The 70,804-nt window shown below is 47.5% G+C and overlaps 2 protein-coding genes across 2 annotated transcripts in view; both read left to right on the top strand.

Annotated features, from left to right (window-relative positions):
- The window catches only part of ABCD1 (ATP binding cassette subfamily D member 1), a 24,068-nt gene extending 22,450 nt beyond the window's left edge, over positions 1-1,618 (top strand). Inside the window, exon 10 of the mRNA XM_053370597.1 lies at positions 1-1,618. This exon is cut by the window's left edge and continues 368 nt beyond it. The gene's annotated coding sequence lies outside the window, so the exon portion shown is untranslated.
- Positions 1,619-14,685: 13,067 nt separating this feature from the next.
- On the top strand, positions 14,686-70,164 carry PLXNB3 (plexin B3). Its single transcript, XM_053371969.1, has 35 exons — positions 14,686-14,753; positions 20,454-20,523; positions 23,617-24,714; positions 24,832-25,011; positions 35,631-35,756; positions 36,539-36,639; positions 36,737-36,869; positions 37,585-37,741; positions 39,732-39,840; positions 40,378-40,489; positions 40,858-40,986; positions 41,803-42,013; positions 42,646-42,818; positions 43,799-43,950; positions 45,300-45,405; positions 46,875-47,005; positions 47,106-47,282; positions 48,419-48,617; positions 48,713-48,952; positions 51,636-51,797; positions 53,761-53,909; positions 54,024-54,124; positions 54,900-55,117; positions 55,768-55,946; positions 56,647-56,713; positions 57,690-58,011; positions 58,172-58,275; positions 58,600-58,687; positions 59,787-59,956; positions 61,736-61,896; positions 62,069-62,216; positions 66,090-66,154; positions 67,078-67,153; positions 68,962-69,036; positions 69,376-70,164. The coding sequence occupies exons 2-35, from the start codon at positions 20,488-20,490 to the stop codon at positions 69,478-69,480; spliced, it is 5,760 nt and encodes a 1,919-aa protein (XP_053227944.1). The 5' UTR covers positions 14,686-14,753; positions 20,454-20,487; the 3' UTR covers positions 69,481-70,164.
- The last annotated feature ends 640 nt before the right edge of the window (positions 70,165-70,804 follow it).

Genomic DNA, 70,804 nt, shown 5'->3' with positions numbered 1-70,804 from the left:
GGGGCATCGCTTATTTCTGGCACCTGTTGACTGTGCCCTTCGCCACCTTCTCTCACTTAGCCTGCCTCGTTCTAGGACTGGAGGGAGGGAATGGGTCACCCCGTCCTGACAAGTGACTCTGAAGTTTTTTCTCTCTCTCTCTCTCTCACACACACACCTCACACACACACAGTGCCTGAATATCCCAAGATAGTAACGCCAAAGCGTGGGTTTTGTTGCCCCACTGCCATTCTCTGCCCTCTGCATCTGTGGATGTTTTGAAGCGAGCTTCCAGCATCAGCCACACCTCAGAGGCCTGGAAGGTTCAGCGGGACCGGTCTCCGCCTTTCTCCACACAAAACAGCCGCACAACATTTGATACGAATCCAAGCCATGAATGTAGCTCTTGCACCTTTCTCCCTGGTGGCCTCCTTTTCGCCACAACTGGGCTGTAGAAGCTGGTTGCATAGGGCAGCACCAAAACCCCCTCCCCTTCAGCCTTTACCCCCTGAGCTCCTCTTGAGGAAGCCTCCTTACCTGGACACCATGTGGGTGACATGGCAGCCAAGGGAGCAAGTTAGGAAATCCACGTTGCTCTAGATCAGTAATTTTCAGCAGTTTTCTCTGAAACCTTGCTGTTCCTCAGAACTTACAGAGAGCTTCCCAGTGAGAAGATGGGTAAGTTATGCAAGGCAAGCGGTCAAAAAACCTCACCACGACATCTTTGACTGACCTTCTACAACTGTTTCAGAATGTGGGGTTTGTTCATTTTTCTGGGGCAACAGTTTAGGTCTGCCTCATGCCCTTACAAACGGAGTGTGTGGCCTAAGATGCCTCTCACACTGCAGGGGTCCCAGACACAAATTGGGTCCTCGGCAGATAAGCCAATATGGAGTCCCCTGAGGTGGGAAGCCTTGAAAGCCACGGTCCTGGGCTGTCTTGGGCCCCTCTTGCGCAACTCTGTAGAACATAAAGCCCTTCCTGAGGCTTTGTCCTCGTGGCTTCTAATACTTTAGTCCCTTAATTTTGAGGGACTGGTCTTCCCCGTGAAGGCCAGCTGAAGGCCCTGTGCCATTTGCTTAGGGCACTTTCTATGGGAACTTGCTGAGACTTGATTTCCATACAGCTATCCTTTAGGACCTGTTCTCCTTGAAATAGCAGGAATTCTCCTGGGGTCATTTCCCCTCGTTTTCTAAAGCAGTGTGGAGGTGGAGGTAGAGAAAGAGATGTTTTTGTATACAGACAACAAGGCCTCAGCCAGTGTAGCTGCATTAGTTCAACTGCACAGCATATATCCACATTAGGAGGAGTGCAGCAATTTGGGTCTTGCCTCTTGCCATGTGTGTGATGCGATGGAGAGAGGGAGTGTGTGGCAAAGGAACTAGGATTGCTGGTTGTCCCCTATTTCACTTATGCCAGTGTTAGTCTGCACAGATGTGTCTATTCTTAAAAACTGAGCCGCCTTTTAATTAGTCATGAAGGTGATTGCTGCTGTTGTTGTTACTGTTGTTGTTGTTGTTGTTGTTGTTATTGTTAGAAGACTCACTGCCAGTTGTGTTTTCCATGTGAAATAACAGACCAGCAAGCTATTAATGATGTGTGCTCCCATGTCCTTTAAATGCACATTTAGCTACAGCCATCACGCAGTTATTTGTTTTAAATATTTCATCCATTGGCTTTGATGGTGGGGCATCAGGGTTTGCCTCATGTACTAGGTTCTCTCCCCTCTGCCCTTTTGCACGGGTATTTCCTCCTCTCCCCGCTTGCCTCCCTTTCCCAATCCTGCTGCTTCCAAGCACACCTCATCTTCCTAAGAAAGCAAAGAAGATGCATGGTTGCTTAGGGGAAATGAACCCTCGGCTCTCCCTTCGTGAAACATCTTGCACTGGCCTGCAGTCGTGTGGCCTACCATGCTTGGCCCTTGAACTTAACTGGCAGCATCAGAGTCTGGCAAACCACCCACTGTGTTAACTTTCCCACAGTGCTCCAGAGTGCCTGACGTAGCAACACTTTGCATGGTGTGCAGCAACTCAGGCCCAGCGGCTGCTGACACATAAGGCCTTAGCCAGAGGGGAGGGGGCTCTTCCGGGGGAGGGGGCTCAGAGCTATACCAGCCCTGCAACCTGCATTGACTAAATCTCTGTTTTTGCAAAAAACAGAGCAGAAGGCATTCTTTGACAATGAGGCTGGTAGGCTGCATTAAGCTGGGTGGCAGGCCTGATTCCACAGCTCTGTGCCCAGGGACACCTGGCAACTGGCCCTCTGGCACCCCCCCCCCCAGGACTGGCACCTGGAACCCTGCTTGTCCTATGGGGGAGCCATCCCGGATTGGGATAGACATATTGCTCTCAAATGGCATGTTGCTTTTGGAGGAGTAAAACCACAGCTTGGCAGCCCACAGCCTGCAGGTTTCATACAACCTTCCTGAGGCTCCCTGTGCCCCATGAAATTGCCACTTCCAAATTTTGACATGTCATTGTGGTGGGGGAGGACATTGTGCAGGGCAGATCATCTTGAGATGCTAACAAGGGAAGCAAGTTCGTACAGTGTTTTGCAGGCTCTGCTGCCTAGTCCAGCCATGTTCACAGAGAGGCCACCTCAGTCAGAGTGTGCTCACATCTTCAGAGAACCAGATAAATTCTTAACGTAATTTCAGTCAAATAGTCCAATGAGTTTTCCTTTCCCCAAGGGCAATTGCTGACATTTTACAAAGCACAAGGCCCATGTCGCCAGCCAATTTGGGCGCTGGGGAGGTCATTTCATGCCCCACACATCACCACCATACCCAGCGTCTTTTAAGTGCCACACTGGAGTTATTAAATATTTTTTAAAATCTGTATTCTGCTTTTTTACAAAAGTAAATTCAAAGTTGCTTACAACAATCAAATATACAGACATGAAAACCAAATCCACAAAAATGCATCAAACCCCATAAAATACCAGCATCACAAAAACAAATGGATCTGCACCTGTCAAGGAAAGAGATGGTAACAACCTGACAGAGTAAAAGTGCACTCTTTTAGTTTGCTGGCAGTCATCTCCTTAAATATATAAACACATATATGCTTTCCTGTGAATTTTTTTAAGCAAACAGCAGAGCAAAGAGAAAGCTGAAAGAAACTTTCTCGATGTTGTGTTAGTTTTATACTTGCCAGGAGCTTGTGTACATGTGACCATCAAAAGAGAGTGCCCCCACCAGAAGTTAGAAGTAGTACAGCGCACTCTGCCACATTCTTCTGCATATGTGTGTGTTGCCATTGGTTTCTCCTGTATCTGCTTCTGATTTGCTCTCTATGTTTGCAAGTCTCGTCATTGCTGCAGCTTCCTGCAAGCCTTGAAAAGAGAGCCTGGAAGTTCAGGGCTGTTGTGTTTTCTGTCTGTCTCTCTCGCTCTCATGAGCAGCTCCTTGTATTGGCCGCCATTGCCTAGGGGAGCAGCGGCAACACAGGTTCTTCTTTTGTTCCTGATCACAGACCTGCCTGGCTTAGCTACTCCAGCCAAATTTTAAGGCAAGCCATTTGCAAGTGTGTGCATAGCAACACCACAATCCTATTGGAGAGAAAATAAAATCTCTGCATTGTTCATTCTGGAACAGCTCTGAAACCCTATAAATACATGCAAAGAGATGGGACTTCCCAAGTGGGTCCCAGGTGTTTGGAGTGAGGAGTTTCAACTTTTTCTTCCTCTCCTCTACTTGATTGTATAAACTGCTGATTTATTTAATTGTAGTATGTCTGTGTGTTTTGTAAGATGTTTTTAAAACTTATTTCTGAATTGTCTTCGGACCATCTTTTTATTTTTATTTTTAGCCTGCCATCCACTTCGTGCCCTTCCCAGTATGAAAGCCCCACAAGTAAACAATGTGATACTATTGCCTGGCAAGGGGGGGGGGGAGAGCCAGAGTGTGTGCCATGGAGGGCTGAGCATGTGTCAAAATTCTCAGTGGAATGAGGCTGTTCCCATCTGCTGGCTCTGATGTCAGAATTTTACAAAACTATGCAACAAAGACTTTCTTTCTCTGCTGTTATGTACGTGCAAAACTGCCACCCCACTCCCCCTTTCTCCTACCCTCACAGTGCCTTTTATGCTGGCAGAAGCCAGGTTTATTCAGATGCTGATAATAAAAATATTATAGATCACAAACATCTGTCCGTGTGATTCTGGATTCTGGGATGGGATTCTGCATGGCCACTGCCAAGAATGGTAGCAATTGGGATTGGTATTGGGAGAGCCAGCCCTAGCACTGAGTTGGTGGTCCTCAGTGGGTCCAAGGGGTGGTAGAAGGCATTGTGCCAGAGGATACTTTTGGCACAGCCTCCTTTCCCCCAGTATTCATCAACTGCTCTGTCCCAGGCCCCTCTATCACCTTTAAATATGAACTAAAATAAATTTCTCCCTCAACCCTATCCACAGGTCTCTGCACCTTGTCATTTAATTTTTTAAATTTATTTAATTTGAGGGAGACCCTTTTGATTCAACTAGAAATTCAAACAGAAACGTTGAAGGGGGAAAACCAATGATAGGGGCTTATTGTGAGTCAAAGTGAGATAAAAGTAATGTTTTAGTTACTGAGTTTAAACAACCTTAACTAACAGTGTGATGTTTTAATTACCTTTTTATTTTAATTTTTTAAAAGGACATTGTTTACATGAAATTAATTCAGTACATCACACTGGAAAAGTGCCCGAATACTGGTAAGCTCAGCCTTGTGATTTTTTTGTGTTCATTAGCTAGGCAGACAGGAGCAGGTTGACTTCTTGATGAGCAAGTTGGTGAAATAATGCAATTTGCATTTAAAACAAAAACACAGAGAAGATGTAAGTAGTGACTGTCCTTTTTGTTTAACTTGGAACACTGAAGGTGACCCGACTGGCAATCAGATCTTCCTTCAACCGTGTCAGTGGGGCAATGTCTTCTGCCACACCTGAGGGCAATGTGCTAGCTCAGGGACTGCATCTCTCCACTCTTCTCCCTGGGCCCACTCCCAAGAACCTGCCTCCTGAGGCACCCACCTCACTCTGCCTGATACTATCGCTGGCCAGCCTTGCTCTGGTGAGGGGGGAGTTCTAGGCATAATGGGGAGCAGGAGGTAATGGGTGAAGCTGTTTTCAGAGAACTCATTTTCTACTTGGATGTCCCAAATTTGAGTGAGCATAGAAAAGTGCTTGCTTCACAACTGAAGCTCTGTACAAACATAGCCATAAAGAACTGCCTGTCTGGGATTCAATGTATGCTGTCTGACTTCAGCTTCCATCATCCCTAATCATGGGATGATGCTGGCTGGGTCTGATGGGATTTGGAGTCCCACAACATCCAGAGGGCGCCATATTGACTGAATTCCAGTCTGAAACCTGCTAGTAGCTGGCTCTGGCACCGGCCACAAACCATCTCAACTCAACCACAGTGTTTAGCTATCAAGACTCCCATGACAGTGTCCCTAAACAGATTCACAATCTGGCAACATGGTGCCTTGTACAGTATGTTTACTCAAAAGAATATGCAGTTAAGTTCAATGGGACTTGAAGTTCAAGATTCACATTGCAAGTGCAAAGCAATGTGCAGTCTGATACTGTAAACCACCTAAGAGAAGTATTGCAGTTTGCTGTTGGAAGACAATATTTGGATGAAATCTCCAAGTAGAGACATCTGTCTGAACGCCTGTAGAGCCACTGCCAGTTGGCATTCAATCTAGACAGTACAGAGGTAGATGAGCTGGTAGTCTGACTCAGTATAAGGAAACTCCCCTTGTTCCTAAGTAAACTCTGTTGCATTCAAGAGTGCCTCCATTGCCACCTGCAAACCTATGCACCCTTACTTAGAGGAAAGCTCCACTGAACTCTGTGGGAATTCCTTCTGAGTCAGCATGCAAAGGACCTGACTGCATTGTTTTTTAAAAATCTTGGAGATATATAGCTTCAGGGAGTTGGATTCTTCAGAGTTGCAATGCCACATCTCTCTGAAAGCTGACTGCAGCTAAATATTGTATGATTACACATTTTGCAATAAATCATGAGGTTGTGCTGGAATCAGCAAGCAAGCATCTGTTAACTACGCTGAACTTGTTAGTTCCTTCTTCACGTGCCAAATGCTTAATGGAATGGAAGTGACTGCTGTTCTCATTACACCTTCTTGTCTAAAGAGAGTATTAATAAAATACAGTTGGTAGACATTTAATTGTATGCTAATCTGATAGTTCAGGCATTGCTGATTGAAGTTTGGAAGGGATTTTGTTCAGGTTTCTCCCTTTTTTATGCTTCCTTCTGAAGTTTCAGAGAAAGACTCCCAACAGCAGAAAGTTCACAAGAGGCTGAACATAGACAAGTGCTGATGTTCTAATCTATACATTTATCTTAAATCTACATGAGACCCAAATCAATGTAATAAATTATTTATTTATTTTTATGTTATTAGTACGCAGTTTATTTATCACTGTGCTTACATCACTGTAAATCAGAAATCTGTTGGGCACTATACTAAATATGTGCTGAATGAGGAATTGTATAGGATATAGCAGAAGCTGGCATAAGCCAACGAGAGATTCACAAGCACATCTGCTCAGATACACCAGCTGAACACACCTCTAGAGGAACAGCCAAGGTGAGGCAGAGACATGGGCAATACAAGGAAGCAGCACTTTCTTCAGATCCTATGCTCCCCCAGACTATCTCTATCAATAGCACAATTTTATAATGACAACAGAACCAGTGCAAAGCATTTCCCTCCCACTGAACTCATCCCTCCTGGCCTCCCTGCCTATGTCATAAAAGTACAGTAGGGATGGCAAATCTTATCAGCCCCAGCTGATAAGGAGGGTGGAAGATGTATTCCAGCAACAGCTGGAGGGCCACTGCTTCCCTATCCCTGAAGGCTTAGCCAATCATAGCACACCAACATCTATATGTAAGTGCCATAACTTAGATGATATGGTGTGAAACATGGTTCTCTCTCTCTGGCTGGATGTTGTGCACACTTAGAGCACACAAGGGAGAACTCTGGCAATGGAAACTATGGAACAAAGGCATTTTGCAGGAAAGGGGGAGCCTAATACACAAGGTAGCCAATCTCCTTCCAGAACACTTTAGGTACATGCTAACATGTACCTAAAATGTCCCTTCCTAGAACCCAAACAGGTAGCTCACCTGGGGATTCTAGACTAGGGGTAGGTGAATATATCAATCTTGGGTTCTCTCAGCTTCTCATTTCCCCAGGCTTAAATTAAGTTCTCCACATTTCCACATCAGTTTACATGAAAATTCATCAGTGTTTTAACAAAAAATTCTCTTAATATACTCATTTTTGTCACAATTTTGCCTAATATACACTTTTCAACAAAGCAGTTTCCCCTCATATATTGCTTTTTTAAAAAATTCACTAATATAATGTATTTTCATGCACACTTAATATCAATATATGCATGTTTATGACATATTACTTGGCTGGAGAACTGCATTGCAAAATTCAGAGAAAGATGAATTTTGACAGGTGGCTGTGTTTAGGTTTGCATCTTGTTTCAGAATATGTGAATTACATAGGTTTGTCTTTAAAGGCGAACTGAAGTGCATTCCTTACCTGTCCCTGCTCTAGACACAAACGCACAAGGGCAGAGCACTCCACCCAAGGAAGTAAGGGAAGTGGGAGTTATCCTGCGACGCACAACTGCCTCCCCCTCCTTGCAATATGTGATGTAACCTTCTCTGCCACTCACAGCAGTGAAGAGAGTTGTCTCCCATACAGAGAAAACACTTGCCCCCACATACTGCAAGCTCTATTTTATCAGCAAAGGCTAAGCACTGCACTCAAACCACTGCTGGCCAAACACTCAGGAAAACTTTTGCCTTGCAGGATCACAGCCCAGACACATGCAACAGAACAGCTGCCCTTGCACTCTTAGTAGTGCCCCGCCTGCCTGGGTGGGAAGTAGAGTCTCAGTCACAACAGTCGCTCCTTGAACCCTTCTCTCAAGGAGGGCTGGGTGCTCTTTCTGCAGACCTCCTGCCACAGAAGCTGTGCGAGTGTGGTGCTGTGTGCTTGCTCGTTCCTCCCTTTGCATGAAGTGCAAAGTGCTTCGCTATGGTTTCCTAATGCCCCCTGCCCCCGCCCAAATGCTTGGCTTCAAAATTTGTTCTAAGCCAGCCTTTCTCAACCTGTGGGTCCCCAGATGTTGTTGAACTACAACTCCCATCACCCCTAGCTAGCAAGGCCAGAGCTCAGGGATGATGGGAGTTGCGTGGTGAGTTCCCGCCGCCCCCAGTGGAAATAATGACACATGACACAATTATTAAGGTTAATGGGCTAAATAAGGCCACAGCTTTATTGGTTACAGGTGATGAGCGGTATTGGCTTAGGCATTGGTCCTAACCGACTATATCCGACTTCAGCCCGTCCGCTTGAAGTCCGGGATGAGTTAGCCACCATTGGGTGAGTCCTGCTGATGCACATCAACTAGGAACTCTCCCGGGGTCACTGATAGGGGGCGTGCCTTAGGCCCTCACCTCCCTAGGCTTCGGACAGGGCCACGCCCTCCGGAATCCTTTATCGGACTACCCTTCAATATGCGGGGCAGGTGATGGAGCTACCTCCCCTCTTTCATCTACAGAACAATACCAATGCTTAACTGCCACTCAAGTTGTAGTCCAACAACATCTGGGGACCCACAGTTTGAGAACCGCTGTGACTAAGCCAAAGGCAGGGAATCTATATCAGCCCACAAGCTGTATTCCGTTTGGAGCACACTTCCATGCCAGTGGTGGGCAGGGGCAAAAATGGGTGGGGCAGCACATGTAAAGATTATTGTTGCACAGTCGGCCAGTTTCTATGTACACCCCTCCATCCAGACCAGCGAGAGCATTACCAGAATTAAATGACACTTCCCAGCTGGGCAAAAAGAGCTGGTGCTAAGTAGAGCTGGTGGGACCTGTGGCTCAGGAATGTTCTGAGAGCCAGAGAGGCTTGGAGGGCCACATTTGGGCCCCAGACTGAGGTTCCTCTCCATGCCCTAGACCAGCCCCACCACCAGTTTTCTTTCTTTTGAGTTCTGCTTAGGGTGGTTGTGTGTCTTACATTAGAGGGGGCAGTCCTTTGTTGGAAAGCGATCTCCCCTCAAAGGTCTGTCTGGGTCAAGTCCAGATTAATGGTAAGGAACCCTGGGAAGGGAGAGCAAAAGGGGACCCTGAAGCTGCCTGTCAACAGTACCTGGATAGCAGACTAAGCAGGTATACAGGTCACCTCGTTAGAGTCATCCCCTTTGTGGGATTTAGATTTAGATTTCAGAAATTATTTTGAAATGCACATCTATATGTTAGTGTGGTGTGTTATGCACTGAAAGAAAAGGCGGCACCAATTTGCACAAAATGGGCATATTGTAATTTATAGTTAGGTCCAAATTTAGACATAACTACTATAGCTTAAATAGAAACACAGGACATCCTGCCATAGTGAGGAAGACAGCAGGGGCTTGTGCACCTGCTCACTCTGCTGACCAGGTGTCGCAGTTGCTGATGGGCAGCTCCAAGGCCCCTTCATCTGGCTCCTTATATTTACAGCTGACTTGGCTTGGGCAGCCCTCAAAAGAGAGGACACCTTCAAAGAGAGGACTGTCCTCTGGTGCCACCCTCCAGAATAGAGTACATCCTCCGCAAAATAGGATACATGGCCACTCTTAGGGTTGCCATATTTTGAAGAGAAAAAAAGAGGACACTATGAAGGCCATTCAAAGCAAATGAATGCAATTTGTCTCACAGTTTACCCCTGAAAAAGAAGGTGTGTCCTGGAAAAAGAGGACACATGGCAACCCTGGCACCCTGCATATATATTAGCAGATGTGAATATTATACAGATCAAGGACTTAGTTTGTCGTCTTCTTGTTGGTGATGCATTTTTAGCAGAGCATAAGCAGCCACCCTAGTCCTGCTCATAGAATCACTCATGACCCTTTCTGTGGGGCTTCATGAGCCCCCTCTATTGCTCGGGATGGTCAAGACTGACTCCCCACCCTCCCATTTCATTCTGAGATAGCAACCCACACCATTCCCTATGCCAATGCTGATGGGACTGGCAACTAACAGAATCCTCCCTCCAGTGCAGCTGAGGGCAGCAGGCTGGGCAGATCTGTCCTCCAACCCTTTGTGGCTGCATCACTCTGCCTAATGGTAGGGCTGGTCCTGGGAATGGATAGGACAAGCCCAGAGTTCAGCAGCATGTGCCAGAAGACTTGCCCAGCACTAGCAGGAAGCAACACGCAAAGATCTTGCTTAAGAATTCCCTGGTCAGCAACATAGCAGGTAAACAAGGCTGCTACCCCAGTGCCAACTTGTCTGCTGGATTCCCCCCCCCCATCCCATCATCTATAATTAGTATGCACATAAACTGCTTTGTTTTACATTTATATATTTATGCATTATGTTTCGATAGCTATAATGCATGTACATATCTGCATGCAATAAGCATTAATTCCCATTGAACTTGCTGATTTTTCCTGTTGCTTTATTTCTGATTACATTGCAGATGCACCGTTACCTGAAAATCCAGAAGGCTTCTTCCTAACCTCCTTCCCCAGGGTGAGTGAGAACATGCTGGTATTTGCTTGTTTTAAGTGCATTTCTTCAGGACCCTCTCTTTGATCTGGTCTAGGACGTTCATAGATTCCATGGCTTGCAGTTGCATTGACACACAGTTGATCTGTTTGTTTGTTTGTTTGTTTGTTTATGAAAAACAAGTGAGCATGGGGTAAATGGTGTCTCCACCTAATCCATAAACTAGTTCAGTTGGAGTGCTTGGATGTAGCCCAAACTGTTTCATAACCAAGTGCTCTAGCCTCATTGATTTGAAAATCTCGGTCATTGTCTCATATGAATAGTCACATTCAGGGCGTAATCATTTATACTCAACAGGGCATGTTTTAAATTGTTAAAAGATTGCAGCCTTAAAACTGACATCAGTCATAAACATGGACAACTGTTTGTCAAATAACACTACAGTCCACCAGGCGGTTCTCCTGTGTAAGAATCAAGGGCCTAAATCCATCATAGAGCTGGGTCTATCAATGGGCTTGTTTGAGCTTGTTTGGTAGTCTGAGTCGGGTTTAGGCTGAGAAAGGGAAACCTGTGGTACTCCAGATGATGTAATGGAACTCCACTTGCCATTAGTCCCAGCCTATAGTCAGGGATGATGGGAGCTCTGGTCCAATAACACCTGGAGAGCAACTATGGATTTAGGTCAATAGTTTAGGCCTGCTCATGCAGCAAGTTTCCCACTTGTGTAACAGAACTCCCTCCTCCTCCGTAGCACCTCTCACGCCCTCCAAATCTGCTCCAGAGAGTCAGTGGATGCTCTGGTGCAGATTTTGGGGAGCACACAGGAGAAGAGTAGAAAGGGAAGTCCCCACAGCACAAGTAGTCAAGAGCGGCCAAGCCTGTTTCGCTCCCTAAGGTGAGACGGAATGATGCTGCCACTCCATCGCTGAAACCTCACTTACTGGGTCGCACAGCTACGACTTGTGGGTCCTGGTGAGATATTACATAAGGTCCCATCAGATATTGCCAGAACCTGGAAGCCACAGATGCATCTCTAGCAGCAGTGATGGTGGGCAGCAGGGAGGGCACCCACCCACCCACCCACCCACCCACCCACCACGGGAGAAGCAGTGGCAGCAGCAAGATCTAACTGGAAGCCTCCATCGCTTCTCCAGTGGGGTGCCGTCCCTTGGGATTCTGCCACCTGAGGCAGCTGCCTCAGTCTGCCTCATGGGTGGGCCGGTCCTGCGAGTAGTACAATAACACCCATGAGAGGGTATTCCCAAGATGCATCTGCGCCATTATAAAAGCTGATCAAAGGCCTTTATGTTATAACAGGGCGTAAAATACCGCTGTGCACACTAATCAAGCACTATGCTTGGCTTGTTCTCAGTGTTGTCCTCCTCACCAGACTAGACTAGACTTGTTAGAAGTGCATTAAGCACTAGATGGTATGTTGAGAGTGGCTTCTAGTCAGTCACATGGTTGTTTTCAAATCCAACCAAAGTAGAAGTGGCCAATGACAGAAATGCAGAGGGGTTCTAACCTGTGTGAGGGATCTGATGTTTGCCCCAGCAGTGTCAACTATTATTTTTGTTTTATTTACCAAAGAAATAAAATGGTTTGTGCTTTCCTCAGGCTGAGCCAGCAGGAAAATGTCCACAAGGCTGTTGTCCAAGTATTTGCCAATCCCAATAGATCAGTTTTTCTCTAGGCTTGATAAGGATGTGGTGATGTGTGCATTCCTCTTCTCTAGTGGTCCTTTCTCTGGTATCTGGAGATTAGTTTAATGCTTGAAAACAACATTTCAGGCATTTTTTTACTAAGCACAGTCCAGTGAACTGAACAGTAAATTTTAATGCAGGGATCCAAACTACAAGAAAGAAGATTCCACCTAAACATTAGGAAGAACTTCCTGACAGTAAGAGCTGTTCGACAGTGGAATTTGCGGCCAAGGAGTGTGGTGGAGTCTCCTTCTTTGGAGGTCTTTAAGCAGAGGCTTGACAACCATATGTCAGGAGTTCTCTGATGGTGTTTCCTGCTTGGCAGGGGGTTGGACTCGATGGCCCTTGTGGTCTCTTCCAACTCTATGATTCTATGATTGACTTCACCTTCTCAGTCAATCCAATTTCCAACCTTTTCTTGCATACTTGACTGTCTCTGTGCTTTGTAGCCAGGTTGCTTAATCGCTATGGAGGGTGTCTGCATGTGGCAAGGGATGAAAAAGTAGCTGCTGCAGATCAAGCACAATCAGCTGGATGATTCTGATGACATGGGCCCTTTTGCTTTCACATGGCTGTCCAACTGTGTGTGTGTGTGTGTGTCCAGGGCTGATTATCAAGCAACACACAATTCCTTATGGGTCATGTTGCATTTTTCTGGTTAGAGACAAACTGCAGTAGACTGTCATTGGGGGAAATTCCACATTCAGAATTCTTTCTGCAACTGTTTTAAAGTTATAACAAGTCAGGTGATCCAGTCACTGATCTTCTGCATCACATGTGGCTCACCCCCCCCAGCCTATCACTGAAAGCAGGGAACTTTCTTTAACAGATACAGGGGAGTTTCCATAATTTAGGTGCTGAGTACAGGATATTGGATAGATGACAGTAAAGCTGACACATAGGCAAAATAGTTAGTAAACGTTTTCTGTTGTGGGTGAAATGCTGATATTGTCTCAATTCCTCTTTTTTGTGTGAGAAACACCATTTTTGTTTTGAACCTTGCTGTCCCTGCTCCCTGACCAGAGTAGGTAGGACTTGTTATCAAACCCTATGCTTAGTGCTGACCATGTGTCTACGTTTTTCAAAAATCAGCCATGGGGCTGGGGCACTCGATCTGCCCTGTGACCCCACAACACAGGGGATTAACCTTCCTTTACCCTGCACTGAAAATTCATCCCTACACCCGGCGCATCTCTTGATTGCCCCAAGTTTTAAAAATGAAGTGATTGCTGGGAACCAAAGGTATGCCTGGTGTAGATATATCTTAATTTACCGTATCACTGAAATAAGGTGTCAGGACAGAATTCTGAACTGCAGTACTGCCTCAAATGCATTTCTTTGGTTCAGACATGAAGATGGGTGTTCTTGGCAATATGATGGGAGCATGTGGCTGCCTTTGCACATTGCCAATCCCATCCCGTGTCAAGATGCCACTATTTAAGCACTCACCTCCCCGCCCACCGCAATCTTCATCCAGTCCAAATCACTATCTGGGGGCGACCCTCTCTTAGGATCCTGCCTTTGGCACTGGGGCACACTGTTCCATTTCACCGCCTGAGGCAAAGCAGGAAGGTGCCATGTGACACCCCACACTTGTGGCCGCCATCACCAAAGCCTTGCTTCTCAGAGTTGTGCAGTCGCAGAGTCTGAAGAAAACCCCACAAGATCTCCTAGAGGCCTCCATGCAATTTTGTGGGGCTCTCACAGCAGGGGTGCCAACATGAATAAAATATTGGAGGGGCCCTGTAGAAAGATATGTAGCACAACCAAGAGTGAAAAGGAACCCATGGCGGGAGGTGTGGGGAAGCCAAATCATGGAGAAGGATAATGAAGAATATTGTGAAATGGATGTACCAATTTACTGCAAAAGCATAAATTAAATGAACAAATTAAAAACTAGAGGGGCCCAGATAAGTCCTGTCTCACATAACTGATCACATGACGTGGTGTGCACACACTCTTTGAATGGCAATGCCCATCAACTGTGGAGGGCCCGGTCCCCTAAATCTTTTATTGGGGGCCCGAAGCCCCGAAGCCCCTAGGAGTTGGCTCCTATGTCTTGTAGGACTCTTAAGAGAGATCCCGCAGGAACCCAGAAACCTCTTCTCTGGGGGCAGCAAAGTGGGAGCCGCCCCTGGGCTTCTGCCGCCTGAGGCAGCCGCCCCCGTCCGCCTCGTGGGCGCCGGGCCCGCTTGGCCCCTCTCTCTCCGCTTTCTGGCAGGGCGCCTTGCTCGCCAGAGCCACTCCTGCGCGCGGGGAAGGAAGGAAGGAAGGAAGGAGGCGCGCCCGGCTTCTCCAGCGGCGGCTGCCTTCGGGCGGCAGGGGGCGCCTTCGGGCCTCGGCGCTGGCCCGCCGCGGGGCTTTGGGAAGGGGCGGGCAGGCTGGGCGCCGCGAGCGGCTCGGAGAAAGGGAGCCGCTCCGGAGTTGGCAGCGGTGCATTGTGGGGAGTGGCCGCCGCCGGGACAAGCACTGCCGCCGGGAGCGGCTCTGGGTGGCAGCGGCGACCGCCTGCAAGTTCTTCTCGGCGCGGACTCGCCAGGTAAGGCGCACGGGCGGCGCGCTCGGCAGGGTCTCTCCGCCGGGCTCCGAGGCTGCGCGACACCCCCTTTCCCTGCTCCCCCGGGGTCGCCGGCCAGTTGCGGCTCCTTGCCAGCCGCCGAGCACCACCGGCTGCCCCGGCGCCCCTCTCCGGGCGCCCTTCTCCTGCTTCCCGTCCCCCCTCCGGGATGCCGCCCCGGGCGGGGACCCTCCTCCTCCCCGCAGCGCCGGGGCCAAACTTGCCTCTCCTTCGCTTGCTGGACCCGCAGCCGCTCCCCCCGCGGGCGACCTCTCCCTTTCTCCCCGCACTTTCCCATTCCTCCCCCATCGGGGTCCCGATCCCCGCCCCTTCTGCGAGCGGAGGCGTTGCTGGGAAGAGGCAAGCGGCGGCTGGGTGGGCTGCAAAGCCCTTTCTCCCGCGGCGCCCCTTGCGCAAGCCGGCTGCTTTGTGTGCCTGCCTGCCTTGCCCGCCTCCCTGCCCGCCCGCCCGCCAGCCAATGGTTCTTCTGCCCGAACTGTCGCGCTGGAAGATTCCCAGGCCGGGCGGCGAAACAGGTGCTTTTGGCCGGGACTCTGGGAGTTGGCGGAGGGTCTGGGCGCGCCGCAGGAAGCCGCGCAAGGAGTGGGAGCCGGGGGTGAGGCCATGTGGGGCTTGCATGGGGCAGCAGCCCGGAGGTGGGGAGCCGCTCGCCTGTCGGAGAACCAGCTTTGGTTCAGCGTGGCGCGTTTTTGGCGGAGATGTGCAATCGGAAAGGCGGCTTGTTTTCCGTGCCTGGGTGGATTTCCATAGTTTGTTTCTGCTTGCATCACACCTTCTCCGGTAGCTTCAAAGAGGTGACAGGTGGGAAGGGCATCGTTTGCCTCTCCCTAAATGCCAGAGTTAGTAGGGGCTGTTTCTCCGTCCCTGCGAGCACGCCCCATTCATTTGCAGAGAGGCTGCTCGATTTGTGCCAGAGCTCAGCTCTGACCTCTTTTCAGTGCCAGAATCTTTAAAGTAAGAGAAGATGGCCAGGCCCTGAGAAGGTGCAGAGTGCGTTTTCCGTACCGCTGGGCAACCGCAGAGACGCCGCACACATTGGGAATTAGGAGGAAGGGCTGGCAGATCAGAGATTGGTGTTTCCAGGCAGACTTGCGTTTTGTCACCATGTTGCATGTTGTATTTTTAATAGGCAACAAGCGCTGCTCCTTTTTCACATGTCCACATCACAGATAGATATGATGGGTTTTCTTTCAGTTTTCCCCATTTAAAAGTTCTGCAGCTGAGCTGGCCAAGAGTCGGGTCACTTAACACCATGATTTCAGGATAGATTAAGAAAGAATGCATGCAGCTAGGAAAGTGAGGTCCAGTCTGAGATGAGTTGGTCTGCCCTGGGGATGGGCAGTAGCTCAGTGGCAGACCCTGTCGAAGGTCCCAGATTCAGTTCTCATCATCTCCAGGTAGGGCTGCAAAAGACTCCTCTCAGGAACTGAGCAAAGCTGCTCCCCATCAGGGGACCAGAGATGGGAAACCAGACCATTGGCTGTGCTGACTGGGGCTGATGGGAAATGGAGTCCCACAAGACCTGGAGGGCCACAGCTGCCCCACCCCTGCTGTAGACAGTACTGAGCTTGATGGACCAATGGTCTGACTTGGGATAAGGCAGCTGAGCTTCAGTGGGGGGGGGGCTAAGTGTTCTCATTTTGCACAAAGAGGCAATACTGTTGCATGGTTTGCAAGTACAGTAAAGTACAATTAAACTAGCTGGAATGATGCTTTCACCCCAAAATAAATGGGTCCCCCAGCCTCCTTGCACCTTAACATGATCCCACCTATGCTGAAAGCTGATTTCTCATTGAGCCCACTAAATTCCTTTTTATTAAATTAAGCAGATATTTGCAAACAGAAATTATAACTTAAAATACTAATAATTATACATAGCAAGGAAAGGCACACAAACGATATGTATCTATGTATAATTATCAGCATTTTAAGTTATAATTTCTGAGTGTGTTTGTCCCCAACTCCACCACACCCCTCAAAAACCTAAAACGTAGAATACTCCTAAGGATATATAACAAGGAAAGGCAAGTGGTAGGCTAGCTATCAGCAAACTGGAAAAAAGGACCACACCCCCCACCATTTGCTGAATTTATGGAGCAGACTTGCTAGCAGTCCCATGCTGACTTGTTTTCTCTCCTCACACAGAGGTGGGATTCTCTCTCCTCCTTGTGATTTGAAGCTAGGACAGCCAAATGGATATGTCAAATGTGAAACTCCCTGCTGGGGTTACAAAGGAGTGAGGGGAGGAATGCTTAAAGAAACCAGATGTGAAGGTGTTAGTCTTCAGGGGAAGGTTTGCAGGGCAAGCTGCCACGTGTAGTGAGGGTGGGAGTCTGTCTCTCCTGCCTCCCCCCTTTGCAAGTCCCAGCAGGCCTGACTGCTGCCAGTCACACAGTTATTAAACTCACAATGGGTGTTTGTTGGTTTGTCTCATCTTTCTAAAGTGGTGTGTATTTATCAGGGTGAGGCAGAAGGCGGGGAAAGACCACTTTCCTCCCCAGAGACTTCAGCCAGTGCACGGTTAAGCAGTGGCCAGTGGGTTGGGTTGGGGAGAGGAATGGATTTGCCAAGAACTCAGAATCACATGATTCTAATCCTGTCGTTGTCTGTCTCTTCCCCCTCCTCCCCTCACACAGCAGGGGGTGGGGGAAGGATTAGTGCCTGTCTTCCTTTAATGGGACGGTTTACCATAGACTGGCAAATAGTGCTTAATGTTTGCCTGGATTATATAACAAACATAGTGATTATCCTCCCCTTGTTTTCCTCCCCCTTTATACATACTTGGGAATGTGGGGGCACTGGGATGGCTGTGGTCAAGTCTGGGATCCCCTCCTGGACCCCAGCTCAGGTCTTGGACCCAGTTACGGCCCCTCTCTCCCCACCCACCCCAGCGGCCGGGGTCTGTGGGTGTGTAGACGCTTCTCGGTCCTCACCCATATACCTGCCACACATGCTGACACTTGCTGCACAGGCTCTTCGGCTGAGCTTGTTTTTAGATCCTTTTCTCCAGCGGAGGGGGGCTGCTGTGGTTCCCAGCCCCACTTGCTGCTGCTGCTGCGTGAGGGATTACTGAGGCCGCCCACGGTTTGCTCTTGCGGGCACCAGCACCAGCAATGCGTGTTGCCCAGCGTAGGAACCTGTGCGAAAGGCAGCAGTGCCAGGCACTTCCCCGGAGGAGGAAGAACCTGCTTTCCCGCTGGAACAGGTGTGCGCAGGGAGCCTGAGGCCGCGTAAGGAAGAAATAAACAGGGGATGGTACCTCCGATGGCCCTGGGCAGGGTGATGGTCGATTGTGAGTGGTGTGTTTGTGTGTGTGAAGGTGCCTGTTGCTGGAAAATAACAAGTGCATAGATATGCTGAGGTCTGAGGGGACATGATGTGCTGCCGTGCTTGGTAGGGCAATGCTAGTGAGGGTGTGCATCTGAAGCCTCAAGCGTTGAGGAAACGAAGAGAGGTTCATGACGAGGTCCCAGCCCCCCCTCTTGGCTGTGGTCCCTTCACGTCTGCCCCACATTTTCTCCTCTTGTCTTTTTTCCCCTTCACGCTCTGACTTGCTTTGACGCCCTCTTTCAGCCTTCCGCGCGCTTTGCTGCCCCAGAGCTTGTTACCCTGGGAGGCACTCAAAAGCCCCATTGATTTCCTCCCACGCCACTGTCTGTGTCCGTAGGAGTCTTACCCGCCATGCCTGCGCATAAGTGTGTGGCTGGTTATACACCATGCATTTAAAGCACACACTGCCCCCAGATAATCCTGGGAACTGTAGTTTGTTAAGGATACTAGGAATTGTAGTTCTGAGATGGGCAAGTTACACCTCCCAGGATTGCTCAGACAAGATGTGCTTTAAATGCACGGTGTGCATGCAGGTGTGGGGGGGTGTTGGCACAGAGGGAGAGATGTCAGGTTATTGTACCTGCAATTTCCCCCTCCTTTCCCCACTTTTCTGGTGGGCTTTGGCACTTGTAGGGTTAAAGACGCTGGTTCTGAACTCCCTGCGCCAGAGTCTCTCATTATTCCCTGGACTGTTATCAGGGGTGGCTGTGTTCCTGCCCCCCTACCCCGAGCCAGACAAAGGGGGCATTCAGCAGCCCCTGGACTGGCATGGCTCTCCCCACGCCTGCTTCCCGCTGTGGGGGCGGCTGCGCTGGGCGCTCGCCAGGGAACTGCAGCTTCTTGCTGACCCCGACACCTTCTCAGCCGAGGCCTCTGCTGACTCCAGGGCGCCACAGGAGGTGGCATTGTGGGGAGTGGCAAAAGCACCGAGGGTGGGGCGGGCCTGAGCCCAGAGCAAGAGTGTGTTGTGTTGCCCCAAACCAAACTCTGCAGGGGAACAGAATAATCAGGACCCATTGTGACCGGGCCTAGGTACCTGGGGAAGGCCTAGTGGAAGCAGCACACTCCTGACACTTTGGCTGTTTGTACTTTGTGTACACTTTTTCTCTCTCTCTCTTGTTCCCTGTCCTTCCTCTTCTGCTGCTTCTCCCCACCCACCCCCTGCTGGCCATAACCTTAATCTTGCACCCACTCCCTTGTGGGGAATGTCCTGCCCCTCCCCGCTCAGGCCAAATGTCCCCGATTCTGCAGCTCCAGCTGGAGCCGGCAAAGGGGGATCGATGATTCAGTGAGGCTCTAATGGAATTGCTATTATGCTATAGCGTGGGGTGGGCACAATAATTGCTTGGGGAAGCCAGGGGAGGGGGGCTGCTTTGAGAGATTGAGGCTGAAATGGGCTGGACCTGACTGAGCTGGATTCTAAGCTCATAGCACCAAAGCTACACATTAAGGCTTCTGCCAGGTGCCTCATGGTGGCAGCTGCCTCCATGAGGAGAATGGGAGACAGGCAAAAGTCCTGATCTGTGGGACCCCTTGAGAAGTTTTGCACCAGCTCTGCTGAAATGAACAGCTTTGGTCAGTCTTGTGTGCAGGAGACCTTCCCAGTTGATTAGGCCCCCATATTAATTAGGGGGTGTTAACTGACTTCTTCTCCCACCTCCTTCCTCAGGCATTAGGAAGCCCTGTAGCAAAATGATCAGAAAGGTTTGGGAATGAGTATCAGACAATATTCCTTGACTGGTTTTGCCTTTCTTAAGCTTTTTGTTTAAATGGTTTGGGTCAGCCTTGTACTGCTTTATGACCTGTCCCCACCCCAAAATTAAAAAGGGCCCCCTCAGGTCCCAGCAAACCAGGCACAGCCATCCCCCTCTCCCTGCCCCTTCCAGTTAATCAATAACTTCATGCAAAGAAATCACAAGGGATTCCTCTGTTCCCCACCCAAGGGCCAGACACAAGCCCGACCTGTCCGTCTCTTGCAATCTCAGGACTCCCCCCCAGCCTGCAATAGCTGCCTTCTCCTGTCTCTGGCAATGCCCTTCATTTTGCACCCACAGCCCCTCTCCCCTCCGCCCTGTTTCATTCTCTCTGGGGTGCCAGTGCTATGTGTATAAGTTGTGAGAGCTCTGTTTCTAGGGGATAATGGGCCCCTTTAGCCCCCGTGTGGCTCTGTGATGGCACAGCCGAGATGGGAACAGTGGGGGCTTTGATTGGGGAAGGTTATCACAGCAGCCATTGATGCAGCCTTGAATTGCCATCTAACCTCTCCCCCTCTCCGTCCCCCGGCACCCATGTCAACTCACCCGCTGTCTTATCTCATTCTTCCACCCATAGGGATGCCTGCTGAGTCCTCCTGCTCGACGCCACCATGCGGGAGCTGAAGTGCCCCCAGCGCAGCCAAACGGTAAGCCTTGGAAGTGTAGGAAGGGGAAATTGCAGAGGAGGAAAATGGGATTTAACAGGGGAGACGCAACTGTGCTGGAGTGCCATAGCTCCTGGGCAGAGTGGAATTTGCATGTGTGTGCATGTCATGAGCTGAAGCAGGTGCTGGAAAACCTTAGTTTGGTGTGTGACACATTTCTGATACTACCCTGTGATATGCTTTGATGACAGACTTGGGTTGCTATTCCGTGCTAAGAAGCGGGGACCAGGATTCCTGAAAGTGTGTGTGTGTGTGTGGTTCCTTTTGTCTCCTTTGCAGCCCCACCCCTGTGCCATTGTCTGCCTGTGTGTCTCTCACCTTCCCCAGGGATTTTGTGTGTGTGTTGGTGGTGGTGTTTCTACATGCGCTGCCTCTGCTCCCTTCCAGCTGTTGCCAGGAGGGAAGGGGTGGGGGTTACTGTAAGCTCTCGTCTCTGTGCTTCCTGCCTGCCCACCCCCACCTGAGACTGGGCGTAGGGGGAGATGGAGGGATGAGACAGAAGGTTTGGTTTCCAGCCAAGATGTTGAATATCTAGGTTCTGCACCCTCCCCTCCTCTAGCAGGCAGATGGGCCCATGTGCTGGGCAATGAGATAATATGGAAGGGTGGTGTTTGTGTGTGCTTTGCTGGGTTGGGAATTCCACTGGGGAGAAGGGAGTGGGACAAAGCACCTTCACATCTGTGTGTTTAGGCAACAGCTGGGTCAGGGGAATTGGAGCAGAAGGGGGAGAGGTCCCCCCCCCGCCTTAGGTGCCATCTTCCTGATGGCATCTGTCTGGGGCCTGCGAGGGGGTGTGCATGTGAAGAGGAGGCTATGCAGTTTCCTTGTTTTGAATTACATTCTTTGCACACTCGTTTGCTTCCTGTAGAATATCCCACTCGTCTCCCTATCAGTGCATTATTGCTTTTTAAAAACAAACAAACAAACAACCACAACAACCTATTAATTAAAAAGTAGTTCCATTTCTCTCTCTCCTCATCCTGCACTTGTGAGCACACATTGTGCCTTGAGTGTCTTGAATGTTTTTGTAGGCATTGCCTTTGCAGGCCATTTGAAGAATGACAAATAGAAGCAAAGGCCAGAGTGAGGGGCTGGGCAGTGATGAAGCCGAGAGCATCCTTGCGCTGTTCATGCCCCCGTTGGCCACTGTCTCCCGCCTGTGTTGCTGTCTGAGCTGTGACCTCGCTTGAGGGAGGGGATTAATTCCGATGGGATGTGGCTTAATCGCCTTCCCTGGGCTGCTAAATCCTAGTTGGTGTTGGAAAGGAGGGGGAGGACACTCATTTCCAAGGTGAAAGCGGACTGGATCCCCCCTCCGCTCCTTCCACTTCCTCTTGGGGGTAATTTGAGCGGCTTCTTGCAGCACCATGGGGGGAGACAAATGAAGGCAGGAGTTGGTGTCTGAATGATGCGCTTGACTCTTTAAAGTATTGGCCTTCGGGAGGGAGGGAGAATTCGGGCTGCTTCAGGTAGCAAAATGTCTTGAGTCTGAAAGGGCAAAGTGAGGGATCCTGGGCTCACTGTGGGAAGGAGGAACTGGAGTTACCATTCTGCAGCATCCATTGTGGTGGGCAGAGCGGGGGAGAGGACTAATGTGTGGAACTGAGCGCCAGACAGGGAAAAGGGGCACTGAAACTGGACGTTGAGAAGCATCCTAAGTCAGGGAGGTAGAAGAAGTGTGCCAGGACTCCTGGGCAGGGCTGTACGAAAGGGGGTGGGGGGCAGTCTGCCCCAGGTGCCATCATGGGGGGGGAGTGACAAATTATCAAGGAACAATTACTGCTCAACTAGGGCGGTTCATAAAAAACTTTTTAAAAAAAATGCCTGCTCCAGACGTCTGATCCTACTACACTAGGGATTATATAGCTACATATGAAATTTCGTGCATATCAGTTAATATCTTGACCCTCCTCCACGAAAATAGCTGTTTACTTGGCCTTTTTCCTATGTCGTGAAAGCTGAAATTTCAACAAAGCACATGCCTTTTGCTAGACTCTTTTTGGGCACCTGATAAAAGCATTCTTCTTTAGGCAAGCGTAACTAGATGCTTAGGAAGTTGAAGTAATTTTAACCTTAATATTTTAGCATTTGTATGTTTTAAAGTAGGATTGTTAATTTTTCTTGATTTTACTGCTGTGGTGTTTTTTGTTTCGGTAAACCTCTTTGCAGGTTTTTAAAAATAAATTTTGTTAAATAAATAAACAATAAATAGAAATAAAATAACGCAAGCCAAAACACAATCCATCCTGTAGATTTAAGTATCTGTCCATAGTCGCCTGCTTGTTATCAGAGGCTCAGAATCCACATTCCTTTGTAAGAAAATATGAAATAATGTAAAACCATTTTTGCAGGCAAAAGAAAAAAAGAATCAATGTGGGTGGGGGGAGTGACAAGAAATTTCTGCACGAGGTACCACCTTACCTTCCTACGCCTCTGCTCCTGGGTTCTTGGTGCTGCCTTAAAAGTGTGGTGCACAGAGGATGCAAGATTGCACCTCTTTACTACAGACCAGTCTAGACAGTCCCTATCTTGTATTCAGAAATGGTGATCAGGATTCTAACTTCACTTGTAAGTATATAATTGGTGGAGTGGAAAGAGATCTTCTTTTGCCTCCTCATTAACCCACCCTGACAAGAGAAACCAGACAAAACATCATCAAATTGGCACCGCATCTCTCTGTTTTGCACAAGTTAGTCTGGTTTTACTAGCCCTGGGGAGCAGTGAGGAGAGAGTGTCTGCCCAGACTTTTTGCCGAATGTTGATGGGTGCATTCCACTTCTCAGTGTCAAAATCCAGCAGCGGAGCCTTGATGAGCAGCTCCCCTTGGAATGTGGTACAGATCCTATCCAAGGAAAAGGATCTGGTGCAGAAACCAGACTATATCTCCAGCATGGTGATTCCCACACAGCATGCTATGCCACAGTTCTGTGCTGCATGAGAGTGGCTAATGAGTCACGAGACTTATTTGAATAAGTTAATTAAATGACTCCTTTGAGCCTGGAGTCTCCACACGAAAGAGGCTGCCTGCTGTGTCTCTGAGTGCTAATCATGCCTTCTCTTTCTCCTTCTGTCCAGGATTTGGCCATGTTCCTAGGCCACTTGCTGCTGCCCTCGGTGGTTGCGCTGACACTCCTTCTGCCATCATACCCAGCTGCTCGGCCCCCTTCCTACCCATCCTTCTTGGCCCCCAACACGACTTTCAACCACCTGGCCCGAGCCCGGGACACAGGGGCACTGTATGTGGGTGCCGTCAATGCCTTGTACCAGCTGAGCCCCGAGCTGAGGCTGGCAGGGCGTGTGCGAACGGGGCCCGCGCAAGACAGCCCCGAGTGTCTTCCTTTCCGTGACGCACGCGACTGCCCCCAGGCCCGGCTCACGGACAACTCCAACAAGCTTCTCTTGGCCAATGAGCGGGCCGGGGAGCTGGTGGTCTGTGGGCAGCTCTTCCAGGGAGTGTGCGAGAAGAGAGCCCTAGCGGACATCAACAAAGTGCTATACCGTCCCGAGGATCCCGGTGACAACCAGTTTGTGGCAGCTAACGAGCCGCGGGTTTCGACCGTGGGCTTGGTGGGGCAACACGATGGCCGTGACCTGCTCTTTGTGGGTCGTGGGCTAACTGCAAAGCTCTCCGGGGGCATCCCGCCATTCACGATCCGGCAGCTGGAAGGACCCCAGGCGTTCTCCAACGAAGGGATGGGCAAGCTGGTGGTGGGGGACTTCTCGGACTACAACAACAGCTACGTGGCGGCCTTTGCCTCTGGGGGCTATGTCTACTTCCTGTTCTCTCGGCGTGGAGCAAAGGCACAAATGGAGTATCGCCCCTACCTATCGCGGAGCTGCGTGGACGACACTAACCTCTACTCCTACGTCGAGCTGCCCCTCGAGTGCCGGGACACAAAAGGGCATGTTTACAATCTGGCTCAGGCTGGGCACTTGGCATCCGGCTTCCCTGGGGACGAGGCAACCCTCTTTGTCGTTTCAGCCGCTGGGCAGGGCTCCACTTCCTCCCCGACAGCGCAGACAGCTTTGTGCTCCTACAGCTTGGGCGAAGTGAACGCAGCCATGGAGCAGACACGGCGGCTGTGTTACACTTCGGCTGGAATGGGTGACACAAATGAGCAGGAGGCCGCCATTGAATATGGGGTGACCTCTCGCTGCAATTATTTGCCTAAGGTGAGAGAGAGAGGATGGAAGTGATTGCCTTCTCTCCATGGGGAAGAGGCAGTGGGCAGTGGAGAGGCTTCCCTAACCCAGAGGTGGCTGCATTCCAACCTTTCTGTTGATTTCCAGGAGTCGCCAGAGTCTTACCCTTGTGGGGATGAGCACACACCTAGTCCCATTGCTAGCCGGAAGCCACTGGTGGCCGAGGCTCTTCTAACTACCATGCCAAGACTGACAGCCGTGGCGGCCATGATAGAAGCAGGTCATACCATCGCCTTCCTTGGAGATGGTGTTGGGCAGCTGCATAAGGTAACGGGCGACGCAGTGACAATAATCTGAGCGGTGTGCTGTATTCTTGCTGTGCTGCTGATAGCTTCCACCCAGGTGTGCACCTGCTAAATGGGTGTTTGCGTTACTGTTTTCCTCCTCCCTCCTTATATATTTGTTTAAATTTATACCCATATTTCTGCCTAGGTGGTTTTGTTTTTATTTTGGGTTCATCCTGTGTGTGGCAGGATCCGTAGGATGATTTGGAGTGGAGAAGCAGCAGCAGCAGCAGCAGTGGGGAGCAAGAGTACCTGCAGCTGCTTCTGTGCTCCAAATCACTGCTTCCCAAAGCTGTTCTTCAAGGAAAATTAAAAAGGGAACTCGTGTGCTTGTGTTCACATGTTTTCATTCATGTTTGACTTATTGGTCACTCACTTCAATGTAGGCAACTGCCTTATGCAGTCGGCCCTTTGGTCTGTCTGGATCCATGTTCTCTACATTGACTGGCCTTGATCTTGAGGAGTTCAGGCAAGGTTGTCTCCCAGCCCCAGCTGCAGATGCTGAGGATTTAACCTGGGGCTCTGCATGCAAAGCAGTTGCTATACTACTGACCTATGTCCCTAAGTCTGTACGCGAATCAAGAGTTAGACCCCAAAGTGTGTGTTCCTTTTGATCTTACTTTAACTTCTTCAATATCCTAGAAGGGTGAGGTATAGGGGGAAGGCAACTCCATACCAGAAGTAGATACATTTCTGCAGTTTGGAGTTTTCAGACCTCTAATTATGCATGTGATCCACGTGTGTGCAGAGCTTGGTATGATTTCTACAAAGTCTGGACCTCTTTTTCTCCAAAGTGCTCCGAGTTTGAGACACTGAATAAATTAGCATCTATGTGTATTAGTCCCACAGTATAATTTATTTGCATAGGCTTGTGAGATACCTGCTACATGTGTGAGATAAAAAGTGGAACCGTTTGTGCTGTTTGCAAGCCGCAAAATTTGGTATTGGTCACTAATTCAACATCCTGAGAATCTCCTCCTCTCTCCCTCTCTTCAGAGCAAGTCTCTAGCTATATTGGTGCAGAAATAATTGTTTAAGTAGGTGGCTGATGCCTAGTGATGCTTCTGAAACCAGAGGCAAAACTAGTGCAAGGATTGGTCACTGCTCTTTCCCATGAGTAATAGAAGCAAATTGTAAACCTGTACAGGCAAATGAAGCACATGCAGATCGGCTTAAGTTTTGTAATTCCTTTCAGATTATGGAGTATAGCTGTTTGGAGTGCAGAATTAGTCCACCCTGGAGCAGAAATGTAGCTTTTAAAAAATGCAAGGTGTGTCTGGCATATTTCCTTCTCCTCCTGAGTCTGAGATTCCATTTTCCCACAAATTAAAGACCGAAAGAGTATTCTACAGAGAGGGCTGATTTGGCACATCCTGCCTGTAGGGGTAGGACTGGGTTTGATTTTGATTTTTAATTGCATGTTTCAAGCCATTTAAAATTGCATGTTTCATGTGTGCAGCGCCAGCACCTGCAGCCAAGCAGGCTGTCCCTCCCTCCCTCTTAGTCTATACCGGAGACCTACTACACTGCACAGAGTGAAGGCTGTTGTGTTGCTTATGCTGGAAGCATATTGTAAATTTTCTTGCATCGGGATGATTGCTGCTTCTCTTTTGCCATATGACGAAGAAGAGCTAAGAGTGGAGGATTTTTAAAAATTAAACTAAGTGTATAATAAGCAGTTTCTCCAAATGCGTCACAGAGCAGGAAGCTCCATAAAAATTCTCCTTTCACTAAGAAGGAAAGTGAGAGGAGATCCTTTCATGGCATAAAGTACTTACTGCAACTCTTTCAGCTCTGGAAAAATTGCTCTTGATTCCTGGAACTGAGGTGAGGAGAATCTGGAGACTTAAGAAGGCTTGTCGGCCTTTTAGAGTTTTTGCTGTCTATGGCTTTGCCATACTGTATTTTGTCATGTGGTTTCCCCTTTGGATTGGCCACTTACTAAATAATGTTTAGTTGATTGATCTGCCTTTTAACCAATTTTCTGATTTCAACTATTACCTAAGTTTGTAGGCTAAAAAAAACCCCAGTAAACATATTGGGGGGCAGGATAATGAAGGAAATGTTAGACAGAACATTACACTTTAGTAAACAAAGGCAGCCATTTAGTCCTCCTTGCTCCGCTCTTTTCTCAGGGAAAACCCACTGTTAGCTCTAAATCAGAACAAATGTCAATCCGGATTCTGGAGGAAACCCACATTGCTGTTTGTTCTGATTGAACACTGAAGAGGAAGTGAGGACAAACCCTTTCAGTAACAGTCCAGGACCAGCATAACCTAAAAACATGAGCATGCTTTACTCTCAGCCCCAATGTTCTAATATTGCTGATTTACCGTATTTTTCGCACCATAGGACGCACTTTTCCCCCTCCAAAAATGAAGGGGAAATGTGTGTGCGTCCTATGGTGCGAATGAAGGCTTGCGGAGAGTTGCCAGCATGCCGAAGCCTGCGCGCGCTGAGATCAGCGCGCCCAGGCTTCGCGGACCTCTCCGCAAACAGCGGGAGCGCTCCCGCTGCTTGCGGAGAGTTGCCAGCATTCCGAAGCCTGCGCGCGCTGAGATCAGCGCGCCCAGGCTTCGCGGACCTCTCCGCAAACAGCGGGAGGGCTCCCGCTGCTTGCGGAGAGTTGCCAGCATGCCGAAGCCTGCGCGTGCTGAGATCAGCGCGCCCAGGCTTCGCGGACCTCTCCGCAAGCAGTGGGAGCACTCCCACGGCTTGCAGAGAGCTGCCTGTTTGGGGGCTGGGGTCGGGGGAAGCTCGAGCTTCCCCCGCCCCAGCCCCGCGCCTGGGGGGAAAATAATTTTTCCCCTTTATTTCCCCCCAAAAAAACTGGGTGCGCCCTATGGTCCGGTGCACCCCATGGTGCGAAAAATACGGTAACTAATTAATTAACTGTGGTTACTAATTCTGCTCACTATAAGGGCCTAGGGCAGTGATTGATCCACTCTTCATACCAGTTGAGGCTTGTAGTCCAAGGTTCCCATTCTCTTCCTCTCTAGTAGAACCTCTCCTCATATCCCAAAACACACACACATGTGCCTTCAACCTAGAATCAGTGGTGCCCAGTGTGTTAGTGTTTTCCGTCCAGGTGAGAAACTGTATCAGTAAATGGGTTAGTTTTCCCACATAGTTCCTCAGGAGCTGCAGCCTCGCACTGCAGTTTATTCAGGTTTAGGCTAGAGTGCATAACTTTGCACTGCCCAGGGACAGACTTTGGCAAAATTGAGTATCCTCAAAACCTCAACTTTCATTTGTTAAAGCAGGTTTCTAGGTTGGAGCAGACCTGTATCTTAGGGGAAGACCTCCCTGCATTTTGGGGGCTCAATCCTCTGTCGCACTTGGGTGGCAAATGCTAGGAAAGTCTTCTGACCTGAGGTCCTGACCGTTAGAATAGCCACTACTAGATGGACCAGTAAATAAGGCAGTAGCAGCAGCATGTGTTCAGCTGTGGAAGTAGCCATCCACATCGTTACAAATTTATCTGGTGAAGGTCTCCAAAGCCAGCCTGGCGCCGAGTAGGATTTCCAGAATCCTGTCAGTCATGCTTTGCCCTCCCTGCCCTGCCCTGTGGAGCGGTTTCAGACTGTTCTTTTTTTGTACTAAGGTTGGGTCCTGTGAAAACTCATGGCTGGGAGAAGAGAATTGGCCTGTGTGCTAAGCAGCAAAGGAGCAGTCCTTCTTGTCGTACCAAGGGTCCGGGGTGGGTGGGTGCGCCTCAAGAACAGGGCACAGATCGTGCATGTTCGCCATATCCATTTCCCCAGTAAAGAGTCAGCCATTGGCTACTCTCCACCACCCTGTCCTAGCTGGTCTGGGGCGTAGCACCCACACAACTTTCGCTATTGCTGGGCATATTCTCCAGGAACATGAGGGTTCTACACATGAGCAGCCTGCTGCCAGTTTGGGGTGAGGATGATGCCAAGGGGTAGTGGGTGCCCAATATTTCCTGCTGTCCCATTTGTTCCTTCAGCTTTCATTCATGCTATTTCATGGTCCCATGTAGTATGGATGAAGTTCTCGCTCCTCTGTCACCCCTTTGTTCTCCCATATAAGTTTTTCTGGAGTAGTTTAGGGTTGCAGTGTGTGGGAGGGAAAGGGATATGTGCAAGGGTGGTCTCTGTCTTTGAGTAGAGACCCTCTCCTACTCTCTGCTACCTGCTATGTAGGCTCCCAGGACATCTGCCCCAGGCACTCGCTTGACTACCAAGCACGGATACAGGGCAGGTTCCCTTCTTTCCAGAAGAGATCCCCAAGGCTCTTGGCTGCTGGGCCCTCTTCTCTTTATTCCTTTCTCTTTCGGCTGTTAGCTCAGAAGATGAAAAGCAGAGGTGACTATCTCTGCCTTTTGTTGGGTTTCAGCCTCTCTGATTGTCTTGTTGCTATTTGTGATTGTGTTTTATAATTTTGTTAAAATTAATTGCTTGAAGCTCAGGGGTTGTGCTGTAGTTTTTTCCTTTTTTATTTACTCTGGGTAGTGCTTCTGTGCTTTAACTTGGGAGTAGGGAACCTGGGGCCCTCCAGATATTGCTGCGTTACAACTCCCATCATCCTGGACCATTGGAAGGCTGTCCAGCAACAATGGGCGGGTGGGGGGGCACAGGTTCTCCTCCCCACTCTTTTCACTTTTTTCTTCTTTTGTTGGAGCCACTGCAAATACTTTGATGAGAAACTTTCTCATCAGCATCCCTCTCAGAAGCTTGAGCTGCAGGAGAAGGTAGTGGCAAGGGATTGTTGCTACGGTTGATCCATGGTTCTCAGGCGCTAAAGCAGAGCTTTCCAAACTTTTCATGTCAGTGACACACTTTTTAGACATGCGTCATTTCACGACACAGTAATACAGTTTTACTAGAAAACCAGAGGTTAAACTAACCCCTTTCCAGCCCTGGGTGGAGTGTGGGAACGTTTGTGTGACACCCTTACACACTGCAGCCGCCACACTAATGTGTCGCAACACACAGTTTGGAAAGCTCTGCACTAAAGGCTCTTCCAGACGTCCTTTTTGTAGTGCATTCATGTTAGTTTGTGCTTGTGCTGCTATTGGGGCAATTATACATGATCCTGCTGTCAATATTGTTTACGCTGGTAAAAGTTTCAGTTTCCTGCTGAAATCCTTTAAGTCATACCACAAATGTTTCAGAGGGTTTCTCCCAATGTAATTGTGCTGCAGTGTAAGACTGCCTTTCTAGATGGCAATAATGTGATAAAACTGAGGAGGCTTGACTGAAAAACTAATAAAGCAGGATGGTATGTGGATGGTCCAGTACAGGTATCTTTATCTTATGCGAGGGTCAGGTTCTGGGGTCCATGTGTAAATGTAAAATTTCAGGAAGCCAAGGAGCCATTGTCCCCCTGCAGGGTGGAGGGCTGCTTCCTGGGCTCTGGGAAGGGCAGTTACCAGCGCCCTCCCGTGACCTTCTTGGAAGTCTTGGTTATCAGGCTTTGGGTAGGAGCCTTGAGGGGAATCTAGGCTGCTGCCAGGGCCCTCACACTGCCTTCCCAAAGTCTGGTAAGCAAGGAAAACCTGCTGGGTGCCTGGGTTGGGGAAAAATAAATACATGGAGGGTGGGGAATGGTGGGCTTACTCTGCTCTCCATTTATTTACTTACTTTTCCTCTACCTGCGCGAAGCTGAAATCATGTAAGTGAAAGCAGAGTGCAGTGCTTGTTACCTGCACACGATCCGTCACTAATGCACTGTTCTGAATGTTGTGGAATAGACCCACCAAATATCTCAAGGGACCCTAAGAATGTGTCCAGTGTCTTTTTCTGTTGTGAACAACCCTGGGGTCTTTGAATGAAGGGCGGTGTACAAATTTACTAAATCTTCTTCTTCTTCTTCTTCTTCTTCTTCATTTCCCCTTCCTTCAAGGATCTCCTGTTTTTTCGTTGCAATGAACCAATGGGGTACAGTTAGCTGAGAGACCATAGTAACAGACCCAAGGTTACCCAGTGAACGTCATAGCTGACAGGGAATTTGAACCCAGGTCTCCCCATCACTCACTACACCGCACTGGCTGTCCAGGGTAGCATGATGTCAGCCAAGACCCTCCCAGACAAGATCTCTCCCACTTGAGGGCAGAAAGAGGTTTCTGGCAGGCAGAGCGTTTGGATGTCTACCCAAGTTTCTCCAAAGTCTGGACTCATGCTTCTTAATAGTGCTACCCTTTGTTTTCTCTCCCTCTGCCCACAACAACCACATTTGTCTATTCTCTTACACTTTCTTGGCTTGATGACTAATCCTCATCTCTCTGTTTTGCCCTTTTTCTGGTTTCATCCTCTCTCTCCCCCCTTCCTTCCCCTTATTCTCAGTTCTGGCACCCATTCTTCTCCCCACCCCTCACTCCTTCTCATTATCTGTTTTGCCCTTGTTTCTCCTTTTTTACATCCCCCTCTTCACCGGCTTCTGTTTCCTCAATGGATCAGTTTGAATGTGGCATTCAGTTTTTTCTTTTTAAAAAAAGCTTGGCTCTTTCTTATCTACTTTTCCTCTCCTTATTTGCCCCTTAATTGTCTTTGCTCTACGGATCTGGGCTACTTGTTTTTACTTCATGCTGGTGTCCTTTTCTCCCTCTTTCCAGCCCCCTTTTTCTGGAACTCCCTGTGCCCCCCTCCTTGCAAGTGTCTGAAAACTGATCTCCTCTGCTGAGCCTTTAATCCAGCCTTGCAAATAAGCCCATAAAAATTACTAGCCTGCCGAGCGACTGGCAGATGAGGGATGGAGAACTCTGTTCTCTCCAGCAGCTTGCTGCATTTCTAGGCGTGGTGTGCTGGGAAGGGCAGCCCCCTTTACTTCTGTGCTGTGTGCAGAGGAGAGAAGGAGCGCTCCATCCCCTCCTCTGCCAGCCTGATCACTCAGCTGCATAGCATTCCATGTGCTCATCTGCATGCAGTTCCTTGTCACCAGTGCTACCAGCTATTGCTTAAATGCAACCCATCTTTAACCTCTGATCTCTGCCTCTTCTCAGTCTTCTTTGGTGTTCTTTTCTTTATAGTTCTGTTTTTGTGTTTGGTTTGAGATTGTAAGCCCAGGGGCCTGGCTTTGTTCTCTTAACCTTCATTATTCTACAGTGCCTTCTGTCTATAATTATCACCATAAACATTATTGTTTTATGCCAACAGGCCAATGCAATTGTTTAAAATCTATCTTGAGTAGCCAGTCAACGATTGTATTGTATTTTGTATGTTGCTGATGTTTTGTGAGAGAGTAGTATAGAAATCCTTTTATTTAAATAAATACATTATTCTCCATAAATGAAAGTAGGGCAGGTTTTGCAAAGTAAAGAAATAATAATACAGTAAAGATATATTTCAGTACCTGACTAATGTTTCTTAGTGCCAATCTTGGAGGTTATTTTATCTTTTTAGTACAAGAATATGCATACTTCTGCTGTAGCCTGAATCAGGCTTGTGTGGAATCTAACCCAAGTCGCCCTTCATTTTGCTAAATTACTCTAAAGTGTCTTGAAATTATTTTATTGCATTTTTATTCCACCTGCCCTCCAAGGAGCTATCCCATAACGACCCTATGAAGTCAGTTAGGTGGAGAAAGGTTGACCTGAAGGGACACCATGATCTTCATTGGGAACTGGAGCCCAGAGTCTAACTTTGTAGCCACCGCACTGCTTAGTTAGCTAACACATAAAGATTAATGTCCCACATGGTATTTAGTTTAAAAACTATAATTTTGCTGGGATCTCTCAGTATGTTCGTCTTTAAAATATCAATACTGGATATGACTTGACTTGGGGTGCCTACATTTGTGGCTCCGTAGGCATTCCTGAGCTCTTGCCTGCGTAGTTTTCTACACAATGGCCATCTTGCGTAACCATGGCCCACATCTCTGCTAATCTGTTTGCCTTCTGCAAAAAACACCCTCTTCGGGTAAGATTACTATCACTTGGAAGCTGAGTGGGAGGAGAAGGTAGTAGTTGACATTCACCATTTTACACCCCAGAAGGACACTTCCTTCAAAGAACTGCATTAACAGGGAGTATCAGTGCTTTCAGAAACTATTGCATCCTCTGTGAAATAAGCCATTACTCCGCAATTGTATCTCTTGCTACACACCTTTTTAGCATTCTTTTGCAACCAAAGGGAAACACCTACCATGCTTAACAACCTGGAAATCTATGGTCAGGAATGTGTGTGGGCACCCAGAGCTGAGTAATAGCCAACATTTGCCTACCACTGCAGCTTCAGCCTGTATTTATGGCCACCATAGACTTGTCCCCTGTATCTTGCAGTGTCCGTAGATCAGAATCTTGGAAGATTAGCCCTATAACTTGGCAGCAGGTAAATCTAAATTTGTCAGACTAACTTCAGAATTGAGGAACCTGTGTTCCTTCAGATTGTTGCTGTACTAATGCAAGTTCCATAATCCCTGATCAAGAGTCACATTGGCTGAGTGATGGGGTTGGACAACAACATCTGGAGGGCCACACAGGTTCCTACGCCATAGCAAGGCTGCAGCCAGATGAAAACAGAGAATGTGTGAAGGGCTGTAGCTCCATAGTAGAGCTGAACCCAGGGATTTATGCATAGAAATCACTTGTATGCTTAAGTTCCTGGGTTCAGTCCTTGCTGTCACCAGTTAAAAGGATCCCGGACTGAACGACTTAGAAAGCCACTTCCAGTGGAAATGAGTTTCCACTCAAAAGATGGATCATAATTTCTGATTTTGTAGAAATTTGCAAAGAACTAGTGTCTGGATATGCTTTTTCCTCCTCCCTCCTCCTCCCCATTTCTTTTGTGTCGTGTCTCTTAGATTGTGAGTCAGAGGGTAGGGTCTCTTTTGTTAGCAGTCTTATGTAAACAACTCTGGGAGCCTTTTCAGCTGAAGAGTGAGAAGTGCTTTAAATAAATAAATGACATTTCCATGGTGTTCCTATCTAGTATTTGTTTAGTGGTCAATCCTATGCATGTTTACCCAGAAGTAAGTCAACTGTGTTCAATGGGCATTATTCCTAGGTAAGTGTATTTAAGATTACAGCTTTTAAATGTTCTTTTGTTGGTTATTAGATGTTATCCAGCAAGTGCTCCCTCTTTTTCTGTTAAGAGTACTGGATTCTAGGTATCACTTTTACCTTTCTCTTTAAAAGCCTGCAGGCAGAGACAACATGTTTTCTTTCTTTCTTTCTTTCTTTCTTTCTTTCTTTCTTTCTTTCTTCCTTTCTTTCTGGGTGGCGGTGGAGCTTTTTGTCTTTTTCATGCTACCAGAAGGGCTGGTCTTCCCACTAAGCTGGGGTGAGGCAGCTGCCTCAGGCATTAGATGTTGGGGTGCCATTAAAGGGAAACAAACTTTTATTTAGTTTATAGGTGTTGTTACCATGGGACAGGGCAAGGGAGTCAGCTGGATTTTCTATTTTGTTCATATCTGCCTACCAGTTCCTTTCTAAAGTGCCCTTCTACCATTTCCCTACGGCATCTAAGTTATGTACACACACACAAACACAGAAGCAGGTACTGGCTGCAAAACAAGCCTTGAAGACAAAGTCAATGAATGCAAAAGAGCTACCTGTGCATAAATAGATTTGCATAAGTAACTTTTTGGATAGGCATTGGGACATTTTTGCCTTAAATGGCTTTTATTTTAAAGGTTTATTGTCCCATTTCCTCAGAGCATCTCAGTCCCAGAGAAAAGGATAAAATCTCTTCTTCTAGTTAACCATACTTATCAAAATGCCCTTAACTTGACATATGGAATCGGGACCAATAGAGTGGTACCTCTGGTTAAGAACTTAATTTGTTCTGGAGGTCCGTTCTTAACCTGAAACTGTTCTTAACCTGAGGTACCACTTTAGCTAATGGGGCCTCCCGCTGCTGCCGCGCTGCTGCGTGATTTCTGTTCTCATCCTGAAGCAAATTTCTTAACCTGAGGTAATATTTCTGGGCTAGCCGAGTGTGTAACCTGAAGCATCTGTAACCCGAGGTACCACTGTAGAAGAAAAAAAGCAAAGCCACACAGAACCCAAGGCAGAGCTATGTAGGATAAGCAACATGGTGCTGACCTTCCCCTCTTCTCCAGCCATAAAAGGCCCAGAGCCTCTACCTGGGGCTTCTGTTTTCAGTGGTAACCCCATGTTGCTTATAACATGCTGCTTTGGGGAACCCCTGGCCCTCCAGATGTTGCTGGACTCCCAATTCCCTAATTGCCTAATAGTTGGGGTGGTGGGAGTTGCAGTCCAGCGATACCTGGAGGACACCCCAAAGTGTGAACAGGGTTGAACCAAAACAGGATCCTTTTTTACTGACACTGGTCAGCGGTGGAATTTGAGGAGGAAGAATATGTTAAGTACAGTGGTACCTCGGGTTAAGCACTTAATTCGTTCGGGAGGTCCACGCCACTGGAGCACAATTTCTGTTCTCATCCTGAAGCAAAGTTCTTAACGTGAAGCACTATTTCTGGGTTAGCGGAGTCTGTAACCTGAAGTGTATGTAACCTGAAGCGTATGTAACCAGAGGTACCACTGTACAAGGACCTACATAGGGTGTTAACCTATGTAGACTATTTCCAGAAGTGTTTAGCCTCAGAGGCCTCCTCGCTGTCATGTGCTTCCTAAACAACTTTTTAATAGGCACTGATAGCCCTTACTCATTTGTCTAGGTTTACCTGAATGGCACCGTGGCAGAAGTCTACAGCACCGTTTCCACTGGCCAGCGTTCCCCAGTCAATCCAGACCTGCTACTGGATGGCAGTGGGGCCCACCTGTATGTGATGACGGCCTCCCAGGTGTGTGAGTAGTCATGGAGCACAATCCCCTTCTTCCTTTACTTCTACAGCACTGCTGTTTGTCATCCTCAGTTTGGATGCAGGAAAGTTCTGCGTTGTATCTGCTTTTGTTGAATTTTCATAGGACACCCCCCCCAAGTTATTTTCATGTTGAAAACTTGCAGCATTGCTGTGCTGCCTTGTGCAAAAAAACTTCGTTATGCGCTCAGAGGTAATCTAAGCCCTGTTACTAGATTATGAGATGGTACAGAGTTTATAACAATCAATCTCCTTTATTGGCATAGAAAAAGTGCATGGATCAGAGCACAACACAGTTAACGAAACATAGTAGGAGATACTTTAGGATAAAACTGTCCAGACATTGTGAGGTATGTAAATGGCTTTTAGGACCTATGATGACATACTCTGGTTTCTCTTCAGATCGTATGGTACAAGGTTGAGTGCTACTCTGAAAGAAATTTTAACTTACAAGATATTTCTTTTCCTGCATCATATTTAGCTTAGTTCATTGGTGTTGTCTGGAGTAGTAGGATAAGACAGTAAGGGTGACCTGTAGTGCCAAACTTCCTCCCTCCTCAAACTCCACTCCTGTTTTAACCATCCTTTTCCTTATTGATACCTTTTCTCTAACACCCCCTTGCCCTTGGCCTAAAACTATTCCCTTCTGAATATATCTGAAATTAGTAGAGGCCGATGCAAAAACGGATGCAAAGTAGCCTAGATTCTACTGATGGTGGTGGTTTTTGAGTATATAGTGTATGACTTGCCTTTTTCCAACCCAGGTCTCCAAGGTCCCAGTCTCTGAATGCCCTCACTTCCAGGACTGTGCCTCCTGCCTGCGCGCCCAAGACCCCTTCTGTGGTTGGTGTATTCTGCAGAGTAGGTGGGTCATAGATGAGAACTAGCAGAGTGTGCTTTATTTCAAATTAAAAGACACGCCTTCTTTTTCTCTGTCTCTAATATAATTGGCTGATTGGCAGGTGTACCCGGAAGTTGGAGTGTGAGCGCCATGAGATGGCCAATCACTGGCTTTGGAGCTATGGAGCTGAGAGCCAATGTTTGAGAGTGGAACAGATGTCACCAGCCAATCAGAGCCGAGAAGAACAAACAGAGGTGAATGTGGAGGGTCAGAGGTTGAAACCTGGGTTGATTGTGATTTGGATCAGGTGGTTATTCACATGTTACCCTCTTAATAAGCATGTGTATGGAATGAAGCATCTCAGCGTCACCTAGGTTTTCCTCTAACACACATTGCTCATAGCAAGTATATTGACACTGATGCCTGGAAATTCCTTTCCTTGTGTTCATCAAGTTCTGGCAAAGTTTGATCCCTAGCTGCTACCACACTCGCCCCGTGCCTGAGAGGGATCACCAAACATTGGCTCACCAAACATTAATTTTCTTAAGATCAGTGATCTGCTTTTATTTTCAAAGTTGCTCATACAGTCCTCCTAAAAATAACTTAAGGAAAATATAATATTAAAACATAAAAAATTACAGTCATACCTCAGGTTAAATATGCTTCAGGTTGAGCGTTTTCAAGTTACGCTCCGCGGCAACCTGGAAGTAACGAAGCATGTTACTTCCAGGTTTCACTGCTCATGCATGCGCAGACGCTCAAAATGACGTCACGCGCATGCACGGAAGCGGCAAAACGCGACCCACGCGCGCGCAGATGCACAGTCACGTGTTATGTTCTACTCAGGATGCGAATGGGGCTCCGGAATGGATCCCGTTCGCATCCAGAGGTACCACTGTAAACCACAAAAAGTGGCCCAGCCAATTAAGCTACATTCTTATAAAACGATGTGTCTCCTGCTCTGCCCAGGTCTCCATGTTGGTCCCACGTCTCCCAGCACTGGCAGAGGGAGAGCAATACCACTGTGCCTTCGGGAGCCAAGACAGCCAAGCACACCTGCAAGACTCCTGGGTTCGCTGCCTCTCACCTGTTCCCCAGCAGGTGCCACCCACCCAAGAGGGCAAAGGTGAGCCAGGAAAGTATGCCTGACTTCTAACCTTGCAATACAGTGGTACTTCTGGTTACGTACTTAATTTGTTCCGGAGGCCCGTTCTTAACCTGAGGTACCACTTTAGCTAATGGGGCCTCCCGCTGCTGCACCGCCAGCGTGCGATTTCTGTTCTCATCCTGAGGTAAAGTTCTTAACCCAAGGTACTACCTGGTTAGCGGAGTCTGTAACCCGAAGTGTTTGTAACCCGAGATACCACTGTATTGTACCCTTTACAGCTATTGTTTCCCCCAGAAGAGGGATGGTTTTCAGTGGGAGAGCATCTTTGGATGAAGGGCGGTATATAAATTTAATGAATAATAATAATATCGCGATACAGATAAGGAGCATGCCCTTGGTCAGTGTGGCTATTCTTCCTTTGAAAATAAAATTGACCCAATATGTAGCTTGTCCCTGATTTCTCCAGAATAGCTATCACTAGGGGTGTCAACATTTCAAGCAGTCTCTGCTTCTGTGCCTGTAAAACAGCAGCTTGATCTTCAGCAACTAGCAGGTGCAGCTTTTTGAAGTATGTAAATAAACTTGCTGAATGTCTGCTGATCAAGTTCCTCTTAAAAACACAGCAGTAGCCCCCACTTGAAAAGTTGGCAATCTGTTTATTGTTTACTGCTTCCACTTTGGCTTAGTGCTGACAATCATTAAAGAAGAGTAGAATTATGAAGTTACATACATTTGTAAAACTGAAAAAGAAATTGCTTGATATCCCTCCTTTTAAAAAACAAAAAGGATCTTCATATGCAAAAAAAGGGTGTGTGCGCTAAAATATCTTTAAGTAATTAATCTATGTGGACTTACCTTGAGCATGTGCTCTAGGTGTCATAGTAGGATTACTGTGGGGAATTATATCCTGGTGCTATTCTGTTTTCCAGCAGGCAGTGGGGGAGCTGCGCTTTTGCAAAAGCATCAAGCCCAACTGTTGATTCTTCTGGCAAGGCCTTAATAAACCTCTGGGAGTTCATGCCCAGAGGCATGTGGAGGCTTTGCTATGAGTGCCATGCTTCAAAGCCAGTCCTGTTGCTTTTGCCAGGGGGTTCTAGGGAGGAAGTGCATCTCCCCTTGTGTGAATGTATTTACAGTGCCCCACATTCTAGGCCAGGTATCCCCAAACTCTGCCCTCCAGCAGTTTTGGGACTATAGTTCCCATCATCCCTGACCACTGGTCCTGTTAGCTAGGGATGATGGGAGTTGTAGTCCCAAAACAGCTGGAGGGCCGAGTTTGGGGATGCCTGTTCTAGGCCATCCATGGACTCCCATGGAGGCTTATAAACCAATCCAATAGGTATTAACTACCCCCCCTAAAGTTTTAGATGCTTAAAACAATCCCAAAAAACTTTTGGCAAACGTGGGGCTAGTTCTTATGCCTAGACCAAGGCCTAGTTCTCACATGAGGTGGTCACCTTGTGCCTGGATCTACCACTTCAGGCTACAGGTTGGAGCAAAAGAAGCTCCATGTAGAAAACTCAGGGACAAGTGTGCTAGTCCCTGACATTCTATTTTTTTCTGCGGAGGGTTTTTTTCTACGGAATCTCAACTTGAGGACTGAAGTGGTGCAGCCCAGACACAGGTTTGCCACCTTGATAAGAACTCTGACTTGGTCATCTATTATATTTTCATCACTGTAGTAGAAGGCAGTCACAGCCACACGTCCTTTGAGTCTTTTTTAGCTTTGGGCATCGTGGCCTCCCTTCAGTTGCCTTTGCCTATTCTCAAAAGTATAAAGCCATCTGAGAAAATGCTTATCCCAGCAACCGTGAAATGCTTCTGGCCTAGACCAAGAGATAATCTCTGAAGGGTCTTCACCAGAAACGCCTAAATCATGGGAAAAGTCAAGAGGCCATTGGTGCGCATGCATGCTGATGCTGTTCAGAGGGTGTGTGGAGGTAGCCATTCATCTTGCATTATGTGTAAGTGCGAGGAAAGTTTCTTACTGTGCTTTTCCCCTCCTCAGATCATGTGACTGTGGCATTAGCCTTGATGTTCCAGGATGTAGTGGTGGCGTCCGTGGGATTTTCCTTCTATGACTGTAATGCTGTGAGCCAACTTGCTGATGCCACCCCGTGAGCGAATGTTGAGTGGGGATGAGGGCATTGGGGGGGGGGGCTGCAGGTTGGATATTGAGAAGCATCTGTAAGATTTTTTTTGTGAGGGTGGGAGGTTGGAGGGGGTATAGTAGAACTTGCCCTAGCTAGCAAGAAGCTTTTGTGTTGAAAACAAAACTGTGTTCACTCTTTGTACTAAAAGGTTGAAATTCTGCACTAAGGAAAACTGAATTCTGGAGCTTTCCTATGAATTATGCAAATTAAGCACATGCATATAATTGCTTGTTTTACATAAATTATTCTGTTTCTGAGCAAGGGCAAAGCAGAGATCTAATGCCCCATTCTCTGTTGAAAACAGTCTCACTGAATGTCCCCCCCTAGCTTTGAAGATCTCACCTGACACTTCGAAGAACATTCTTGCTGCCTTAAGCTAGAATCTTGCTTGTTTGTTAAAAAAAAATTTTATGCTTCACCTCCCTTTCTGAACTTGCTGTCCACATACAGTCCTGATTAAAGGTCCTTTTCCTTTGAACCCCCCACTCCCTTCTCCCATAGGTGTGGGACATGTGTGGACAGCCCCTGGATGTGTCATTGGTGCCCATCTAGTCACCGCTGTGTCCCTGGAGGGCCCTGCCCAGATGGAGAGGGGCTTGTGTACAATCAGAAGGTAAGTAACTGTATAGCACAGGGGTCAGCAACCTTTTTCAGCCATGGGCCGGTCCACTGTTCCTCAGACCATGTGGTGGGCTGGACTATATTTTTTTGGGGGGGGGGAATGAACGAATTCCTATGCCCCACAAATAACCCAGAGATGCATTTTAAATAAAAGGACACATCCTGCTCATGAAAAAACACGCTGATTCCTGGGCCGTCCGTGGGCCGGATTGAGAAGGTGATTGGGCCGCATCTGGCCCACGGGCGTTAGGTTGCCTACCCCGGTATAGCAGGTCCCTCCTTACTTTCCAGAATAAATTATGTTGGTGGGGGGAAGAATGGGAGAAATGTTTCTGCATCTAAGCCCTCCATGTCTCCTAGTTATCTTCTGAAGAGCCCCGTGGTGCAGCTGCCTGCCCCAGTGTGGGGGGCGTTGGTGGGACCCACCTGATTCCTGTTGGTGTAAAAATGCCACTGAACCTGGTAGCCTGGAATCTGCACTTGTTGATGGTAAGTGACAAGATTAAAAGTCCTAGAAGCTACTGGTGTGTCTCTGTGTGAAAGGAAATAGGGCTTGACAAGGCCTCTTGGGACGCAAGGGGCTCTTCATTTCTAAGCTAAAACGCACTTGAGTCTGCCACGTCTAAGTACCCAAGGAACGTGTCATTTTTGTATGCATGTTCATAACTTTTAGGGGAATCCATACCCCAGGGATGAGGAACTGGTGGCCTTCTAGATGTTGTTCCACTACAATTCCCATCAGCTGCAGCCATCACAGACAATAGTCAGGCATGATGGGAGCTGCAGTCCAGCCACATCTGGAGGCTCACTTGTCCCCCCAGCTCCTCTGCAGAACGTTATTCCCAAGATTGTGCGGGGAACTGTGGAAGTTTGAACATGTTTCAGATCAGTCTTGCAAATGAGCTAGAAATTTTAAGACGTGTGCTTGAGTGGTATTTTAATATTTTAAGCCTGGCCTCTCACAGGGTTGTCGTGGGGATTAAATGAGGAGGGGGAGAACCCCGTATGCCACCTTAAGCTCCTTAGAGGGAAAATGTGGGATAAAAATGCAAGAAATAAAAAAATAAAAGTTGCTGCAGCATCACACATACCAGTTATTTGTATGCAAGTCGTGCCTTTGCTGTCCTCTGAGGGGCTTCAGCTTGCGATGACAGATGTAGCTGGCATTGCCCCTCTGTGTTAGGACTGGCAAACGAAAGGGCAGGGAGAGCAGGACTGAGAGTGAGCAGACTTTGTGGCAGGACTGGGGAAGGAGGGGGCAGGTGTGGCGTGCAGGGCCCTGTCTCACCCTGTCCTCATCCTCAGGCCCCAGTAACACTCTCCTGTGTACTGGAAGTGGAGGGAACCCCGGTTGTGGTTCCAGCATCCTTGGAAGAAGGGGACAGGGGAACATCCCGTCGTGTGCAGTGCCTGCCCCAGGCATATAACTACACACAGCCTGCCCCTGAGCTACATGTCCCTCTCTACATCATGATAGGGGAAGACCGGCGCCTTGACAGCCATGGAGACCTGCAAGGTAAGGGATGATGACCTGTGGAGGTTGGATTTTGTATGTATATATATATATAATGTTGTGGTTATGCCTTTGTGTGGGCCACAATTCAACAGGGAGTGCAGAATGTGGTACTGGGTGCAGGATTCAGTTTCATGAAATCCCCTGTTTTTTAAATTTCAAAAGGAAGAATGCAGGTTTCTAACCCTCATAGCTGCAGAAAGATGCTTAAACAATTATGCACAGAGCCTTGAAACTTGACCTGGGTGTGATAAGCTTTTCAGTGGTTGGAGATGCACCTTCAGTGCCCTGTGCAACGCTGTGCCCTTCCCCACCATAACAAAACAAGAAGAAATCAGGCAAAATAGTAAACCCTGTGTAAATGATTACGCAGAACAAGCAAATAAATTGCATAGTTGATGCAGGCTGCGCAATTCAGGTTTTCTTGGTGCAATTTCTTTTTAGAAAATCAGCACAGGGTATACTAAACCCTGGATATGTCCCACCACTACCCTTGAGTTGCTCAAGGCCCTGCAGTCTTGCACTTTCCTGCCTTCCTTGGGTTAGGAATGAACTCTTGCTGGTCTGGAAAAGGCAATATTAACAGTATGACTTGAATCTGATATTCATGCTTACCTTCTTGCCTCCTTCTCCAGTGACTTTGTACAACTGTTCTGCTGGCCGTTCTGACTGCAGCCGCTGCAAGGCTGCTCCCCAGCATTTCCGCTGCATTTGGTGCCAGCTAGGAGAGGTGGCCAGCTGCATCTATGAGGACCTGTGCCCATCCAAAACTGACGTAGCTGCCTGTCCATCACCCGTCATCCACTCGGTGAGAATCAGCAAAGTTAGGTCTGCTACTCTGGTTAACTGCTGGTCCATTTCTTGGGAAGTTTTTGTATAGAACTTGAGCTAGGAAGCTGACTAGGACCCACTTCTGCTAACAAAAAACTGAGACCATTTTGTAAATGAGGTTTTTGTTTTTCCACAATCAAGCAGTATATAAAATTTATGAAATAAATAGTACCAGTGCTTGTCCTGTTCAGATTGCTGATGGTGCACACCACTGAATGCTTCTCCATAGAAAAAGTTTTTCTAAATGTAGAAAACTGACATGTCAGGGAGACGGGTTCTGGTATAGCTTTTATCCTGATTATCTAGTTTTCTGTGAGCAAGAGTGTGTGTGCTGTGAGTATTCAGATATGTGACCCTTGACCTGCAGTCTGAAGTTGTCCACTTAATACCAGCACAATGGAAACTAGGCCTCAGCCTATATTTTGTGTGTGTGCATCTGCTTCCTTCCAGTCTGTCATATATCTGGTAGACTAGGTTATTGCCTGAGAGAACTCTTGCAATAAACCAATTAGTCTCTAGTCTGCTGCCAGTGCTTTTTGTATCTTTGAGTCCAATCTGGAGCAGGGAGGACTTGGTTCGGTGCTATAACGCCCAGTCTGGGTGCTACTACTAAATGAGGTGTAATGGGTGACCACTGGAAAAAGGGGCCTTCTCAGAATGCCCTCCCCACACAGGTTTGCCAGGCCTTGTGGTCTACTTGGTGCAGATTTTCCCATAGCCTCCACCCCAGGCTTTTCAGTTGTAAGTTGCTGAATCCACTGAATTTTAGGTCAGTTGTATACTTATAATGACGCTGTGTTTTTCTTTATGTTGTTTTTTTAGATGTTTTTATGCTGAATTGTAAAAAAACTGGAATCTGTTGGTTGCTTTTTATCCTCATGATTTTTATTATTGATAAGCTGCCCAGAGAACCGGGCAATACATAAATGCTGCTAATAAAATATTCCTGTTTTCTAGATTCACCCCATCACTGCACCCTTGGAGGGGGGCCTGGCTCTCACAGTGACGGGATCCAACCTTGGCCGTCGCTTTGAGGATGTGGCCAAAACTGTGACTGTGGCTGGATTGCCATGCATCCCTGATCGAGCTCAGTATCTGGTTTCCACTAGGTAAGGAGGCCTGGGAGAAAGGCATGGCTCTCCAGTGTAAAACATTGAAAACCAGCTTTTTATGAAGAGCTACAGAGAGCAACCAATTCCAACCAAGAAAGTGGCAGCTGAGGAACCTATTTTGTTTCACTGGTTTGCATATCAGTTTTATTTGCTATGATGCATGGCAAGCTATATCAGTTGCATGTGTTATTGAATGTTTACTGTGTAGCATTCTACTGATTTTCATTACATGTGAGAAGTCTGAGCCAGTAGCCTGCTTCATCTCTTTAAAATATTTCTTAGCCTCCTTTCCTTATTCAGGATAGTGTACAAAAGTGAATCAAGTCAACTTACACATCATAATTCACCACGAGGTCTAGCATCTTGTTTCTTCCCGCAGCGGCCAGGAGGGCATGGAGGGAGTAGCCCTTTCCCTAGCAACTGACACATGGTGGTTTGATACTTTTGGATTGGGAGCTTCCAAACAGAGGCCTTTATTCATCTATCCTCCTATGGTTTTTTTCCCTAACCCTCTTGTAATGCCTATCAAGGTAGTGCCATTCAATGCATCTTGTGGCAGCAAATTCCATAAATTAATTTACATGTTGTTGCCTGTCCTGAACTTGTTGCCTGTCACTTTCATTGGAAGGCACTGAATTCTAGTGTTACAAGGGAGGTGGAGAAAATTTATCCACTCACTTTCCTTACCTAATCCATATCTTTTTAAGCCTTCATATTGTCTGTCTTAATCATTTCTCCTCCCTAAACCAAAAAGCCCCTGCGCTTTATAGCAGTTTCTCTAGCTTATCCGAATGCTTAGTTTTTTTTAATAGCGTTCCTTCTTGCCAGCCTCAAGAGAGAGGCTAGTCATGACTCCCACATTTCAGATGGAGGGCTGAGGACAAAAAAGAAAGCTTGGATCTGTGACTGAGCTAAATTTGAACTCTGGCCTCTCATGTTCAAGTAAACACTAGGCACAGGAACTGAAACACATAAAGGGTGGTATTCAACTACGTTTTACTCAGGGTAGACTTGTTCAGTCAGTTTCAACTACCCGGTTCTGTTGCCAGAAGCCAGTACAAGGACTCTAGCTAGTGCAATGGGGCTTCTCCCACACCTCTCCAAATTTGCTCTGCAGGATCGGGAGAACCCCCCAGAACAGCACATAGGGGAGAAAAGGGGAGATCATTCCATCAGGCAAGCAGAAATGGTTGAGTTTATGGGATGATCTCCTTAGTGCCGTGTTTTGCTTCTTCTTCCTCTTCTGGCCCACCGGCTCTTATCACTTTTGTCCTTGCTCTTCAAAATGTCTGCCATGGACTTTGGCAGGCTCCTTCATGACAGGGCCTTTCTGCTGTTCTCTACAGGATTGTGTGTCATGTTTCTCCTGGAAAGCGAGGCTTATCTGGCCCTGTCCAGGTCACTGTAGGAGACCGTCCGCCAGGGGTTTCTGAGACTTACTTCGCTTATCAGGTCAGTATCTTACAGAGGACTGGCGGATGCCCAAGGGGTGGGTCTAAGGAAATACTCCAGCTTGGAACTGGTGGACCAGGCCAGAGATAAGCGTATTTGCTCCCAGTGGTTCCCTAACACTGTAAACTTCCTCCATGTCACTACTACTTGGGAGGGAAATGGGAGGGAGAAGTCAGATGTTGGGAACACACACAAGCATGTCCCATTTAAGCCATGGTTTAGCAAGAGGTACATGTACAAGATGTACGCGGGTGGCGCTGTGGGTTAAACCACAGAGCCTAAGACTTGCCGATCAGAAGGTCAGCGGTTCGAATCCCCGTGACGGGGTGAGCACCCGTTGCTCGGTCCCAGCTCCTGCCAACCTAGCAATTTGAAAGCACGTCAAAGTGCAAGTAGATAAATAGGTACCGCTCCGGCGGGAAGGTAAACGGCGTTTCCATGCGCTGCTCTGGTTCTCCAGAAGCGGCTTAGTCATGCTGGCGACATGACCCAGAAGCTGTATGCCAGCTCCCTCGGCCAGTAAAGCAAGATGAGCGCCGCAACCCCAGAGTCGTCCACGACTGGACCTAATGGTCAGGGGTCCCTTTACCTTTACATGAGCAGGAAGGAGCCCCTGTGAGCCTCGAGCTCAGGTGCTTCTCTCCCACTTCCCTTTCTCCCCTTGCAGCTGGAAGGCGGATTATGGCAGCTTCCCACCCCTCTCCCATTTTCACTGAATCTCGACTTGTCATGTTGCCCAAACCCAGGGCTCTGGTTCATAGGAACCGGCTCCTAGGGGCCCTAGGTCCCTTCGCCACCCTCCAAGTAAATATTTGAGGGAGCCAGGCCCCTGCAAAGTGGATGGGCATTGCCACGCAAATGGTGTGCATGCACCATGTCTTGTGATTATCATGCGAGGTGGGGCTTAACCCCCCCCCCAATATTTTATTCAAGTTGGCACCCCTGCCAGACTTTGGTTAGTTATAACAAGCCAGCTTCAGAAATCACAATTGGGAGTTCACTTGTTTTGAAACTGACCAGATCTGGTCATAAGCCATGACCCCTTGTTCAGGCAACAAGACAAGGCCTTGGAAGAGCAAAACTGAAAGCTGCTGAAGTCTTCCTCCAGGTCACGTGGGGGGGGGGAAGGTGAAGGGGAGGCTTGTGGCAGAAACTTCCTGCCTGTACAGTCATACCTCAAGATAAATACGCTTCAGGTTGAGTACTTTCGGGTTGCACTCCGCTTCCGGGTTTCGCCGCTCGTGCGTGTGCAGACACTCAAAATGACATCACGCGCATGCACGGAAGCGGCGAAACGTGACCCACGCACGCGCAGATGCACTGTCGCATCTTACGTTCTGTTCAGGATGCGAACGGGGCTCCGGAACAGATCCCGTTCGCATCCCGAGGTACCACTGTACACATAAAGTTAAGTGTGATATGGGAACCTAACCCCTGTCCACCGGCCTAATGGGTGCTTCTTTCCTCAGGACCCCACACTTCTTGATCTGCACCCCCAGCTTGGCCCCATGGCTGGGGGCACTCGAGTCACCATCACTGGGGAGGAACTTCTGACAGGCACTGAGATTGCTGCCTACGTAGGGGCGCTGCCCTGTATTCTGTAAGTGGTGTTGCCCCCTGACTTTGACCTTCCTCTTCCTCTTCTTTTCTCCACTAGTCTTGCCTCAAGCCTTCACTTAACGTCTTTGCTCTCCCAACAGCGAGGAGCCTGTGCAACCAGGAGCCATCGTTTGTCGTACCAGTGCTAGCCTCAAGCCACAAGAGGTGTCTGTCTGGGTCCAGTATGAAGGGGCTGAGCGCCAGCTGCGGGGCAAGACCTTCCATTACACACCCAACCCCCAACTCACTGCGGCTTCCCCACTCACCAGCTTCCATGGGTAAATGGACGGGAGTGGGAATGATCAAGGCTGTCACCCAGTTAAATAAAATGTTGATTCATCAGTCAATTAAATCTACAAGAGTTTGCAGCAGTTAAAAACTGTAGTTCTGCAAAAAGACCAAGCTTACTTTGTTTTTAAATAATGTACTGTATGCATATACCACAATGCGTATATCTGTGTTTTTCTTTAAGTCTTCCCCTTCTACAAGGAGAGACGGGTGACTGGCCTTGCCATCTTTGTTTTTATAACCAAATGTATTGAATTGGGATGGGGGGGGGGAGACATTACAGTCCCAGTGCAAATCAATATGCATGCATGCATGAATGTGCTGGCTATTTTTTATTTGTAATCAGCTCAGCAAGGGCTAAAATGTGAATGATGTTCCGTCTGGTTTGGTGCTAAATTCTGAAAGAGATGCAGGGGTTTCAGGCTGAATGTTTGCAGATGTAGCTATGGGTCCCTGGGCTTCCTTTAACTTGAAGGGAATCAGTAAAGGAATAACTCAAAGGTTAAGTTTTGAAGGGAGTGAAATTTGGATGTGAGTAGATGTCTTGGGAGGGACATACCATACCATCATTCTACCCGGACACTGGGTTCCAGCGTTGAGGGCCTTCTGGTGGTTCCCTCACTGGGGGAAGCCAAGTTACAGGGAACCAGGCAGAGGGCCTTCTGGGTGGTGGCGCCACCCAGATGTCAAAGAGATAAACAACTACCTGATGTTTAGAAGACACCTGAAGGCAGCCCTGTTTAGGGAAGTTTTTAATGTTTGATGTTTTAATGTATTTTTAATCTCTGTTGGAAGCCACCCAGAGTGGCTGGGGAAACCCAGTCAGATGGGCGGGGTACAAATAATAAATTATTATTATTATGCACAAGGAGCAGCAGGGGGAAGGACAGAGATGTTTAAGGGAGTTCGGGCACCTGAGGAGGAAATGGAGGCAAAGCAAAAGTAGGGTCACACGTGGACCCCTGCAGCTGTGAACTTCCCATGGGAATCTGTTTGGACCTCTGGTCTGAACCAGCAGGGCCACTCTTACGTTCCTGTGACTGTAGTGCCTGTGTCAAACTCAAGGGTGGCATGCCCTTCACTGCTTCAGCCACTTCTCACCTTCCTGGATGCTGTGTTTCTCCAGGGGCGGACGGATCATCTATGTGAAAGGGACTAATTTGGATGTGGTGCAGCAGCCACTCATCAAAGCCATCCTGGAGCCGGAGGAGATGGCAAGTGGAGGCAGCCGGGAGAAAAGAGCCTGCGACTCCTTGCAGGGCCCCCCCATCCCACTGACCCCAGCTCCACCCCACCCCTGTGCTGAGGTGGGAGACATGTTGGAGGTGAGTGCAGGGAGGAAAGGAATGCTTTGGCTTGGGAATTACAATTCAGGGGTCTCTCTCTCACTCCCTCCCTCTCCCTTCTTGCATCTCCACAGTGCTGGGAGCCTTGTTGCGCCAACTCGTCCACCCTTCTCCTCTGCCCATCACCTGCTGTGCCACCCAATGCCCGCTTCCGACATCTTCGTTTTGAGCTGGATGGACTCCATGTCCCCTTCAGCAATGCCAGTGGGGGCCAGAATTTCTCCTACAAGCCTAATCCCCACCTGCGCTGGCCTGGGCGGGATTCCACTGGACGTCCTTTCAGTCTTAAACCTGGCAATGTCTTGGACATAGAGGTGAGTGGCCATATTCAGGTGGGGGAAGGCCTTGGAAGTGGGGAGTGGAGTCCCTAGGATGCAATAATCACTCCTTTGCCTCCTAGCACAGTGAGTGGGACGTTTCTTAAAGGTAAAGGTAAAGGTACCCCTGCCTGTACGGGCCAGTCTTGACAGACTCTGGGGTTGTGCGCCCATCTCACTCAAGAGGCCAGGGGCCAGCGCTGTCCGGAGACACTTCCGGGTCACGTGGCCAGCGTGACAAAGCTGCATCTGGCGAGCCAGCGCAGCACACGGAACGCCGTTTACCTTCCCGCTGGTAAGCGGTCCCTATTTATCTACTTGCACCCGGAGGTGCTTTCGAACTGCTAGGTTGGCAGGCGCTGGGACCGAGCAGCGGGAGCGCACCCCGCCGCGGGGAAACGAACCGCCGACCTTTCGATCGGCAAGCCCTAGGCGCTGAGGCTTTTACCCACAGCGCCACCCGCGTCCCGGGACGTTTCTTACCCCTACCCTAAAACTCACTCAGCTATTGGTGCTGTTTTATGCTGCTGCCAAGGTCTGCAAATCCTCATCAATGCCCTGTATGTGGATTTATTGAACACACAATTGCAGTGAAGTGGTCTTGATTTGAAGCAGTCTTGCATTGACTGCATGCCAGAAGAGAGATCTGAACTGCACCTTGGAAAAGCTAAGCTACCGTCTGCAAATATCAAGGCCCACTCAAGGTATTTTGCTATCTGAGGCAGAGCAGGAAGTGGTGACCCTGCCCACATTGTACCCAAGGGCACTTGAGGCCGAAGATCACACAAGGACTTCTCCCCCTCATTGGCAGTAAAAATACAAAGCAGTGGTACCTCTGGTTACGAACGCTTCTGGTTATGAACACTTCAGGTTACGAGCTCCGCTAACCCGGAAGTAGCCGCTCCTGGTTGCGAACTTTGCCTCAGGATGTGAACGGAAATCGTGCACCGGAGGCCCCATTAGCGAAAGCGCGCCTCAGGATAAGAACAGTTTCAGCTTAAGAACGGACCTCCGGAACGAATTAAGTTCGTAACCAGAGGTACCACTGTATAGTAAGTTAGCAATCAATATGCTGCCCTACAATCCCCAACCTCCAGCTGACTAGAAAGTCAGGATGCCAGGAGGCAGTACATTAATAGGATTGTTCTGCTACTTCAGTGAAGGTGGGGGGTTATTGGGTTTTTTTGTTACTAGGTTATAGGGTTGCCATACGTCTGCAATTTCCCGGACATCGCCGAGATTTGCTTGTTGGAAACAGCGTTAGGATGTAAATTGCTGAAATGTCTGGGAAAATCCAGACACATGGTTTAAAAAGTTCAAAAACTTCACTTTTGTACCTGATTTTGCAAAAAAAGGCTCAACAACTTTGGGCAAAACTTAAAAAAAACCCAGCTTTCTGAAATATAGCAACTCTATATGTTATGTATATTTGTGTTTTTAAATTGTAAACCACCATGTAATCCTCAGATGAAGGGTATTTTAGAAATTTAATAAATAAAATAATAATAATTGCTACAGAAACTGTTCAAGAAATATATGTATGTGTGTATGTACAGTATATGTTTGTGTATGTACATGTTTATGTGTATACACACGTGCGCACACACACACTCACACACATATACATATATATGGATAGGTAAAGGGTAAAGGGCCCCTGACCATGAGGTCCAGTCGCGGACGACTCTGGGATTACGGTGCTCATTTTGCTTTACTGGCTGTGGGAGCCGGCATACAGCTTCTGGGTCATGTGGCCAGCATGACAAAGCTGCTTCTGGTGAACCAGAGCAGTGCACGGAAACTCCGTTTACCTTCCCACCAGAGCGGTACCTATTTATCTACTTGCACTTTGACGTGCTTTCAAACTGCTAGGTTGGCAGGAGCAGGGACCGAGCAATGGGAGCTCACCCCGTCGTGGGGATTCGAACCGCTGACCTTCCGATCGTCAAGCCCTAGGCTCAGTGGTTTAGACCACAGCGCCACCCGCGTCCCTATATATGGATAATATCCATTTTTAATATTAATTAATGCTAGTAGACTGCAGGTTGTGAATGCATGAATTGCACTAACGTTTTCTAAACTTTTGATACCTGGGGCAAAATTATTTTCTGAATTAGTATACTTTTCTGAATTAGTATAAATATAGTATAAATAAGTATTACTTACACTAATTCAGAAAATAACTGTGCCCTAGGTATCAAAAGTTTAGAAAACGTTACTGCAATTCATGCATTCACAACTTTCAGCCTACCTATTGAGCACAGCCCAACCGCCCTATCTTGGTGGCCAGCTGTCCGCTCAGCCCCCCTCCTTTTGATGGTGTTTGTGTGGAGGGGGTGGCCAGTCTTACGCAGGCAGCAAAATGGGTAGATTTATGGCGTCACTGGATGGCTGCATTTGGCTTGATGGGTCACAAACTGTGAATGCCTAGAGTCACTTCTTTAGCTATTAGCATGTGATTTCCTTGTTTTCTCCTGCTCTTGGTGAGCTCTTGGGCAGTTGGCTGCATCTGTCTTTATGCCTAATGGTGAGGTCAGAAGGTACTGGGCTTGTATTACAGTGTCCAACTTGGAAGCAAAGGGGATATGGGGTTCTGCTGGCCCGCAGCGCTGCTTCAACTTGTGTGTACATACAGGGAAATTCACCTTTTGCCTCTTTCTCTCTTTCTGCTGCCCTGCAGGGAGAAGGCTTGACCCTTGGCATCAGCAAGAACGAAGTGAGGGTCATCATTGGCAACAGCATCTGCACCGTCAAGACCCTAACACTGACCCATTTGTACTGTGAACCCCCACTGCAGCCCCCACAGCCACTTAATGCTTCCTCTGTGCTCCCAGAGTTCATTGTGAGTAGGTTGCAGGGAAGGGAGAGATAGGCTGCATGTAGGAGTTAACCTCTTTGGGATTCCCCTTGTAATGGGGAAAGTTCTTCCTCTCTTGAAACTTTGGAAAGACCTCCTGTGTGGCCTAGATTTTATCAGGCAACCCTCCCTCTCTTACTGAGAATGTAACTTGTTTAAAGTGCATATATAAGCTCACACCCTCGTAGTTTGCATAATGACAAATTAGTAGCTACCAGAGTCAAATTTCCCACTCCACCCAGAGAGTGTGTACAGGAATCAAAGGTCTGCACAGTAATGCTATATTGGTTTTATGCCTGTGTTAACTGCCGTTGCTGTGGCTTTTTCCTGGTAGGTTGTTGTTGGAGATCCCTACCCCATAACAAAGAATTCCCTGAGGAGAGGGAGTGGCTTAAACTGGTTTATGTAGTGTAAATATGTACTTAGTGATCAAGACCAAATTTAGAATCCTTTATGTGGCCTTACTGTGTGTGCAAAGGTATTAAGGAGATAATGAATGGAGTTGTGAGGTCCTGCTTGTGTGTCCTTCCTTTTCCTGCTCCAACCAAACGTCACTTGGTTGATGACTGGGATCAGGATTGCTAACCCCTGACCCAGAGGTGGTGGCTGCTTTCGCACACTTGCAGGCCACACCCTGTGTGGGATCAGTGCTCAGAAATGCATTTTTTACCTGTTTCTGTCCATTTTTTATGTGCATGTAACATACCTTCAGTCCCCCCCCCCCTTTGGCTGGTTTAAATTATTTGAAAACTTCAAGGAACAAAACAGGTTTTGTTGCTATAAAAAAGGTCATAGAATCCTTTTATTTTTGGCTCTCCTATGTCTTCAAAAATGTTAACATGCTGATGTAAAGCAGATACAAAAAACAGCTAGGAATTGTTTTAGTGTAACATCATATTTTTTTTTTGTAGCTCTTTACCTTTCCTTGTTCAGATTACAAAATAGAGTATATATTTCAATTTTATTTTAGATGTAAGGCTTTTGGCTGACATATGGGATTTTAAATGTCCATTTTCCTAACATCCCAGTGTCACAGAAGGTTGGTTTGCACACCAAACTGTGCCTTGTTTAATGTCCTACAGTTGGTTTCATATCATATTTTGTAAATAGTTTTGGTGTTGCCCAAAATAATTTTTTAAGTGGCTGCCATTTTGTGATTCCACCCCCTCCCCAACTTAGGCATCTAAAAAACTTTGTGTTAGTTATTAGGCTTGCCTTCAAAATGTCATCAAAACAGGTTAAGCAGTGTGGCAGCAACAGCAAGAGTTGGTGTCTACACTCTTTGTGGCTACCCTGGACAGAGAGTAAAATGCATTGGTCAGATACAGACAGATTTTGATTCAGCCGGTCAAAACACACTGAAGCAAACACATTCCCCTTAAGTAGGCTAAAAGCTTGTGGAAACTTGCTGGCTATCATGCCCCAATCTTATGCTTCACTGTGCCTCTGGATTAAATGGTAGGTCAGAACTTTTCAGTAGATTGTGGGAGACTTGTCAGGAAACAAAGAAGAGAGAACTACCAGTCCAACCTGAGGTTTCCTCACAGTAGTAGGAGCAACTGTTTTAGAGTGAGGTTTTGTCTTTGAAAAGTATGAAATCTCCTGCTGTATACAAATAGATCTGCAGGCTTAGAATGGCCCTTCTTTATATATTGTTGGACTCCCAACTCCCATCAGCCCAGTCAGCATGCCCAGTGGTCACGGATGATTGGGGGGGCAGTATTAAGCACATCTGGCAGGAGGGTGAACAGGGCAAAGGGGATGGGAGCTTCAAATTCTATAATAATTTCAGGTGATCATTTGACCTGGACTTCAGTTCACAAAGACTTATGCCCCAGTATATTTGTAAGTTTTTAAGGCGCCACAAGACTTTGCTGTTTTGCTACTACGGACAAATCCAGCCACCTCTCTGGAGTCATCTTTCTGTGTTGTCGTTGTCACTTTACAGGTGCAGATGGGAAACTTGCGCCTGGATCTTGGCCGAGTTCGCTATGACACTGAGCCACCCTCCCGTTTCCCGCCAGAAGCCCAAATTGGGCTGGGGGTGGGGGCAGCCGTGCTGGCTTTTGTAGTGCTGCTGCTCATCCTCATGTACAGGTATCAACATTTCGATGTTTCAGGGGGGTGGGTTTGCAAGGGGGGGTGAAAAGTTGACCCCCCCAAATCCTTGCTTCTGTAAAAACTGTGTTGCTCCTCTCCTCATCCTGGCAGGCGAAAGAGCAAGCAAGCCCTGCGAGACTACAAGAAAGTGCTGGTGCAGCTTGAGAACATGGAGAGCAGCGTTGGGGACCAGTGCCGCAAGGAATTCACTGGTATGGGATGGGGGGGGGGGAGCAAGTATGGAGGAGGGAGGAGGTGAGTTTGAGCCACAGGCAGGAGAGCAGTGGCATGAAATAGACGAAGGAACAGCTTGAGGAGGGTGGGGGAAGTGAAACTATGCTTTTCTGAATAATACCTGAATGACACGGAGGGCTAGGAATAAGGTTGTGTTATCACTCCCTCCACCCCCTTGTAATAACCCTACTCTCGTAATCAGTCTGGGGCACAGAAATTAAGCAGGTGACATGGAGGGAGGTGGTGAGACAAATTTCACTTGCCTAATTTCTGAGTGCTGGGCTGTTCAAAGCCAGGAGTGGGGAGCCAGTAGCCCTTCAGATGTTGCTGAATTTCATCTCCCTTCATCGTTGGTTGTGTTGGCTGAGACTGGTGTGCTTTGGAGACCAACAACACCCCAAAAGCCACAGGTTCCACATTCCTAGTTTAAATGTGCAGGATTTAATGAGTCTGTGGCTGCATAATGATTGATTGACGATGATGCACAAGAACAGAGTTCGAAGGGTATTTCCTGAAGGGATACATTTCCAGAATTTCATAAAGGAAGCTGTTTTGAGATGAATTGCAGAAGGATGTTTGCTGAGAATCGCTAACAGCTATGTATTTGGGTAAAGAATTCCTTCAAACGGGGATCTTTTCTCTTCATGTAATGGTTGTGTGTTGCTCACTCTTTTCTTTTGCTTTTCTTCTCCACCCCTCTCTTCATTCTTGCCTTCCCACCCGTCTCCCAACACAACCCGCTGCTTGCTTCAGACCTGATGACGGAAATGACTGACCTGAGCGGGGAGCTGGAGGGTTCAGGGATCCCATTCCTGGACTACAACACCTACACCCAGCGCGTCTTCTTCCCGGCTCAGGGGGACGTGCCATTGCGGCGTGTGCTGGATCTGCCCGAGGGGCGCCGTGCCACAGTGGAGCAGGGCCTGGGGCAGCTCTCCAATCTGCTGAACAGCAAAGTCTTCCTGCTGACGGTGGGTGATCTGGGGGAATAAGGGGGAAGTTCTAGAAAGTGGTCAGTCCTATGCCATACTTGGGGGCATAGGGAGTGGGGGGAGAGGTTGCTTGTAAGTGGAGTTTTTTAGGGTTTTCTGTGTGTGTGAATGCATATGAATGCAAGATCAGCCGTGTACCTTTTTAAATTTCTAGATAAATTGAGAGAGCGAGTGCCTTAAGGAGCACAACTCTAGTTGTACTGAACAGTAGGTGGAGATACAGTATGGAGAGACTTCAGTTCAAGAGGAGCTGCTTCTGAAAGTTTCCTGCTTTCAGACCATGTAAATGTGTGCTGATAACCTCTGGGGGTTGCAGTCTGGCACTTCCTTGCTCAGGGATGGGAAACCTGGCACTCTCCACATGGTGCTAGATTCCAAGTCCCATCATCCACAGCCACATGGCCCAATGGTCAGGAAGGATGGGAGCTGTAGTTCAGCAGACCTTCGGGGTGTTTATGTGTGTGCGTGCTTTAGGGGTTTTGTTCTGCTGTATGAATGGATGAAGGTGGCACACAACATCTGCCCCAAGTTCTGTTTCCTGCTCTGGCAAAGGAGTGGGACTGAACGGGTTGTACTGTAGTGTGAGGATTCTGGCAGAGGTGACGAGAGTCTTCCCTTGCTGTTCCCAGTTAATCCGAACTCTGGAGGCCCAGCCTACCTTCTCCCAGCGGGATCGATGTCATGCAGCATCACTGCTCTCACTGGCTCTTCATGGGCGCCTGGAGTATCTTACAGACATCATGCAGACTCTGCTGAGTGACCTTGCTGCCCACTGCGTCACCCGCAATGCCAAGCTCATGCTTCGCAGGTAGGCCCTGTGTTCAGGATGGGGCATTGTGGAGGTGGGGAAAGATGTCCTCGTTCCAAGAAGTCCCCATAGGTGCCTTCTCCCACTCCTTCCCCTGGGGGGTAGATGCTTTCACAGTTGGTGAGGGTTGCCAACTGGCAAGAATTTTTATTTGCCTGGCCAGAATTAATCCCCCTGGCTTGCTGCCAGAACTGAAGAATGCAATGCCCTGCCCCCCCAAAAAAACCTGTTATATTTTGCTGGTGTTTTATGTCCACAAGGTAATTAATGCTTAAACTGGAATGCCTCAAAACACAAAAGTGCTGAAATAAATTAGAGATGAGGAGCATTTCAAAAACTCTAATTTTGCTGCTTTATATTAAAACAGCAAGTTTTTTATACTTCTAAACAGAAAGCAGTTCCTTGAACTAGGTTTAAGCATTCTGTATATGTTGAGAGACTGTCCTGATGTTCTTATAAACAGCAACACTTAAACTTACTTTCCATCAGAAGGGCCCTCGGTACCTGTTTTTTAAAAAAGTATTCAACTTAAGGTACCACAAGTTTTTATTTCAAAACCACTCTACTTAACCCTGCAGAACAGAGCTTTGAATTTAAAACTGTGGGCCAAGGATTGCTGTCACCATCTTGTGCCGCAGCTTGGCATGAGGGGGGAGGGGGGACGCTAGCAACTCTACTTAGCTCCTCAACTGTCCTGCAGGACAGAGACCATGGTAGAGAAACTGCTGACCAACTGGATGTCCATCTGCCTCTACTCCTATCTCAGGGTAAGTTGTAAAGCCTGTCTGGATGATGCCTTCTGCGTCTAAGGTGGGACTTTGCACTTTTAAACTTTAAATCCATTGCTGTATATTGTTTTCAATGTTTGTTTTGCTATTGGGATTGTAGTTCCATTTGTGTTTCTCAAGCTGGTCTCTGACCGTAATAAATTTCATGTTTCATGTCTAAGGTGGGAGGTGCAGCCAGGAGGAGGAGGTCTGGTTGAAGGTGGGGGAACAAAACTTGCCCCACATTTTCCCACAAGTGCTCACTCTCCTGCTTACTGTTCTTGCCTAGTCCTGTGGCTTGTTGAGGCTTCATAGGGGTAAACATTTTATCACGCTCTCTCGTCCCACAGCTAGTCCAGGGCATGCCTAAGACATTTTGATGCTGAAGGAGAACAATCCAGAGTACCCTATCCAAACATACTTCAATTCAGAGTGGAGTACAATCCACCTTGTGCGAGTGATTATATTCATTTATTTATTGCATTTTTATGCTGCTTCAAGAGGCACATGTGGTTTCCCTGCCCCCTTTTATCTTCATAGCAGCCCTGTGAGGGAGGTTGGGCTGAGCAAGAGGGTGGCTGGCCCAAGGCCAGTCTGTAAATGCCTGTGGATAAATAGGAATCTGGGTCTTATTAAGTCTTGTGTGACACTCTAGCCATGACGCTACATCAGCTTTCATAGGAAATGTGTGTAGGAAAACGTCTCAGTGGATTGGATCTTTCTCTTCAAGCTTCACTTGAGAACTGAATTAAGTGGCCAGCACCACCAGCTGTGCTTTTTGGGCACTTTGCTTGGGATTTCCAAAAATGTACACTGCCCTGATGGTGGGTCCGGTAGAAAGATGTATGATTTTGAGGCTCCTACTTCCAGCTGTGCAGGTGTGGGGTTGTTAAGTGCAGTGCAGGGACTGTAGTGACTCTGGAGCCCAGGCTTCCTTCTCATTCCTTCCCCTCCTCCTCTGTGTTTTCCAATGAAGGAGGTGGCTGGTGAGCCCCTGTACATGCTCTTCCGTGCCATTAAGTACCAGGTGGACAAGGGCCCAGTGGATGCTGTGACAGGCAAGGCCAAACGGACACTGAACGATGGGCGGCTGCTGAGAGAAGACGTGGAGTATCGGCCCCTCAACCTGACTGTCCTGGTACGGGGGGGCGGCCCAGGTGGTGCGGGTGAGACTCAGCGCATCCCAGCCCGTGTCCTTGATACAGACACCATCACTCAAGTGAAGGAGAAAATCTTGGACCAGGTCTACAAAGGCGTCCCTTTCTCCCAGCGCCCCTCGGTGCACTCCCTTGACTTGGGTAAGGAATCTCCTCCATTCTCCCCACCCCCAAAACCTGTTGAGGATGTTTAGTTAATATTGAGAGAGGCCCACATGAAGTTGTCCTGGGCTTGCTGTGGAGATTTAGGGGCAGGGGGTGGAAGTAGGAGACCCTCACCTGCCACTCTTCCTTTCCTCAGAGTGGCGCTCAGGCGTTGCTGGCCACCTGACGCTTTCTGATGAGGATCTGACTTCCATCACACAGAACCAATGGAAGAGACTCAACACTCTACAACATTACAAGGTATGGGGTTGGGTGGGATGCAGCTGAATGGTAGAAGCTGGGAGGGAGGGAGTATGCAGTCGGGTAGCCAACGTGGTGCCCTCCAGACTCCAGTTCCCATTAGCACCAGACAGAATGGCAAGTGGTCAGGGTTGATGGGAGTTGTAGTCCAGCAGCATCTGGAGGGCATCACATTGGCTACCCTGACCGTGTCTGCAATGCTGGGCTTCCACATTTTGCTTCTGGCAGGAGAGTCATGGAGCTGGGAACCCGTCTCTCACCTGAACAATTTCTCACCTTTTTGTAGGTGTTTCACTTGTTTACTGTCCTTCCTCTTTTCCCCAGGTTCCAGATGGGGCCACAGTTGGCCTCATTCCCCGCCTTCACAATGACGTCTCCCAAGGCACCAGCCAGAACTTCTTCTCTGGAGAAAGTGAGTCTGCTTGTCTCTCTCTTCCTTGAGCCATTGCTCTCCCATGCAGTAGGGCAACCTCCTTTCCCCCTCCTCTCTGCAACTGGCAGAAACTGGTACACTGCAAAGAGACGTGGTTTTAACTATGGGCACAAATGGTGAGCAGTGCAGCTCAATTGCAGTGTGTGTGTCATAGGGTGGGTGGGGGAGTCTCTTGCCTGTTCATGGGGTGGGGGGAAGCACCTTAGCCCTTTTTTTGTAATGTGTGTGAAGAGTTCCTTAATTTTCTAGCCTGAAAAAGTAATGGAAAATCTCTAGACCAGGAGACTCTAAATAATGCCTGTAGATGTTTCTTCCTTCTCCTTTTGTACATAATGGTAATTCAAGTTATTACATGGGAATAAGCCTGTTTTATTTCTGTATCTATAGAGGCCTTTTGTTTTGCAAACAAGGGAGTCAAGTTTTTTCTAGTCTTCTTTTAGTCTAGGAAAGAAGAGCACAGATTGACATTTGTTATAAATGCTCTGGGAGTGGCAACAAGAGGTGCACAGGGCCAGAGGCAGACAAACTGTAAACTTTTTAGGGAGGTACTGGAATTAGGAGAGTGAGGTGCCACATTGGTTGGGGAAAGGCCTGTGTGTGTTGCTTTTGTAGACCTTTAACAGAAACTCTAAACATTTATTTAGATTTTTCTTTGTCACCTGGAGGATTAGATACTTCTTTGGCTCCCTTTTACACCCCCACCCAAAAAAACCTTCAAATAATAGCATAGTTTATGTGGGAGCCATTTAGATTCTGCATTACAGAAGAATATTCTGCACCTGGCCATGATAAAAAGTTCCCAAACTTCTGCGCTGCTTCCTTTATTCCTTGGGGGTGTGGGTGTACGGGCCATGTCAGTCCCGCCAAGCCTCCCACTGGGCCCGCGTCTCCTCCTTCCTTCTTGCAGGCATCATCATTTATCTCACACCTTTGTTTGCTGTTGCTGCTGGTAGCCAGGACTGGGGCCCTCGCAGTTGCCTCAGCTGTCCACAGGACAGGCAGGTGCCCTGAGGGCTGCCTAGTGAGTGGTGGACTGCCCCATTTTCCATTGTAATGAGTCCTATTGCACCCTTTGCAGACACCCCAATGCTAGAGGATGGTGAGGATGGGGGGCTACGCCTCTGGCACCTGGTAAAGCCATCTGAAGAGCCTGAACTCACAAAACAGCAGCAAGAGCGGCGCAGCAGCCTTCGGGAGCGCGCCAAGGCGATTCCTGAGATCTACCTCACCCGCTTGCTTTCCATGAAGGTAAGAGGGAAAGCATTCCCCCCCCCCCTCAGCCATTCTCCAATTATACCAGCCCTTTTAGAGCAGTGGGATTCTTCGGAGCCTGATCAGGATTTCCTCAGTGAGTAGATCAATAATGACAGACACATTTCCCTGCCTGAACGTGACCAGGTGCCCTTGAACAGGGCTTCCCAAACCATGGTCCATGGACTACCAGTGGTCTCTGAGCTTCATTTGGGTGGTCCGTGCTGTGTCCACATTCAATATTGTATTGATTTTTCATACTGCTTCTGTGGAGTTCAAGTTGTAATACAATTGGAGAAGCAAAAGAAGAAATAAAAATACAGCTGAAAATCATATAGCGTCTAGCCCAGTGCATTACAATTGCTTACAACAGTCAGGAAAGCAATTGTTGTCCACCAAGGCCCTCAGACATTTTCAAGTGGCCCAGGAATGGGATGAGTGGAGTTCGAGAGCCACTGCCCTAGAATATTTCCTGGGTTCCTTGACATGGTAAATCTGAAAAGGTGGGATTCAGTGTTGGCTGCCACATCTAGAAAGCACAAGGGCCTTGTCTCCCAGCCTGCAGGTAGTGCAGATGCAAAGTTTTGTGTATCTGTCATAGGCAGTGCTTTTTTACTAGAAAAATAGGTGCTGGTACTCACAAAGAAGTATCACACTTTTTAACAACAACAAAAAGAGGCTCCGGTACCATAAAGTTGTTACAGTAAGTGCCACACTTTTTAACAACAAGAACAAAGAGGTGCTGGTACTTGAACCCTCCCCCCCCCGAAAAAAAGCACTGGTTATAGGCATACAGTATTTTGCAGTTCCTGTAGACTAGACTTTCCCTGCAGATGCTGTTGGACTCCAAATCCCATCACCTCAACTATTGGCACTGCTGGCTGGAGCCGATGGGAGTTGGAGTCAAACAATATCTGGAGGGAATCTGTTTGAGGAAGGCTGCTGTAGACACTGTTCTTGGAAGTACCCCAAGATTAATACTTAATACAAAATAGAATAGAACCTTTTTCTGGTTGTGCTTCCTGTTGTTGTTGCTTCTGCTTCTGCTGCTGCTGCTGCCGCTTTGTTTCTTACCTGCGTTTCACCATGAGGTCCCAGGTCCGGTTACCAACAATTTAAATTAAGAGGTTAGAATAGGGTTAAGTGGACAGCTGTATATTGACTACTCTAGGAATTTTTTTGTCACATATGCAACACATCAACAGTTGAACAGGTTAAATCTTGTTTGTTTGGGGTGTGATGATTCTTAGCCTAAGGCAGTTGCCAAAGATACTTCGTACAGCCCTCTAAACTGAAGGGTAAACAACCAGTTCAATTTATTTGACAATTTTAAAACTAGTATGGTGGCAGATAGGTTTATTTTGTCCTTGGTCAAGTCAAACTTTTCCACCCGTATTAAATTTGGGGCTATAATACAGAGGTACAGAAATGTTGGAAATGTATTTAAGACTAGATGCTCCTGAGAGCATGACAGTTGTTGTTTTGAGAATGGAATGGGCTGGAGGAGTCTGCTGGAGATGAGATCCCAAATCTATAGGCTTAGCTATTGGTTTAAAGTTCTTTCAAGGGAGGAAAAAGGGACTCCCCGTGTTATGCTTTCAGGAGCAGTTTCTGTCAGCCTGTACAAAAAAAAAAGGTATTTGAATACCAGGTTGCTCTGTTGCCAATGCAGGACGCTGTAGAAACATGCTGTTATTTATGTGGTTGATTCCTGGCTGCCTCAGCAGTGCACCTATGAGTCTCTAATCCCCTCTTTCTTCCCTTTATTCTCCAAAGGGGACGCTACAGAAGTTTGTGGATGATGTGTTCCAGGCTGTCCTGAGTGTGAACCGCCCAGTACCAATTGCTGTCAAGTATCTGTTTGACCTGCTGGATGAGCTAGCAGCGCGGCACGGGGTCACTGAGCCAGAGACGTTGCACATCTGGAAAACAAACAGGTGGGGTGGACACGGGGTTGCTGAGGCAGCATTGGCTGGGAATGGATGGTGACCGTAGGAGCTGAGACTGGGAGAGTGGGTTGCGGAGACTGAACATTTTCAACCAGAAGGGCTAAAGATAGACAGTCAGCCAGTTGCTAACTTGGTTTCTGCTTTTCCCCCTCCTCCTTAGTTTGTTGCTGCGCTTCTGGGTGAACACACTCAAGAACCCACAGTTCATTTTTGATGTGCGTGTCTCTGACAATGTGGACGCCAACTTGACTGTCATTGCTCAGACATTCATTGATGCCTGCACAACTGCTGAGCACAAAGTTGGCAGGGTAAGTTTATATATCTGCACATGTCTAAAGGTCACACCCGTATCAGACCAGGATCAAAAGAGGACAGGTAGTGCTTGATCCTGATGAAGGCAGGCCTGCCCTCTGTTCTGAAACAGGATACTCCAGGCATTTAACTTGAATATGAATCCCATTGCCACTGACAGAGGTAGCCAGTTGCGCTGGGTAAAGGGGGGGAGGGGGCTTCATTTCCCCCAGTATTTTTGGGCAGGGGGCAGTGCCACCCCAGTACTGAGGGGGCCGCTGTCCCCACAGCTGTCAGTCACCCTCCAAGTGCCCCAGCCTCAGCCTCTACACGGCAGCCCAGAAGCCAGGCAGTGGCTGTGACAAGTGTGGGCAGTCTTTGCTTCTCTCATCCCAGCTGCAGCCTGGCAGCCCAGAAGCCGGGCGGGGGCTGGGACGAGCAAGCGTGGAGATCGCCCTCCACATTTTTCACCCCCGCCTGGTGGCATCATGTGACATGTCATGTGACATGTCGCATGACTGTGCCCCCTCAATGTGGGGGGACAAGTCAGTGCTACTGGAGGTAGCCCTGCTGTTCAACTATGGATTTTAGATGCCATTTCGGCAGCAGATTTGGAGACTGAGAGAGAGAGCCTATGTGCGAGACAGTCCACTGGGCAAATACCCTTGGAACTCTCCTATGCATTTTCATGTGGAAGATTCCCAGGGGATTCCCATGTTAATTAGCCATTTGGATTTCCTGCTTGAGGCACCAAAATCTCTTGTCCTACGCCTTATAATCGCCACAATTTTAACCCTCACAGTTAGCATACTGCCATAAACAGAACAGGAACAAAATGGATGGCACACACCAGAGGGACCTTGATCAGACTGTTTGTTTGAAGAGCAGCTGAATGAAACACTCCATATTGGCTCAAGGAATGGAAACAAGTGACACTTTGTGGAAAACAAATCCTCCATGAAACCAGGCTTTCATGGGAGCAAAGGTGTCTGTCTAACTAGCAGAAGCCACCTTGTCCCATCTCTACTGAGGACCATTTCTGATGTCCCAGAGGAAGTGGGGAGCAAACTTCAAGATATTGGACAAAGGGGGAGCAAATTTTCACCCAGCATCACAAATCACTGGTTGCAAGTATGAGCATGACTGTTCATGTCTTCTTGCATATAAAGGTATTCCTTAATGCAATAATCTTGACATAAGAGCAAAAGTCCCATTCTTAGGTTCAGTGGTATCTTATAATCCACCAAAGTATCATCTCGATTCCAGTATGTCTGTTGTGGTTTTGGCCTGTTTCAAACACTTGCACAGAAGTACTGATATCAAGATGCTTATTGCTGATTGTGTGAGAATGACTTTTCTCCCATCCAGGCCATTTAACAGTCAAACCTTGTTAATTACGTTGCATCACTCCACTTAACATTCTGTATTGCAAAACATATCATTTCCCGCACCTTAACATTTTATCCGTCTGGGTACATATATTATTACAATGTTCAAAATTGTGGTTACAAGCAATCCCAAATCCAGGCATGTCAGCATACACTTAGGTTGCCAGTCAGAACTGTGGGGGCTGCACCTGGCCCCCCAGTTTTTCTGGGCTCCCCTCTACTTCCTCAACTTGAGCTATTTTCTTTGGGGATGTGCAAGGAGCTATGTAGAGCATTGAAATACTGCCCTCTTAAACTGGAAATCATTCTCAGCTGTTTAATGCCCTCTGATAATTCACCCAGTGTTGCCCACACAATCAAGCCTTCAGGTGTTTTAAAATGAAATCTGAGACTGCAAGGATGTTTGTGTGAAATGTAAAAGGAGCCTTGACTTATAGAGCCTTTTTGATCTAAAAGTCTTATTTCTGTCCTCATCATAGAAATGTTGGAGTTTTCCCTGTTTGTTTGTACAACAGTGCATGTGTGATGCTCTGCCATGCTTAGTCACACCCACCCACACCCACAAAGACACACACACACACAGAGAGGGAGAGGGAGAGGGAGAGGGAGAGGGAGAGGGAGAGAGAGAGAGAGAGAGAGAGAGAGAGAGAGAGAGAGATTTAGACACATCACCATATGTTCTAGGCCTGAACTTTGGCTCAAATATAAGCCCCAATTTATGGCCCCAAGTGCCTTTCCCACATTCTGGTCACTCTGGAAACATATGGGTTGAGGGTATCAGCTTTGTTTTCCAGAATTTCTGAAAACAATTTTCAGGGGGGTTTTTGTAGATCCCTGAGAGAAGGTTTGCTGTGCCTGAAACATGTTGCATATTAAATCGTGTCTTAGATATATTGGGGCACGTTTTTCTTCTCTTTAAAAATAAAATACAGGTACAGCTTATTTTTGTCATTTCCACGCAAAACCCAGCAATTCTAGAAGGTGAGGGTGGGGGCAGGGAGAACACCCTGTGGTACTGAGGACAAGAAGGATTGTTTCTGCATGTACTGTAGACGTTGATCTCTCTCAGTCTCTCGTCACAGCCTGTCAAACTGGTCAGACCTGACTGGGACCTGCTTTTGCCACCTCTCAGGCATCATTCCCAAGGACTGGTGGTTCTCTCAGATCTTTTTCTTCCATGACCAAGAGCTCACTTGATTATGTTTTTAAAATGTAGGCATTTCCATTTTTAATTTGGGGTTTAGTTCAGCCACCTGACTCAGCAGCTCATCATGCCCCTATAGTGTTTTGCCAGGAGGCCCTTTCAGAAATGCCCAGCTCTGAGGTTTTGTTTGGAATTCTAGATTTGCTAAAGAAAGAGGGTTGTGAGATCAGGTGGGAGGTCCCTCTTGGGGGAAGGGGAGCCATGATGTTTAAAGCAGCACAATAGGTAGGGTGGTTGGTGCTTTTCACCCTTAAGCCACGTTCAGAAGTAACAAATCATTATTTATGTTTGGATGCAAAAGTATCTTGGCATAGAAAGTATGATGGGATTTAGAATTAGCACTTCTGTGTTTTCTGTTCTGCATTAATGATGCTGGCTGGCTGGATCAAGCCAAGGTCCATTTCATCCAGCATCAGTTCCCAACAGCAATCAGCCATATGCATTTGGGAATCTCAAAAGCAGGGCACTGAGGTGGTGGCCATCCCATTTGTTCCCAGAATCTGGAACTCAGGTGGTATGTACACTGCCTCTGTTCATGAAAGTTCCATCTACCTATCAGGGCTGGCCCTGCCACTGGACACAGCCATGTGATCACATTAGGTATCTGATTTTGGGTTTATGAAAGGTTATCTTCTTCTTCTTCTTCTTCTTCTTCTTCTTCTTCTTCTTCTTCTTCTTCTTATTATTATTATTATTATACTCTTCTCCCCCTCTCCCCTCCATGTTTTTTCTTAATACCTGATAGTAATGTCCTTGAAGAGGGCTTTACTGAGGAGGTAAATCTGTCTATGCTGCAAGTAGGTTTCAGAGAAAATTGGAGATTTATGCATGCAGACAACTATGTCAGAGAAAAAGCTATGCTGTAACTCTTCTCTCTAATATCTTTTTATTATGATGATGAATGCAGGGTTTTTTTGTATGTAGGAGAATTTCCTCACCTGCATGTGAGGGGGCAGGCTTTGACTCTTCACATGCTCAGAGGAACTTCCCCTCCTCTCTGTTAGCTTTGCAGAGTATTGCATTTGGGAGCATGCTTTAGAATGGGCTCCTATTTAAATGCTGAGTTGGTCTTATAAACTTTACATTTTCTGTCTCTCTTAAAATGCAGTCTGGACAGCCTGAAAACTAACCAGTTGCACACCATACCATACCATACCATACCATACCATACCATACCATACCATACCATACCATACCTACAGGTGGAGACATAATTCTTGAGTCTGACTTCTGTCCCCTTTCCAAAACTTCTTCAAATCTTATGCCACCTTTTGTTCTCTCTCTCCCTCCCTCCTCAGGATTCACCAGTCAACAAACTACTCTATGCCAGGGAAATCCCACACTACAAACAGATGGTGGAGAAGTAAGTGTGAAAAACAGAAAAAAGGTGGTTGTGGTAGAATAATACCTAGCCCTGCAGAAAATGAGAGCTTGTGGGTTTGTTTGGGGAAGCCAGGAGTCCTGGGAGCTGATTGCATATATTCTATGTTTGTTTAAAAAATATGCAAAAGGAAATACTAATTTTGCAACAGTTATAAATTATGCAAATAGAGCAGATTTACACCCCCCCTTATTTTACATAATTCTGCTTCTGCCAGTGATATGGAAGAGTAAGGAGCTGAGCACGGCTTTGAAGCCCCACCTTTAATGGGAATCTTATTAGCTTCCTCCATGGCTTTGGAGATTTCACAGTCAGCATCCACAAACTTGTGAGCGTATCTTCATAAATTCCAGATTCATAAATGTCTTTTATTTAATGAAGATATTCTAAGGGATGGAGTAGGAACCGGCAAGCCACTCCAGTATCCCTGCCAAGAAAACTCCATGGACAAAGGCGTGCTCTGGTCCATGGGGTCACGAAGAGTCAGACATGACTAAACGACTAAACAATTCTAAGGGAACTGAATCCTGCATGTTTTCTGCACAGATGCAAAATCACACCTTCCGGACCACATCCATTTAACCAACATTGCTCAAAGGTTTCACATCCAAAAATGCATTGAAAGGGTGAAAAGGCCCATCATTTTTGTTACCCAGTATGAATGAGAGAAATGCTTAGTGGTCTTCTCCCAGTATTGCTTAATTAATTAATTAAATTAAAACAATGACATCTTTCAGCATACTACAGAATGAGGAGAGGGTGTCGTAGACAGTGTTGGATGTTATGAATGTTGCTGGCTGGCTTGAGAATGTCATTTTTAGGGCAGGCAAAGGAGACTTGCATTGCAGTGTGGCCCCTCCCCACTAACCTTTCTCTTCTCTCCCCCCACCCTCCTCCACGGTTAGGTATTATGCTGATATTCGACAGACTGTTCCTGCCAGCTACCAAGAGATGAACTCAGCCCTGACTGAACTCTCGGGGGTAAGGGAATCCTGCCATGATTCCAGAACCAAAAATAGTATTTAAAAACTGCACTCTCTCCGCCTCACTAATTTTAAAACTCTCCCATGCTGACTTAATCTGCCACTTTCAAACAAGGAAAGGTTGCGTGGCAGAGCAAATAAATGCCTCAAAATCAGTTGACATATTCAGTGGATTTTCATGATGATGATGATGATGATGATGATGATGACTACTACTATCGTCACCATCATAAAAATCCACTGAATATGTCAACTGATTTGACTTCAGTATGTGGAGGGGTGGAGGGGAGTGGTTGCTGCACAGTCCCTTGATTTTGAGGCATTTATTTGAGGCAGTAGTAGTAGTACTATTACATTTATATACAGTCCATCTGACTGGGTTGCCCCAGCTACTCTGAGCAACATCCAGCAAAATATAAAAACACAATAAAGCAACAAGCATAAAAAAACTTCCCTATACAGTGCTGTCTTCAAATGTCTTCTAAAAGTTAGACAATTGTGCCGTTCCAAGTTATGTCGAGGATATGTTGCAAGAGATCTTGGAAAGTCTTTAAATCACAGGTTGAACAAGGGCTGCTTGCTGCAGTTCGGCCCAAACTTGGATTGTTTATATAGGCAACTCCCCATTTACGAGGGGGTTACGTTCTGAGGCACCGCGCACACACAGTATGTGAAATCCTGTATATTTGAAACACCATTGGGAAGAAGTCCCAGCAAAAGAAGAATGGATACAAAAACTTATGGAATATGCAGAAATGATAAAACTTACTGGAAAAATAAGAAATCAAGATAATAATTTTTTAAATAAAAGAATGGAAATGGTTTATTGAATATTTACAAACAAACTGTAAACAGATAAGAACATTGGCAGGATCATTGTAATAACCTGCAGTTTTATAAGCAGATGCTCACATATTGAACATGTGTCAATGGGGGGTTGCTTGTATTTACCAGATCACTTCATCATATACCAGTCCACTGAAACTGGGGCAGGGCACCTCTCTGTGCACAGGCATGCATTGTGCTCCCTTGTTGGGATCCCATCAGCAAGGTCTGCAATCACACGATGTCCCTCCATCAATTATTGCTCCCTTTCTTAAGTTGTCTTAATTGTTGTTTTTAGGATTGTTATAAGGAAAGGTGAGAAGGGGTATCAATGAGTATGATATATACATAGTATAATGTGTTAAGGTAGAGGTAAAGGTCCAGTCGTGACCGACTCTGGGGTTGCGGCGCTCATCTCGCTTTATTGGCCGAGGGAGCCGGTGTACAGCTTCCGGGTCATGTGGCCAGCATGACTAAGCAGCTTTCTGGCAAACCAGAACAGCGCACGGAAACGCCATTTACCTTCCCGCTGGAGCAGTATCTATTCATCTACTTGCACTTCGTGCTTTCAAACTGCCCGGTTGGCAGGAGCAGGGACCGAGCAATGGGAGCTCACCCTGTTGCGGGGATTTGAATCGCCGACCTTCTGATCGGCAAGTCCTAGGCTCTGTGGTTTAACTCACAGCGCCTCCCTAGCATAATGTGTAGAAATATGCAAAAATACAAGGACCATAGTTCAGTGGCAGAGTGTGCTTTGCATGCAAAACGTCCCACATTCAATTCCTGGCATCTCCTGGTAGGTCTGGTTGAGCCCTCATTTTCTGAACCCTGGAGAGATTCTGCCTGTCGGTGTTGACAGTACTGAGCTACATAGACCAATGGCCTGACTAGATAAGGCAGCTTCCTATGTCCACGTGTAGTTGTAGTGAAAATGTAATTAAAACTTCTAACGTTTCATTTTCCACCCTCCTGTTTCGGCAGAAATATTCCTCTGACCTCAACTGCCTGGTGGCCCTGCAAGAACTTTATAATTATATTAACAAGTACTATGATCAGGTATGATAAATCCCTTGAGATTTTGTACTTGCAGGATGTTGGTGGGGGTGGGACGGAGGGACATAAACAGACCCATCTATTCTAATCCATTCCCTGCAGAGAGGTTGGTTGCTGGGAAGGGAAGGCCTGTAGGACCGGGATGGGAATCATGTGGCCCTCCAGATATTGTTGGACCCCAACTCCCACCAGGCCCAGCCCATATGGCTAGTGGTCAGGGATTAAGGGCGTTGCAGTCTGGCAGCATCTGGAGGGCTCTGGCACAAGTTAGCCAACCCTGCTGTAGAAAGACTTCTGCTAGGATAGGTAGGCAAAATATTGACTTTGTGTGCTTCTTTGCAGATAATCAGTGCACTAGAAGAGGACCCACTGGGCCAGAAGATGCAACTGGCATATCGACTGCAACAGATTGCAGCTCTCGTAGAGAACAAAGTTACTGACTTGTGACACTCCTGGGTCCACTACCTGCTCAGATTCAGCACACACGAGGAACTGTACAATCCTAAACAGGTTGACTCAGCATGAAATCCCACTGAGTACAATGGGGTTTAATTCCCTAGCAACTGTGCTATTTAGGGTTGCAGCCTTTTAAGGGGGCAAGGTTGAGCCATACTGAAAGTTCCCTGCCGCCTGTGTGCGTGGGTCTGTGCGCACGCCATGCCTCCAGTCAGTGCCTTAACTGCATAGAAGCTGCCAGGGTCTCTCGCACTCAGTGCTCTCTCTCTCTCTTTTTTTAAACTAGCTGCAAAGAGAATCTTCCGAGTCCAATACACTGGATTTGTAAATAAAAGGGTGTATTTATTTCTGTGGCTCTCTGAAAAGGGTACCAGCTACTGTCTCCCACCTTTTGGGGGAGTGGGGTTGTGGCAGGTCCCTGCTGACCACTGCAGTCTCTGGGATTTGGGGGATCTACCCCTTATGACCCCAATTTCCTGGCTGGTAATGCACTAATATTGGGGTGGAAACGCCACCTTCCTCTGAACAGACTCTACTAGTCTCTCTTTTAACTTTCCCCATCTCTCTCCCCCCCCCCACCCCCATTTTATGTATATATGGGAGCTCCCTGCTCCAGGATTGTATTTATTTTAATGAGATTTTGAAGAATAAAAAAAACACACCACTTTTCAGAAAGGTACTGTTGTCTGGTTTATTCACACAACCTAAGGGAGGAAGGGAATGGAAAGGTTTGCCTTAAACAAGTTACTAGATGACTCCCACTTGGTAACTAAGGGGTGAAAGCTGGGAAGACTGAACTGCCTCCGGAGAGTTAAGATGGGGTGGAACTTGTTCCCTTTGGTCAGGCTGTTTCTCACAGGACTAGTTGATTAGAAACTGCATGTGTTCCAAACCCAAGTTGCTGTGCATTCTCTGATTCCACACATACATGGAATACAGTGGTACCTTGGTTCTCAAACTTAATCTGTTCCGGAAGTCTGTTCCAAAACCAAAGCGTTCCAAAACCAAGGTGCGCTTTCCCATAGAAATTAATGCAAATTGGATTGATCCTTTCCAGACTTTTAAAAACAACCCCTAAAACAGCAATTTAGCATTAATTTTACTATCTAACGAGACCATTGATCCATAAAATGAAAGCAATAATCAATGTACTGTACTATAAAATAAATAAAACAGTATTGTAGATGATAAAAAAATTTCAAGAACATTTTTCTTTTTTACCTGCACTGATAATAGTCATTGTTTGGATGGGGGGCTTTTATCCATTTCCGCAGTCACGCAATCAATAAGTAGCTGAACTGGGTTCCACACAGTC

This window comes from Podarcis raffonei, chromosome 17 (assembly GCF_027172205.1).
Source record: "Podarcis raffonei isolate rPodRaf1 chromosome 17, rPodRaf1.pri, whole genome shotgun sequence".
Taxonomy (NCBI): Eukaryota; Metazoa; Chordata; class Lepidosauria; order Squamata; family Lacertidae; genus Podarcis; species Podarcis raffonei.
Note: the sequence above shows the minus strand (reverse complement) of the source record. Positions and strands in the feature narration are given on the sequence as shown.

Bases quoted from the DNA above. Each gene is read 5' to 3' on its own strand.
- PLXNB3 (XM_053371969.1), top strand. From the start codon at position 20,488: ATGCGGGAGCTGAAGTGCCCCCAGCGCAGCCAAACG. The intron at 42,819-43,798 runs GTGAGAATCAGC...CCTGTTTTCTAG, and splicing joins CATCACCCGTCATCCACTCG to ATTCACCCCATCACTGCACC. The intron at 47,283-48,418 runs GTAAATGGACGG...GTGTTTCTCCAG, and splicing joins CCACTCACCAGCTTCCATGG to GGGCGGACGGATCATCTATG.